Genomic DNA, 72,089 nt, shown 5'->3' on the forward strand with positions numbered 1-72,089 from the left:
AAATCAATATATTGCAAAACGACCATAGCATAAATTTTAAGGCGATGCGACTCGTTTCCATTAGGCTTCTGCTCTCTTGACAAGAAACAAAAGTGAACAAACCCTATAACTTTAGCACTTAACTGGTGAGAGTTAGGGAAAGGATGGAGAGAATGATTTAGACAATTTGGAAATTGTGGCATCAACTGTACCCAAATATTAAGAGGACGAAGAACTCTAAACTACAGAGACTGGTAAACAGCATGTCATAGGATCACATTTCATTGTTGTACAGCGTAATCCAACTTTTGCTGGTATGAAAATACATATTTTCCCCACATTTACCCATTCCATGTTGTTAGCTATCACTTGAAATGATGGAGAAACCTTGAAGCTGTGTCAATCGAAGCTGTTGCTCATCATGAAAGTGTCGCCAAATTTGGATATATGAACATGACCATTATGGCTGGCTGGTTAGGGATATGGTTGTATACATGACATCTGATGTCCCACCCTCACCTCTTCTTGTGACGGCGTTACTTTTCATATCATTTCAAGTGAAACCAATGGTGACGTCATGAACTCACAGAATGAATGAACATATGCGTTCACAGACTCCTTACAGCGAACGTGCCGCTCTCTATGCCCGCTTTACAGCACTGCCACCACTGGACAAGCTTGACATTTGGAGCCGGTGTGACGCACATAGGCGTATTTAGGCTTAGCCTCACCACTGATGCTCATGCGCGGAAATATTTAATCAATAAAATTGGTTCCCGTATCACAAAGAATCATGTTGTGTATACTTTAGATGAAGAGAATCCATGTGTATAAAGTGTTATTAGAAACAACGGTTAAAACGGAGTTTTTGTATATTCTGACATCACTTCCTGCCTCATCATCTCAACCCCCGTGACCTCGGCATGGTTCAAGATTTCTCTACAAAATTTACTAGTGGTGGCAGTGATGTAAAGTGAATGCAGAGAGCGAAACATGTGCTCTGAGTGCGTTTTGTTATATATATGTTTTTCAGGGGGGACGAGACCATCTCCCAGCCCCCCAGTAACCATAACAGAAGAAAGATCCGATACCTCCTGACCACATCTCACATGCTTGAATCCTGGAGATACTCCATAATTCATGAAGTCAAACTGGCTCATTTCTACAGAGGATATCTTCACACTCTCTGAATGCAGGCTTAGATTAACCATACAGCGCCAAAGGTTGTTGCCCGTTTATAGCTGTGTCAATAAGCGCCCCAGAGTTATCCCCCCTGAAATTCTCTCTCGCATATGGTATTGCTGATTCTGTTGCTGACTTCAATCCATGTCCAAAAAAAGCCATCTGGGCTTCAACTCTAGACCATTGATTGCTTATAAAGGATTAAAACAGTATACGTATTTAATCAGTTCTAAACCAGTGATGGCCTATAAACGCATTAAAATAGTATCCGTATCACTAAATACTTGTTAGACGAGAGGTTTAGAACAACAACAAAACTTGTACGAAAATTTAACCTTTATTCATTATATAATATATTCCATATGTGTGTACATTTATATCTGTAACCCTACCTGTATTTAATGTAAAAAAAGCATGAAACTACACACAGGGATGTTCATTCAAATTACTTCGTCCGTACACCGTATATATTCCTCGGGTAATATATATATATATATAATGGACAAATGTGTCATATTTTCACTACAGAGAGGCACTGATTATGTACAAAAATATGAGCAATTTGTCATTAAACACAGTTTAATAAACAAACAAACAAACAAACGATCATCATATCCCTTATACATCAAAGACACTTGTACTGTCATCAGGTTATTTAAACACCGTGGAAATGGTGCAGGAAACATAAAAATACGTATACAACATTTTAACTGATTGTCTCTAAAATATATCTTGGGCTAGGTCTATGCCTGGGACATGGCTCACCGAGGGGAAAAATATGACGTCTACTGAAAGTTTCCTAGCCCTTCATCAATGAGACCTATCGTGGGTTAGATTCCAGATCAGGCACGTCGAGTTTCGCAGAATTATTGATACCCAACTTTGCCCAATCCATAAGGACGTATATGATAATTGTGTTTAGTGTAGGTATGTTACAATTTCTAATACAATTTTCTTTTCCCATTATTCTGCATTAATTCGGAATTATACATTTAAGTACATCTTAACTCATTTAAGAACTAACAATCTTAAATGTCACAAAATGTGAACCAACAATGATCCAATATATTACTTAGATCCAACATTAAGCAATGGTATTTATTTGGTCGATAAAAAAGGTAAAAGGAGTGTTCCAAATTAAAAGACAACGTTATGGTTTAGGTATTAACATACAAGTCCGCTGCGAACTGTGTTCTGGGTCACAACTTCCTCTATCTCTAAATGAAGGGAAGTGAAACGGTCAAAGACACCAAAATTCAACACTGATGCGTAAAAACACTTTCATTTCTTTTTTTATTTTTTATTTTTTTAGATTTTTGTAAGAGTGTTGAAAGACATTCAGATATTTGAATACTATGTGGACTTTATGAGCCATACTGACGGTATCTAGGAACTCTGATCTCACATCATCTTTTTGGTCATGATGTTCACCAGAAGGAAAGAATTTTGAGGAACATTGTTTCAGTAGTTTTTACTCATGGGTAAAAACAGTTATTCCAGCATTCAGTGTCGTGATCAGAGTTGGAAAAACTTCCTTTGACGTCAGAGTTCCTAAACTCGGAAAGTATGGTCCATAAAGCCCACCTTAGAATTCAAATGTTTGAACGCCTTTAGCTCTTCTCACAAAAATCTAAAAACAAATAAGTGAAAGTATATTTATGCATAGTTTTAAGTGGTCTATTTAGTGACGACTACTTCGATTTTTAGAGGTCTTTTCATGTAATGAGTCAGACAGGGCCATTTCGCCGCACTAATATAAATCCTTTCGTTTAAAAGATAAGACACCAAATAATGTAACCTTAATTATTTCGGACGAGGGGTGAAAACAGACCTAACCGGCCGCAGGTTTTATTTCTCCGATGCTTCTTAGCTATGTAGACTAACTTTTAATCTGGAAGCCATGGTATGCCCCATGTTAGAGAAACCAGGGGGCTTCCGTGGCCGAGGGGTTAGTGTGCTAGCTCGGCTCAATGAGCCAGGAGCCTCTCACCAATGTAATCGCTGTGTATTCAAGTCTAGTTTATGCTGGCTTCCTCTCAAATCATACGTGGGAAGGTCTGTCAGATTGTCGTGGTTTTCCCCCGGGCTCTGTTATCGGTATAAGAGAAATATTCTTGAGAAAACAGCGCAAAACACCAGTCAAATAAATATCAGAGAAACATGATTCGAAAAGGCGGAATAAGATATGGAGTGAGGCCACAGGGGAATCTGGTAAGTTCTGGGGTTAATCTTTATAACATGGCGGATCTTTCCATTTTTTCAATGTGCGAGTTTTTGGTTACTTTGGCATCTTGGTTATACAGCATCACAAAAATAAAAAAAAAGGTACGCCGTTTAAAGTTTTCGTGGGATACCTCACCAATACATGCATATACTGTTCTACTCTTTTCTCTGTTGTCCATCGATTAAGCTTATAGATGAACACAAATACAGGGGTTAGGGGTTGTTCAGTACGGCATGGAGAGCCGCAGGTAATCTCACAGAGTTACCAGTAACCAGAAGAGCAGATGCAGATTTTACCCCGCTAAATTTGACAAAAGGAACAAATGGATTAGTCAGATGAATACCACTGACCGTGTATATCAGCCGGTCACTATCAGGGTCCAAGATTGTAAGTGACCGATCTTCACAATCTATATACAGACCGATGTGTTGAGGTCCTGTGTGAGGTCTCCACTGTACGAATTCAGGTTTCATCTCACCCCCACAGTCGCTAGAACACCTGACCTTGCCAGCACTGTACTGCATCTTAATGTACCAGATGTCACCGCCAGGGTTACTATTCTTCACATCACCGCCCTTCTGGGCCACACCTACACGACAGTAACAGCCGAATATACCAGCAGTCGAGAGAACTGTAATCTCTACTTCAAGATAGTACCTGCCCATCCGGTAACGGCCGTCCGTTACAGCCGTGCGCACCCCTTCACTGGTCAAATCACCACACTCTACCAGGGAACCACTGCAGGCAATTCTAAGTGGGCTTCCGTCGGTTTTCTTGAACACAAGATTGGGCTCTGGAACATACAAATGACAGACGTGACAAATAAACGACAGATAACATGCAAGAAACATATATGAACATCAGCACCGAATTTGTAAAATACAAATGAGACAAATGACCATCAGCTCCCAATCCGTAAAATATAAATGAAACATATGACCATCAGCTCCAAATCTGTAACATATAAATGAGAGATATGAACATCAGCTCCGAATCTGTAAGATACGAAAAAGAGATCCGAATCTGTAACGTACAAATGAAACATATGATCATCAGCTCGGAATCTGTAACATATAAAAGAGACATATGGACATCAGAGCCGAATCTGTAATATAAAAATGAGACATATGAACATCCGTTTCAAGTAGGCAACATACGAAAGAGAGATATCAACATCAGAACCGAATCTGTAACATACAAATGAGACATCTGGACATCAGGTCCGAATCTGTAACATATAAAAGAGACATATGAACATCAGGGACGAATTTGTAACATGCAAATGAGATATATGAACATCAGGTCCGAATCTGTAACATATAAAAGAGACATATGAATATCAGAGCCGAATCTGTATCATAAAAATCAGACATATGCACATCAGCTACGAGTAGGCAACATACGAATGGCAGATATGAACAACAGAGCCGAATCTATAAGATACAAGTGATAGATATGAATAGCAGTTCCGAATCTGCAATACATAAACAAGACATATGAGCATCAGCTCCGAATCTGTAACACAGAAATGAGACATCTCGACATCAGCTCACAATCGGTAAGATATGAATGACAGATATGAACATCAGCTCCGAAAATGTAACGAACAAATGAGACATATGAACATCAGCTCCGAATCTGTAAGATACAAATGACAGGTATAAACATCAGCTCTGCCTCTGCAAGATACAAATGACAGATATGAACACCAGCTCCGAATCTGTAAAATACAAATGACAGGTATAAACATCAGCTCTGCCTCTGCAAGATACAAATGACAAATATGAACATCAGCTCCGAATCTGTAACATACAAAGGACAAACATGAACATCAGTTCCGAATCTGTACGATACGAATGACAAATATGAACATCAGTTCCGAATCTATAACATTCAAATGACAGGTATAAACATCAGCCCTGGCTCTGTAAGATACAAATGACAGATATGAACATCAGCTCCGAATCTCTAACATACAGATGACAGCTATAGACATCACTCGTGAAAACTGCAACATACAGATGACAAATATACACATCAGCTCCGAATCTGTACGACATAAATGATATGTATCAACATCAGCGCCGAATCTGTAACATAGAAATGTGCGGTCGCTATGAGTTCAAGTCCAGCTCATGATGGCTTCCTCTCCCACCGTACGTGGAAGGGACTTGCAGCAACTTGCAGATGCAATAAATAAATAAAGCAATAAATAAATAAATAAAATAAATGAATAAGTGAAAAGTAACATACAAATGATATGACAGATATGAACATCAGCTCCTTACCTCCACCGCTGTAACTTTGAACTTGTCGCCTATACTCAGTAATCTGTAAAAGCTTCCAATGTCACTGTCAAAAGTCTGTCGGGTGTCTCCCCTTCCCATCGAGGTAACTTACTTGCGATATTTAGACGTCCCATAATCCGCTGTTCCACATCTTCCTCTGTTACGACCACATGTCTCGGTTCCACGGGATAACAGTTTACAGACGTCGTTAGAGTATCTTTTAGTTCTTCCTGTTTCTTCATTAATGTTTTGATATCAGCTAACTGGTCATCAATCCTGTGAGAAAGAAGTCAGATAGAAACGATTATACATTCACCGTTTCCACCGTGGAGTGTATCTTAGGATTGTTTATAAAGGCTACCAAAGAACTCGCCTAAGTGAAACACTTCAATGGAAAACTTCATCTGAAGTCGTGAATTTGGTAATTTACGGTTACAGCAACCTGCGGATGGTCGTGGGTTCCCCCGGGCTCTGTACGGTTTGCTCCAACCATAATGCTAGCCGCCGTCGTGTGGGTTTCCTCCCACCCAATGCTGGCCACTCGTCGCATAAGTGAGATATTCTTGAGTACGGCGTAAACCACCAATCAAATAAATAAATAAATTAACGATGGAACACCCCCATCGTGTTTTTGTACATTAAGGTAATAAAGGTTTGAAAAGGCATCATAGAGATGGTATAATCAAACTAGAATTAACTCACAGCAGTTTCACTGCTTCTCTTTGCATGATTCTATAGTTATTTTCGTACTTTATATACTTTCTTGGTCCTTTGGTGGTTTGTGTTATACGTCGTTTTGGGAACTGGCCTTGCGATTATTGACTTGGAACGTCCTTATTGGTTGACGGCTGGTATATGAATGTTTGTTTCGACGTATAAATTCCCAGCATTTTTATGACTGGTTTTCAGCAAAACGATGTTTGTAACTGTTTGATGGCCTTTGGTTGAGTTGATGAAAGTATTTCAGCACAAATAACACTCTAACAAGTACAATCTTAAAACTTCCATCGGAAGTGAATCTTGTGGCTTAGGTGAACTCGATGTACAGGGTGTCCCAGAAGTCGCGCACCATCCAGAGCGGTGTGTTGCCCCATCTCTTCTAAACATAGAAACCAAGTCAACTCTTTCCTGTACTGTTAGTTTATTAGCCATAATTAACTCTGAAAGAGGGGAAAAAAATAAAATCAGTATTAAAATCTTAAACACAGAAAAAAAAATGAAAATTAGGATGGTGCGCGACTTCTGTGACACCTTGTATATTGGCAATTGCCATAGAGAATTCGTTCCCCATTGTCGAAGTACGCAACTACATGTATTAAAACATTGCATACATATAGTCCTTGGGAATATAGTCCTTTTGCTCAATTTTGATGTTCTATATTCCATATATGCATTTTGATGCGATGATTTTAGAGCTACATAATGTTCAGATGTTCACCAATGTGGTCTTGTTGGTAGAAGTCCAGGTCTGACAGCAACATGCGGATGGTCGTGGGTTTTCCTCGGTCTTGGCATGGTTTCCTCCCACCATAATTCTGGCTACTGTCGCATAAGTGAGATATTCTTAAGTACGGCGTAAAACACCAATCGAATAAATAAATAAATAAATAGATAAATAAATAAATAAATAAATAAATAGATAAATAAATAAATGTCCAGGTGAAGGGAAGATATCATATAATTATTTACTTTCGCCCAGTGTCGTAGCATTCAGAGGCATGTTTTCATTCAACTGACTTTCATTTAATTAAAACTGCACGCTTAAGCTTTAATTGCAGTTTAAAGGAAAATAAACACCGTAAAAAGAAAAAAATTCCTCTCCAAGAGACCAAACTACATCTAACTGCCATCTTATTTTATCTTATCACGCGAGCAACTGCGATACTGGGCAATTTTAGACCGTTTTCCATAACCTGATACTCTTAGCGGTCCTGCGTATGAACATCAGTTTTCAGCGCAATTGGATCAGCGGTTTTTTTTTTCTAGTTTTCCAAATATCTCCATGCATTATGGCGGTTAAGTAGGTCAGGGTAGCATAAAGCATTATACACCAGTACATACATGTAACAATGGTGAAAAGCTGTTGAAGTCTATAATAACTATGATATGCACTCATCTGACAGAAAAAGGCATTTTCGGAAGCAAGGCTAGAATTGCATGTAGACTTCCAAGCGGCCTGTACGCCCGGTTTTCAGCGTAGCAATATTTGTGCTAGTTGTTAAACAGAACAGCGGCTTACTTGCCCTCGGTAAGGTGTCCCATTGAATCAGCACTAGACAAAAGAGCTGTGAAAATCCGTCCTGCAACAAGGGGGCACATTACATGCACTCTAAGAATTCCTTCGTCATCATATGACTGAGAAACTGTTAAGTACGACGTTAAATCTCAAGCACTCACTCGAGTAACATAACGGCTAAATCTGGATTCAAATTCTGGCATGACTATCTGCGTGACGCGCGTATTGAAAACCCAGGGCAGTCTAGCTGTTATTACCTGCATTATAATCACAGGCTTACAGCATAGAGAGTAAAACTAGAGCAGCGACGACAGAGTGATAACTGGTATATGGTCACGCATAACCCGTGAAATGCGGCTTCTTATCGATTTACCTCACCTTGGGTTTTATTCTAACTGATCACGTAAATGCTAAAATAGCAGCAAATTACACACCCCCTCGCACAAATGTTAGCCGTTACCGAAGAAAAGGTATACCTACTGCACCGACACACACAATCGTACAGCTGCATGCTTCCGCAGGTCCTCGGGACGGTTCTCATTCCGTTATGAAAATTGTGTCAGAATTTCCCCTACCTTAAACCATATCGTATATTTAGCTGGTTACAGTTGATCGATAATTCTCTTATCGATCTTCCATTTTAAAAATGCAATCAATACAAGTAAAGACTGATCGCTGTAGTCAACTGATAGCTATAGGCTTTACAGTTGATATGTAAACATGTCATTGATTATAACAAGTTTTTACACGGGTTTTATGCCAAGACTATCCTTTCATAGCGAAACGGTTACATTGGATAGAAATGAAGCGTCTGCAATCTTCATTGGAATTCAACGCCCTTTGCAAACTGTATTTGTTACTGCTGTAACAGCATAATGAATTTGAGCTTGTTCCGTGCAGTAGTCCAGGTCACCTAACAATATGGCGGTAAAAGTAGGTCACACCATGACATCATTTGTTTAAGGTCGTACAGTACTCTTGCACCCGACTACTCTCTCGATAATTCATGACGAACAGTTTTTCCGGAAATTGGCGAACAAAAAACAATTTTGAAACGTCCATGAACGAACAAAAGGCTTCCACCTTTCAGCTTGGAATAGTCATAATCTTACCACGGACAAAAGGCTTCCACCTCTCAGCTTGGAGCAGTAGGTCTAATACTAAATACCACGAACAATAGGCTTCCACCTGTCAGCTTGGAATAGTCATAATCTTACCACGAACAAAAGACTTCCACCTTTCAGCTTGGAGCAGTAATACTAAATACCACGAACAATAGGCCTCCACCTCTCAGCTTGGAATAATAATAATCTTACCACGAACAATAGGCTCCCACCTCTCAGCTTGGAAGAGTCATAATTTTACCAAGAACAAAAGGCTTCTACCTCTCAGCTTGGAATAATAATAATCTTACCACGAACAACAGGCTCCCACCTCTCAGCTTGGAATAATAATAATCTTACCAAGAACAATAGGCTCCCACCTCTCAGCTTGGAATAATAATAATCTTACCAAGAACAAAAGGCTTCCACCTCTCAGCTTGGAAGAGTCATAATTTTACCAAGAACAAAAGGCTTCCACCTCTCAGCTTGGAATAATAATAATCTTACCACGAACAACAGGCTCCCACCTCTCAGCTTGGAATAATAATAATCTTACCAAGAACAATAGGCTCCCACCTCTCAGCTTGGAATAATAATAATCTTACCACGAACAAAAGGCCTCCACCTCTCAGCTTGGAATAATAATAATCTTACCAAGAACAAAAGGCTTCCACCTCTCAGCTTGGAAGAGTCATAATTTTACCAAGAACAACAGGCTCCCACCTCTCAGCTTGGAAGAGTCATAATCTTACCACGAACAATAGGCTTCCACTTTTCAACTTGGAATAGTCATAATCTTACCACGAACAACAGGCTCCCACCTCTCAGCTTGGAATAGTCATAATCTTACCACGAACAATAGGCTTCCACTTTTCAACTTGGAATAGTCATAATCTTACCACGAACAGTAGGCTTCCACTTTTCAGCTTGGAAAATCTAACAATCACGACAAATGTGAATCACTTACATACCTTTTGGACAGCTGTTTTGAACCCTGTCAATAAAATCATTAATCGAATTAGTTTAGTTCATGTTACAAACCCGATGTTTTACAGAGAGTAAAATTGCGCCTGAAACTAGTTTTGATCTATATGACTGATTTTTTACGCCCCACTAAAAGCACTTTACGTAAAGAGTTCGGGGCAAAACCACAAGGCATTTGCACGTACCTGACAAACCTAGCGAATGCACTTTCAAGGTGCTATGGCTCATCTTTTGAAACAAACTTAAAGCAATAAGGACATGGACTAAACAAACTCTCAATTAGCTATATTGTCTTCATTATTTACCATAGCCGCTCACAACATTTCTTCGCTTTGGGCTTGTGAAAGAAGTATTGTATTCTATTCTATGCTTCATCATACGCATGCGCATAGAATATATGAAAAATCGCTTTCAATAAGGCTTTCCTCATTTTAGACATGCTGATAACAATAAAGTACAAAAAATACCTCAGCATAGAGAGCTAGACGAGAGCAGCGACGACACTGTGACAGTTGGCAAATGGTTACACGTAACCAGTAACCAATTAAATACATGTTCTTGTGAGTTATTGTTTTATTCGAACTACTGATATAAATACTTGAGCAGCGCCATCTAACACACCCCTTAGCACCAATTCTGCTGTTACACGGAAACTTATCAAACGTTTCAATGATCAATAAATCAATGCAACTAAATACAACAAATACAATATTATGTTTCAGATTTACCTTCAAAATCTGCACGGGCATAAGGGAGGGCAAATCTTTAGAGGACTGTTGTACCCTCTTCATTTCTTCCATCTGCATCTCAAGGTGTTTTACAGCTGCGGAACACTGCATGCTCCATTCTGTGTGTCTACTTTTCACTGCCTCTATTGAGTTCTCCTTCCATTTTTTTAAGACATCCAGTGCTTTACCGTATGCGTTTTCGATGTCATTCAAATGTAGATCTTGGTTTCTCTGAAAATCCGTATGAAAATTGTTTTGCTGGTTTGGTCTTCAGGGCCTGTTCTACAAAGCTTTCGCAACAATGCGTCAAGAGGTGGACGTATGAACATTTGCAATCAAAGCGCAACTGGGATACATGTTTTTATTATTGACAACGTTTATCCTAGGCTGATGATGGACACGGTTTGGATACTGATTTTAAGCATTCGCCCAGAACATTCTCTCCAACATGCGTCTTTCCAACATCACTAAAAACTGTTGACTTGACCTCTTCAATGTTTTTTGTCATGGAAGCTACAACTGGCGCGTGTTTCGTAAAACAATTTGCGACTGTTTCGTAAACAACTTGCACCTGTTTCGTAAAACAGTTTATCTGAGTGTTAAGAGGCTCACTCCTTCATCAAAACACAAATATTTTGTTTACAAATCGATTCAGTGGGTTTGGTCGTACGTGATAAGGTCTGCCAACAACGTGTGGATGGCCGTGGGTTTCCTGGGGGCTTTGCCCCGTTTCCTCCCACTATAATGCCGGACATATTATAAGTGATATATGCTTGAGTACGACGTAAACCACACATCAAGCAAATAAATCAAATAAATACATTCATAGATATACTGTCATGAAATGATGTTCCAAGCTGATACTGGCAACATCCATTTCCGAAACAACACACAGCACCGATTCCGCAGGAATATTAAGAAAATAGTTACGTAAGTAGCAATTAAATATGGTAACGTATAAGAGAAAAGCAGTCATCAGTTTTCGGTAATGCATGCAGAGCAATTTCAACTGACAGTAAATAATTCCAACACTGAACACAAACATAGAGGTTTCAGCCGCAATTTGATTGACATGCAGAAGTGCAAAAAAGCTTCTATTTTTGTAGTATCCTTTCACGTAACCTATAATTTTTCAGCCGTATCCTGGCCACTGTGTTCATTTGAATTAGATATACAAGCTACGACAACAACTGAACAAATCGCCAGAGGTCCTAGACGCTCTGTCCATATTTCCATACGAAATCAACCATTTCATCCATTCTTGGTATACACATTTCACGTGGTTCTTCGCTTGTTTCACTTGTTACTTCCGGTTTCCGACGAGAGTGTATGCTGATATTGTATGACTTTTGTATTGTATGAGAAATACATACTTGGATATTATTTCGTAAACCCTTCAAATCGGACAGAATCTGTCCCAGTGCTCCTATGGGTTCTTTCATCTGACCAGATTTTGCCATGACCATAGCCTGTAAGCAACACAATTCATAGGAAATAATATAAAGACATTGATACATATACCTGCCTTTGCTGCATGGTTTTGGATTTATTTCCTACATGAATTTCCCAGGACAGGAGCTGAGCAAACTTTATCGGCCTGTTTCTAAATTGCCTGATCTAAACTTAAGAGTGCGAGCATGTGTGTAATGATTTTTGAGGCACTCTCCTTGCACTCAATATGCGTGCTCTATTGTAAGAAAAAATCAATGAGCTGAATTGAATCTATGCGTGGGAAGGCCAGCTGCTGAGAATATCGAAGCACAAATCTGGACTTGGCATCAAAAGCTTTCTAAAATAACACAACTAACATCTACCTTGACATAGATTCTAATACACAATACACTAAGTCATTTACGATAATTAATATGCATACAGCCCGTACGTCATATACATATTGACCATTGACATCCTCCTCGTGGTATTGTGCTTTACATGTATGCAAAACTCAGCTTAATGCATGCATTCCACTTGCATGTGGAGAGGTCTGACAGCAACTTGCGGATGGTTGTGGGTTTATCCGGGGCTCTGCCCGGTTTCCTCCAACATAACCGTGGTCGCCGTCATATAAGTGAAATCTTCGTAAGTATGGTGTAAAACACCAATAAAAAAAATAAATAAATCCAGTACTTTGTGAAATACTACCCCTAAAATTTTCTTTAACATTCATTCTAATGCACAATACATTGTAATTAATTTGGTAATTTACGGCAGTTAATATGCACTCAGCGTATCGACGATGGGACATTCCGTCGTTTTACTCTTGTCTACATGTGTGTTAAACGTTAGCTGAACACATGTAATACATTTGAAAATACCACCCCTAATATTTTGTTTAACATCGCTTTTCTGTTATTGGATGCTGACGCCGACGCTCAAAGTATGGGGTAAGCTACGCCTGTATTGTGTACAGGCTAGCTAATGACAGGTATCTCTCGCTCACCTTATCCTCTTCTGTGGCAGACCGGATGTCCCTGGTTTGGTGTAGTGGGTGTTCACCCAGACATCCCAGACAGATGACATCTTGGCATGTGACACAGTATATACTCAGTGGTTGACCGTGTCTTCCACATTCCAGGTACGAATCTGAGGTTTTCTGGGAGAGGTACTCTTGAGCTGAAATTAGGCAGTGACGCGCTAAACCACCCCTCATCGGATGAAGAGAAGCTAGACAGTCCTTACAGTACAATAAAGTACAGGTGGAACAAAACTTGACGGCTTTTCCTTGATTTTCTTCCTCGCATACAGAACAATATGGAGTCTTATCCTCAAGCTTTATGGTGTCAGAAGTGGCGTACCTCTGAACACTTTTTGTCACCTGGAAGTTGACAGGCAAACCCGCCACACCATCTTTCCCAGACTGGTTGGTGCCCGGCACACGGGACATTGTATCATCTCTTGAACGTCTTCACTCTCCGCGCTGTAGGAGGCTTCTTTATTTGTCTGTTCAGATCTAGACTTGTCAGCAAACAAGTGAATACATTCCCTACAGAACATGTGTTCACATGCTAACACTACGGGTTCCCGAAACGTTTCCATACAAATTGCACATGTAAGGTCATGCTCTGTAACTGTGCTTTCAGCCATTGCTGTACAAAAAGAAAACAGGAACAAATTGAGAAACACGATGTACTTTTGAAACCATCCTATTTGCAAAATTATCCTATTTCAGACAAAGTAGTTCGACAGCTAAGCTCACATGGAGCACATGTAATATCCGAATCCAACAACCTATGACAAATGCGTCTACTGACTGGGTTACCTCCGTTCAATACACTTGGCCTACTGTTAAAAAGCGGTGAAACTATTCGCCGACGACTACAGCGAAAATTGATTGCTGCCGGGTCGTAAAAGTAGTTCCTTTTAATTTTAGATATATATTTTTTGGTCTGTTTGGGCTACCCTTAATCCTTTTTTATTTTTTTTTTGGCTTGGTGGATGGTATCTTTTTGTAAGATAGGCATCATTATTTTACCCTAGGCATAGGTGTATATGTGTTTTTTCGCTTCCTGGGTGGGGTGTGTGGGAAGATGCACAGTAGACAAGAGAAATGATAATACAAGGATTACTAGTATGTGATTAAGTGGTTTTGACTTAGATCAGTCGATTGTCAGGTTCGTCGGTCAAACCCATTCAGGAATGTGCTAGGTGATTTTTGGTATGTTGTGGAGAAAACTGCAAGCTGCATTGGTGGCATGGCTCAACAACGTGCCAAAGTTTTATATGGCTCAACAACGTGCCAAAGTTTTATATATATATATATATTGTCAACTTCAGCCCGATACATATATATATATATATATATATATATATATATATATATATATATCGGGCTGAAGTTGACAAATTCTCCACATAAATAGCAGGGGAAATCATTGCACTCATGTTACCTCATATCCTAAACTGAACACACGTGTTCCACGCTGTAGCAGTAGGCTACTATAACTAGGTCAGCGTCCCCGACCGTCACCTATGACTTCGTACAACCAATACATGCATATGAACGTATACTACAGCGATGCGCGGGCAAACCATAGCACAGTAAATTTGTGTTACATTACACGATCTAATTCCAACAGTTGTAAGCTCGTAATGCCTGCTATCTTCTGTATGCGTACGTACAAATAGGTTAATATCAAGACGTGAAACCTAGGCGACAGGTCACATCTTGCGATCGACCTCCAAATACCGCTGTAAAGCTCAGCTCCTACGTCTACTGCAAGACACACATATGTAAGTATAGTCGCACGAGCGTTGCTCAGCTGAATTGACGATGTAGTAAAATAGCAAGCACAAGTAGGCCTACAGAGCCACGCCCAAGCCTGGCTGAAATGAGCCGGGAATAACTATAGCCTACACACTTTCTCAGAGTTTCTCACACACAGGCTGAGATTAGCGCCCATGCTTGGACACTCTACTGTCGACAGTCCGCCATTTTTCCATGTGGTGACGACCAGATAAACTACGTCATAGCCTTATGAATTAGAAGTTGTGTGCTAACGATCAGTATCTGTTCCGACACACAATCAAACATATGATAATTAAATAACCCGATAGCTAACATATTTTGACGAAGATATGTTTAGCTCAACTCACACTGCTTACCCTCCGACACTAATCCAGCCGTGCTTCACAAGTGGATGAAACTGCAGAGATGGAAATCGAAAGTATTTGGTTCCGAGAAAATCCATATGATTTATGCAGGGAGGTAATTTGCTAGCTATACATGAAGTCATATTTTTACTCGGTGTTGTCTCCCTTTTTTCTTACTCTGCCTTTGTTTCTATTCCTTGCTAAACACGATCCACCCTCCTACATTCGATGAGAAAATGGGCGATTTTGACCACGAAATTGGATGATATTGTTGAGATTGGCATCATCACTGGACAGACTATATCTGTCTGATTGGACGCTGTTATACATCGAACTCGTTCATCCAAGATTGCTTCGACGTTTGGAAAAAAATTGTTATAGTGATATTGTCATAGTTTGCCACGTGCGTTTGTTTACATCATAGCACATATGTATGTTTACATCACATGATCAGCTCCCTTATATTGATATTCATGACGTTGCAGCATAGCGATCGGCTAATAATACGTAAGTAACATACTGCGGGACTGCTCAAGGTGATGAACCTGGGTGGAATAGAGTGACTGTCTGAAAGGAGACGCTGTGTCGAGTCCTTTATTTACTTATACTTTCTTACGTCAAAAGACGGTAACATAAAATTATTGCATGGTGTCAGAAGTTCAGAAGAACCCTCGAGATGGCAGCAAACGTGAAACAGATGTCTCCCATGGATTTCGACAGCGGTAATGTTGCAGAAAACTGGTCACGATGCAAGGAACTGATGCACCTCGTGTTCACTGGACCGGATGCAGACAAGTGGAAAGCGGAGCAAAAAGCCGCACAGTTCTTGATAAATATCGGACAAAAAGGCAGAGACATTTGCAGAGCATGGCGTTCTAGTGGTGAACGCCATGTTCAGAGGAAGATTCTAAGAAGCCAGAGAAACTGTTCGAACTTTTCGAGTACTAATGCAAGCCGAAGAAAAACACGTCTGTACAACGTAAGTTTTTATCAACGGGGTCAAGGTCAGTCAGAATCGATAGACGAATGGGTCACTCAGTTAAAACTCATTGGCCGTGACTGCAGTTTTCATGATCTAGACGACATGATTAGAGACAGGATTCTCATGGGCCCAAATTCATCAGAAGTTCAGGAAAAACTCCTCTTAGAAGATGATTTGACTCTAGAAAAAGCAACAAAAATTGCCAGGGCTCATGAAATATCACGTGAACAATTGAAAGTGTTGAACAAAACTCTCGATGAAGTCCACGAGCTAAAATTTGAGAATAAATTTGGAAAGAATAAATTCAAAACTGGTCAACAGAAATTTCAGGGACAAAACGAACAGAAATTTAAGAAGTTTCAGAAACGGAACACACATGACAAGCAGGACAATTCTCAGTGGGGTCGGTGTGGATATTAACAGAAACTTGCCCAGCAATGGGAAAAAATTGTATGAAATGTGGCATAGAAATCACTTCAGGAGAATGTGTAGGTCTAAATCAGCTCATGCTATTTGTGAAGATAATCATAATACAGAGACTGACACTGAAGACAATGTGGTATGTTTAGGAACAGTTAACAAAACTGAAAACAACGAAAATGAAGCTTCTGCAAAGACTGAAATAGGAAGCACAGGCAAAACTCTCAGGTGTAAACTGGATACTGGAGCACAGGTAGACTGCATTCCCACAGAAACATGCAAAAGTCTACTGTCATGCGAAGTACCTCTACAAACACTCGTTCTCCCCAAGTTGTCAGGATATGGTGGTAATCAGCTCAAAGTCACAGGTAAATGCACGGTACCATGCAGGTACAAAAACATCACTCAGAAATTAGAGTTTGTAGTTGTGGATAGCCCAGCGAAACCCTTCCTAGGTTTCAACGCCTGTAAGCTGTTACACCTGGTGAAAGTGGTTTTGACAATTGATCAATCAATCACAAATCAGTTTTTGACTAAAGAATCAGTGGTCAAGGAGAACAAGGATATCTTCACAGAGCTTGGTTGTCTTCCAGGAAAAGCCAAAATTAGACTTAAAGACAACGCACTACCAGTTGTACACGCACCACGGCGTGTCCCCGTAGCATTAAGGGATCGTGTCAAAAATGAACTAAAAGGTATGGAGACAATGGGCGTTATCAGAGCCATTGGCGAGCCCACAGAAAAGGTAAGCTCAATAGGGGCCGTCGTGAAAAAAGACAACACACTGCCGATATGTATCGACCCGAAGGATTTAAATGAAAACATAATGCGAGAGCACTATCAACTTCCTACATTGGAGGACATAACAAATAAGCTGGCAGGTGCGAAGTACGTCAGTCGGCTCGACGCAAAATCCGGGTACTGGCAGATCCAGCTAGATGATAAAAGTAGTAAACTCACAACATTTAACTTTCCCTTGGCAGGTGGGCATTGACACGCTTACCTTTTGGCCTTGTATCAGCCCAGGAAATATTTCAAAAGAAAGCACATGAAGCCCTGGAACGTCTTGACGGCGTTGAGGTCTTGGTTGATGACATTCTGGTCTACGCACCAACCAGAGAACTGCACGACGAGCGACTCAGAGAACTACTTCAGAGATGCCGTAACAAAAACCTGCACCTGAATCCTGCAAAAATGGAAATTGGGGTCACAGAGACAGAGAGTTCTACGGACACACTCTCACGTCGGAAGGTCTGAAACCTGACCCAGACAAGATTAAAGCGATTGAACAGATGCCGACCCCTACCTCGAAAAAGGAACTGGAAACGGTGATTTGCCCCAGGACTTGCCACAGCAACAGCTCCAATAAGAGGACTCTTAAAAGAAGATATTGAGTGGGCATGGGACGCAAATTGTGACAAAGCATTTGAACAGGTGAAATCCATCATCACGCGAACACCAGGACCGGTGTCAGCATACTATGACGTCACCAAGGACGTCACCCTCCAAGTAGACGCATCAAAATCAGGCCTTGGCGCAGTCATTCTTCAAGAAGGCAAACCAGTTGCCTATGCCTCAGGAGCACTTACGCCGACACAGCAAAACTATGCACAGATAGAAAAAGAAATGTTGGCAATTCAGTTTGGGTGTGAGAAGTTTCATTCTTATATCTATGGAAAACAAGTGACAGTACACAGTGATCACAAGCCGCTTGAGATAATCATGCGCAAACCACTGGCTTCAGCACCACCCAGACTACAGCGCATGATGCTGCGCTTACAGCTCTACGATTTGAACGTAGTTTTTCGTCCCGGAAAGGAAATTCCGATTGCGGACACACTGTCGAGAAATTACAAATCTGGACATGACGCACATGAAGATCCAACCCTGGAAAAGCACGTTCATGCAGTATTTGAACGGATCCCAGTAACTGATCAAAAACTGGAAAAAATAAAATCGGAAACACAGAAGGATCAAACTCTCATCAAACTTAAATCTGTCATTCAGAGAGGCTGTCCACAGTCTAAACAACAAGTGGACGCTGATTTGAGAAAATTCTGGCATGTGCGAGACGAACTGACTGTTTTGAACGGCATAGTGTTCAAAAGTGACAAAATTGTGATTCCAACATCATTGCATGTCGACATGCTGCAACGGATACATACAGGACATTTCGGCATGGAACTTTGCAAACGACGTGCTAGAGAATTTCTCTACTGGCCGCACATGTGTTCACAAATTGAGGACTATGTGAACAGATGTAGCACATGCCTTGAACACAGATCCTCCCTACCGAAGGAACCGATGATGTCACCGCCGATACCAAACAGGCCATGGAAATTGTTAGCCACAGACCTGTTTGAGTGGCACAACCGTAACTATGTCATTGTGGCTGATTATTATAGTCACTATTTTGAGATCAGCCTGTTACTTAATATCACCGCCAACAGTGTCATCAGTCACATGAAATTAATCTTTGCCCGGCACGGCATATGTGAAGAACTGATATCTGACAATGGAAGCCAATACACATCTGCACAATTCAGATGAAGCAGCCCCTATCATCATCAATCTAACGGACTTGCTGAAAAGTATGTCGGTATAGCAAAATGGATCATAAAGAAAGCCCAGACCGATGGCACTGACCTGTACATGGGACTGTTAGTCTACAGAAATACACCCACTGATAGAACCGCTACACCAGCTCAACTCCCAATGAGTCGTCGTCTTCGAGACACCCCCCCCCCCCCCACCCAGTCCAACAAAAACGGCTCCGTCCGTCCATCTGTACAAAACGTAAAAGATGTACAAAGGCGACTTTATACAACCGTAACACCCAATCTCAAAAACCATTAAAGGAAGGAGAGGATGTGTACATGCAACAACTCAATGGGAAATGGAAACCAGCGATAGTGAAAAAAGTAGCCGAGATATCACGATCATATATATCCACATCTGATGGTGGAAATTAGCAACGGAACCGTCGTCACATCATTCCGTCCAAACCAGCCCCGCTAGCCAACAGTCCGAACAACAAATCAACAGGCTCGACACCTCCACCACTGGAAAACCCAACTTATCCTGAGACTCCGAAACCACCTTGACACACCACCAACTTCACAGTTCTCATGTTTTGGTCGATGTATTAAGCCCAAGATTTTATCTGATTTCATAACTGGATAAAGTGGAAGTGTGTGTGTTATTGTGAGCACAGTTTGTTTTGCTCTCACTTGCAGATCTCAGTCAGAATGCAAATTCCAGCTCCAACAGTGAATTTGTGAATCAGTGATTAATGTGTGCATTCTATTCAGTTCATTGGATTCTATCATTCCTCGGCATTGAAATGAGTGATGCATTTACAGATAGGTTCAGTTTTTGCATCACTCAGATTCATGGATTTGGATGATTCAAAGTGCTATAATAATTTTATTTGCTATGTTAAATTGTTCCGAGTTGTGTGATCTTGACATTCTTATAAAAGTTTAATTGATGGATAAATTTGTGTTTAGCTTTAAAACCTGGTGAACCTCGGATATCATTTGACATTTGACTCCAACTCAAGTTTTAAGTATCAAACTGACTCTACAAACACTTACAGTTTACAGTGTATTCTATTTTGTTTTAAATTGAAATTTGTTGCATTTGAAATGTATACTTGGGCAGTCCTTTAGAAGCGAAGTTTGTTAAAGAATGTAATACCACTAACTTTTCTTTCAAAAGAAGGGGGATGTGATATTGTCATAGTTTGCCACGTGCATTTGTTTACATCATAGCTTATGTGTATGTTTACATCACATGGTCAGCTCCCTTATATTAATATTCATGACGTTGCAGCATAGCGATTGGCTAATAATACGTAAGTAACATACTGCGGGACTGCTCAAGGTGATGAACCTGGGTGGAATAGAGTGACTGTCTGAAAGGAGACGCTGTGTCGAGTCCTTTATTTACTTATACTTTCTTACGTCAAAAGACGGTAACATAAAAGTATTACACCCAGGATGTTAGAACGTGCTCCATTTAAAAAAAAACTACTACACTTGCAGTGGCAGTTTGTCTCGGCGTTTGAGGCAAAATTACCAATCAAATAAGTCTCCCTGGCGTTTAATTTGCAGACACTTACGTTCCTTACCTTTTTGTCTGTCGATCGGTTATTTCCTAGGCCGCGTGAACCAGAGATTCATTTAGGGTGCCCAACTGGACCCACTGTCTTGAGAGCCTCGTCATATTTCACAAGGACAAGGGACTGCATCGGGTTTCCTACTCGAGTGCGCTCTTACGTTGGTTTGGGGCCAAACTTGGCCGAACAAAATTTGGCCAAACCTAACGTCAGGACAATCTCGGACTACGAACTCACCAGATTCTGTAAAGTCACCATTTATGTTGGTCAGGAGGTGCATTGACTAAGATCCATTTATTCAGGGAACCGAAATCAGCCAGGTCTCTGAACAACCCAAAGCGAACCTTCAGCAGGCAAAGGATCTAGCCATTGACAAAATTACGTTAGACACAACTATTCCCTATCACACAACTGTTCAACGTGCATGGAGAATTAACTTTCATAGTTTCACACGCGCACAGAACAGTTTTATCACAATACCGGTATATTTATTTATTTATTTGATTGGTGTTTTACGCCGTACTCAAGAATATTTCACTTAAACGACGGCGGCCAACATTATGGTGGGAGGAAACCGGGCAGAGCCCGGCGAAAACCCACGAGCATCCGCAGGTTGCTGCCAGACCTTCCCACGTACGGTCGGAGATATCACAACATAAACTACAATGTCACAGTATCTAACAAATCTGTTTGGGAACGAGATCAAATGAAGAGGTTACAGAAATAAAATAAGCGTGAAGTACGACATTCGTATACCACTCGTAGACCATCCAGGGCCGCAAGACCCATTTCCGAAACAATCCAAACAGACTTTGCAGGGACTGTTTTTAACGCCTCACTCAGAGTATCGTACAAATCTAGCATTTGAACGGAAATTAATCTTTCTGCAATCAAGCCATTTAGGGACATGCCAAGGGAATTAGCAGAACGTTTTCAAGTGCTAGTTTTTTGCGAGCTTTCCTAAATATTGAGAACAGTGAAATGTAAATATAAGATCAATCAAAGAAATCATTTGAACATTTGAAGATTCTGTTAAAACATAAAATAAACGGGGGAATATTCAGTACTTCACTACTCGAGGCTGTAAAGATGATACCTTTCTTTTTTCGCAAGTTACCACAAATACGTAAATATTCTGCTCCAGGCCAAACAGTTTCTGAAAGTTCGAAATGCGCAAGAGGTATTTGCTTCTCTTCAGAAAAAAATGTGTTCCAGCTTAGGGAGATCCCAATTATTTGCAAGAACTATTATTATGAGCTTCTTGTAAAGAGCTAAACGCGTTTAGAACATCTGCACATTCTGCTACTACATGCACTCTGTAGTAGGCGATTAATAAACACCAAGCCTGTCCTAAAGGAATACACCTAAATACCCCTTCTCGTCATACCGAGATAACTCAACTGTATAGGATTCCTCAAATGCACACGTTCCCATACAAAAACAGGTTTATTACAGGTTGAAGAAGGTGTACTACTAAACTTTTGTCGATGTTAATGATGAGAGCTGTACAAGAAATAAAGTTGTTTCGGTAAAAGTACTGTTCCATTAAAAAAAATATGAAGTCGTCAGTTACACAGGTGTATCATTAAAAACTGAACAATCATCTGCACACACAAATTAAAGACCTATCCATGCACCTTGGATTTATCTACTTTCTATACTACGATTCCCCATACAGACTTCATACTTAAATAGATCGGTGTTCACTAGCACAGATCATCGTTACATTTACGCCAAAGGCAAGAAGACTTTTTTTAAGTTTACTATTTATAAAGATTACCGTTCATGAGATGTTTTATTTTTCACTGAATTCCTGATAAATAATATCTTTATGAAATTATGTGATTCCAACAGTGTTAAGCAGTGGTGCTAGGTTGCGTGTAATTTGCCACTGTTAAGCTTTTACATGAATAGTTAGAATATAACCTTAAATCGAAGTAAATTTACAAGCGGCCGTATTTCATAGGTTAAGAATGACCGAGTTACGAATGTTCTGGTTTTAACCTCCAACTCTGAAGCGGAATTTCTGGCGCAGAGAAAGAGCTGTGGTGTGGTCGATAAATGCTCTTACTGGTTAAAAGTTGGCCTTTGACATTTAATTTGTAGATCCCACCAATCTGGCTACGGTGGTGGGGCTGGTGGCAATAAGCGGTGGCTGTTTGCGGGATCTAACGTTCCTTGAAAACCACTTCTGTGCATATACCACGATTCTACTGGTGGACTAAGCATCTCCGAGGCCTGCTCCCTTTGCATTGTTTAAATATTATTGTATGTTCTAGACCAGTGACGTCTTACAAACTGCAATTAGCATGATTTCATTTTTTTCCTAATTCTGCTGAAGCCATGGTGATATAGGGGGCGTGCGATTTTCTATTAATTTGAATAACACCCTAACAGAAGTAAACTAACAAGATGACTTATTTCACCGGTTACGTGCGATCATTTGCCAATGATCACACTGTCTTTGCCGCTCTGGTTTTACTGTCTGTGCTGCAAGCCTGCTCTTAAATAAAAAAATATTTGATTACCGTGGTATAGGACAAAAATTAATACAAAGAATATTAAATCAATACAAATAAATATAAAAAATGACTCAAAAACTTTTGCAACTAACCACTCATTTATACATAGTATTCTGCATAATAACGCCTCTGAAGGTTGTCTATCTTAAAAGATAAGACAACACCAGACCAAATGTATACATGCACCTATAAAACATCACACATGAAGTTTAAAAAGCAAAATCGCACACTTTGAGAACATCAAAAGCACCGCCGTGTTGGCATCTTTGATCAATCAGGTGCGTGTCAAATTAATAAACTGAAGGTTTAAGCATTAACGAGCAGCTGGAAGGAACAGTTGGAATAAAACCTAATTGAGGTAAACTGACAAGAGGTGGTATTTCACAGGATATGTGTGATCATTTGCTAGCTATCACACTGTCATCGTTGCTCTGGTTTTCACTCTCTGCTGTACATCTTAATTACATCACCTCTGTAGCATTAAAACGCAGCTTTTTCAGCTTGCGTTAGCCGAAACCAGGTTTTTGCTTTTAACCATATTTGCGTGGTTTACGGATTGACAGGACATCGTGTTTTCGCTGATTATACATGGTGCATACCCTGCAAGGATTCCACATTAAAATTTATTTATAGAATTAGCAAGTACATGAGAAAATAATAGACTTGACCACAGGCGCCTGCCCATGTTATGTAACGTCTTCCCTTTGTGGCAGTACAGTACTGTACGAAGGACGAAGGTGCTGAACGAGTCTATACCACCAATAGTTAATTTTCAAATTCTCATTAAGTTAATAATAAAAGATAATGAAATATGAACACACACTCTGAAGTTGTTAACATAGGACAGATATAAATAAAATATCGCACTAAAATACCTTTTGTATTTAAAATTTACTTGTTTTTACACTGACTTGCATTATACAAAGAAGTGTAACAAACCGGAAGAAAGATCGACGTTTCACATGCGCGCGGTGTGAGCGTTGTACATGCGACGTCATCAGTTCTTGCGTCGTTACGTGAAACTTGACTTTCCGCCTGTGAAGATGAATGAGCAACAGCTGAAAAGCAATCCAACGTAAATAGGCCAAAGCAGGCGACGTCACCAAAAATGCCGATCGGCACGCGCTCGCTCGGGGCGACTGTTACACTTTGTACCATTATAAGAAAGCAGGGTATGTTTCGACCACAAAATAGCCGAACTTTATTAAATCAACTTTATTTCATGTTTGGCACAATTTGAAACAACGTATTTATTTGTGGAAAAATGTTTATGAGATGATTTGGCCGTTTAGCAGGTGAAATCTGTTGATTTTTCATTTGCTGAGTTCCTTGCCTTGTTTTTTTTACTAAAAACGACGCGCACTACAGCTATTACACATGCTACAAAGGCATGCACCGGTGATATGACATTTTATGTCTGTTGTAAAGGGGAGAGGAATAATTTTACAAATTTTGTATATATTATTATGTACGTTTGATTAAATTGACATTTTCTTTACTTCCAAGAAATCCAGTAATGGCTGAAAGCAAGCAGAACCTTGAAGAAGTTCTCACCTGTTCAGTTTGCGTCCGGATGTTTTGAGAACCCGTTGCGTTACCATGTCAACATGGTTTTTGCCAAGAATGTATTCGCTTCGTCGCTGAGAAGTCTAAATCTGGTCAGACACACGACAAAGCCTCGTTCCGGCTACGGAGAAAAAAGGTAATACAAATAGTTCCTTCTTTGACATTTTTATTGATTCATTGATTGATTTATCTGATTCATGTTTTATGCCGTACACAAGAATGAGTTATACGACGGCGGCCAGTGTTATGTTTGGAGGAAACCGGGCAGAAACCCCACGACTATCCACACGTTTTTGGCAGACCTTTAAACATACGGCTGGAGCTGTAGCCAGCATGAGCTCAACTTAAACTCACAGCTACCGCTTTGGTTACAGACTTCTTTGTTATTGCACGGCGTTGGCACGCTATCCACTCAGCCACGGAGGCCCCGTACGGATATGAAGAGGACCAGTCACTACTACACGTACCCAGGAAATATATCTGATCATGTTCCGAAAATGACATGGAATTATTTCCGCAACATGCTTGCTATTTGCTATGCTGGCTTCACTTCGGAATTAATGCTTCCGGATCGTCAAGAAACGTAGGATTATGAATGTAATCCCCTTCTATTTTTAGATGTATTTCCTTTGGTCTGCCCTTTTTCTTTTTTTTTTCTTTTTATTAACTGCTATCATTATAGCAAAGGCTTCAAACTTTCATTCTAGGTGTAAAGTTTTGTGTTTTTCAGAGAATGCATAAACACACAGTAACTTTGACCTATTTTGGATATGGTTCAAAGTATGACCAACCAAAGTCTTTTTCTCTTGCCTTTTGAGATACTTGCCACTTTTTGGGTGACTTCATTAAAAAATACGCCACAATAAACTACATGTGCCTGCTATTCACCTTATCATTGGCTATAGTTCTTGTACCCATAGTATGTCTCAACTCGACCGTGTGGTATTAATGAGTGCGACATTACACATATTATGGTTGACTTGTATGGTTATATTCAACACAGGTTATACGCAGTCGACTCTATATTTGATTAATTGCGTTCATTTATTGATCTGTATCATAAAATTTAATTCTTTACTCATTTATATACACATATTTTTAGAATATATATCTATATACATTTTCTTGACTATATGTAAATTGGTTTTCGAAATTTACCTGACACTTGTGTCGTTTTAGCTGGATTTAATATTTTTAAACCGCCTATTTTTTTTTCGTTTGGATGTTATCGTTTAACCACATTCACACCATGCCATGGCTGCAGTATTGCCTATACCAGTAATCACTTATTTATTCATTGCAAAGGGTGGGAATACGGCATGAATGACGACTGTACACCATTGTAATTATATTGTTTGTGGAGCCTCCAGGGCTCAGTTGGTTAGCGCGCTAGCGCAGCGTAATGACCCAGGAGCCGCTCACCAATGCGGTCGCTGTGAGTTTAAGTCTTGCTGGCTTCCTCTCCGGCGGTACGTGAGAAGGTCTAAAAGCAGCCTGCGGATGGTTGTGAGTGTCCGCCAGGCTCTGCCCAGTTTCCTCCCACCATAATGCTGGCCGCCATCGTATAAGTGAAATATTCTCGAGTACGGCGTAAAAAAGCAATCAAATAAATAAATCAATAAATTAATATATCTTTTGTGCCAGCGCATGATGAACCAGCGCGCCCATTTGTAAAGCAAAGCAAACATTATTCAAGCTGTGAAAAGTGCATACCAAAAAGGGGTGATGACGCCCAAGTCACACTCCCTGGGGGTGATGACGCCCAAGTCACACTCTCTAGGGGTGATGATTCCCTAGTCACACTCCCTGGGGGTGATGATGCCCAAGTCACACTCTCTGGGGGCTTATGATGCCCAAATCACACTCCCTGGGGGTGATGATGCCCAAGTCACGCTCCCTGGGGTGATGATGCCCAAGTCACACTCCCTGGGGTGATGATGCCCAAGTCACACTCCCTGGGGGTGATGATGCTCAAGTCACACTCCCTGGGGGTGATGACGCCCAAGTCACACTCTCTGGGGGTGATGATTCCCTAGTCACACTCCCTGGGGTGATGATGCTCAAGTCACACTCCCTGGGGGTGATGACGCCCAAGTCACACTCTCTGGGGGTGATGATGCTCGAGTCACACTCCCTGGGGGTGATGATGCCCAAGTCACACTCCCTGGGGGGTGATGACGCCCAAGTCACACTCTCTGGGGGTGATGATGCTCGAGTCACACTCCCTGGGGGTGATGATGCCCAAGTCACACTCCCTGGGGTGATGATGCCCAAGTTATACTGCATGGAGTTGATGATGCTCAAGTCACACTCCCTGGGGGTGATGATGTCCAAGTCACACTCCCTGGGGGTGATGATGCCCAAGTCACACTCCCTGGAGGTGATGATGCCCAAGTCATACTGCCTGGGGGTGATGATGCCCAAGTCACACTCCCTGGGGGTGATGATGCCCAAGTCACACTCCCTGGGGGTGATGATGCCCAAGTCACACTCCCTGGGGATGATGATGCCCAAGTCACACTCCCTGGGGGTGATGATGCCCAAGTCACACTCCCTGGAGGTGATGACGCCCAAGTCACACTCCCTGGGGGGTGATGACGCCCAAATCACGCTCCCTGAGGGTTATGACGCCCAAGTCACACTCCCTGGGGGTGATGATGCCCAAGTCAAACTCCCTGGGGGTGATGATTCCCAAGTCACACTCCCTGGGGGTGATGATGCCCAAGTCACACTCCCTGGGGGTGATGATGCCCAAGTCACACTCCCTGGGGGTGATGATGCCCTAGTCACACTCCCTGGAGGTTACGACGCTCAAGTCACACTCCCTGGGGGTGATGATGCTCAAGTCACACTCCCTGGGGGTGATGATGCCAAAATCACGCTCCCTGGGGGTGATGATGCCCAAGTCACGCTCCCTGAGGGTGATGACGCCCAAGTCACACTCCCTGGGGGTGATGATGCCCTAGTCACACTCCCTGGGGGTAATGACGCTCAAGTCACACTCTCTGGGGTGATGATGCTCAAGTCTCACTCCCTGCTACCAGCAGTACGTAAGTCCACTAACTAAAATAATTTCTGTGCTATCTGTTTTTCCTGTCACTTTCTGTTCCTAGCCTATTTTGGAGTGATACACCGTCTATCAGTGTTACTCACGACAACACCCCTTTGTTACGTACATTTAAAAAAAAAACACCAGTCTTTTCTCAGACAGATGAGTATATGTGTACCTTCCCTTCACGCCAATTTTAATGGATTCCAAAAAATGCGTGAATCTCAAAAATGCATAAACCCCGCAATGCAAAGCTCACTTCACTTCAAAGTTCAGCAAGCTGTGCGGCAAAAGGAAGTATAGTTACTTTAAAAAGAGTAACACACAGTAGCTGTGTGTGTATTCTTAAAGCCCCAAAACGTCCCACTGAAGAACTAGACGCTCAAATACACGTACCCTATAAGGGCAAATCTAGTTGTAATTTATCCACTCTCTATACTACTATTCCTCACACAGATTTAGTACATAAAATTTTGCTAATTGTATCGGTGTTCAAGAAAACCGTGCGTCACCACTACATTAACGCCCATTAAGGGCAATAAAGCCTTTTTCAGTTCAACTACATACAAGTGTTACTGCACAGGGGATGTTTGGTCGTTCATCGAGTTGCTTGAATTTCTCATGAATAATATCTGTTTGATATTCGTCGAAACCATATATCAACAGTGTATAGGTGAGTATTCCGATGGCTACAAATTGTGCCCCCTTTCGTCTGAGTTATACCTGTTCTCGTATGAATACGACTATGTGCAGAAACTATTAAGTAGTACTCCTTACCAGGCCTGATCTGTAATGTTTATCATTAAGCGGTATATTGATGATCAGCTAGCTTTAACAATCCATATATAACAAAAGGTGTGAAAGATATATCTAGCTTGGCTGCATTTAAAGGAAACCTCAGACTCTACAGACTCTACCTGGACCCATGTTTGTACAAAAATGGTTTCCTCTCATACAAACAACAAGACAAGATGGACAGTTTCCATTCTGACAATGTAAATCACCCATACATGTAGCAATTTCTCTTCACACATCTTTTGTCTGAATGCTTTAGCGGATGTTTATGAAAATAATCCACTCTGTTCACTGACAGAGAAGGTTTTTTTTTTCATACGTATAGCTACAGCGAAATAAGGTAATACGATATGACGTTAATTGCAATTTAAATGACTCAAAATACATACATTTAGTAAACAATCACGTGAAAATATTTAAATCACATATACATTGACAGTGAGCATCCAGAAATATCGCCCGCTTTAAATGTACTCAAGGACATTCTTTACCTGTAAACAACCCCAAATCTAAGCCAAAAGACGACTGGATTAGACTCAAGCATGGGAGAGTCTATCTACAAAGCCTAATAATGAAATAAACGCAAAGTATTGCAGGCGGGGGTCACAGCACTGGGCTGATTGAAGGCAAACTCCTTGACAAGAATCTGCTTGCCCTGAGAGGCAATAGATGAAGTTAAATGCCCCATACAAATTAACTGTGTTCCTTGGGTTTACTTGGAATAGAGTACAAGGCTGATATTGTTAATGAAGAGGTATCTGCATTGGCCTTCCTTTACACAAGAGCAACTCTACATATGAATAGTGTTACATTTCAAGATTTTCCCCCTTGATTATTTGATTTTTGTATGTCTTTGTGATGACAACGCCGAGTACAGATAATTTCTAGACCAGATCACTGCATTGTTTTACCTGTTCTAGCTATGGCGCTAGTGGACTTGTACACTGCTACTTTGTATGTTAATGTGATGACAACAGAGTGTACAGATAATTTCTAGACCAGATCACTGCATTGTTTTACCTGTTCTAGCTATGGTGCTAGTGGACTTGTACACTGCTACTTTGTATGTTAATGTGATGACAACAGAGTGTACAGATAATTTCTAGACCAGATCACTGCATTGTTTTACCTGTTCTAGCTATGGTGCTAGTGGACTTGTACACTGCTCCTTTGTAGGTTATGTGATGACAACAGAGCGTACAAGTAATTTTAGACCAGATCACTGCATTGTTTTACCTGTTCTAGCTATGGTGCTAGTGGACTTGTACACTGCTACTTTGTATGTTAATGTGATGACAACAGAGCGTACAGATAATTTCTAGACCGGATAACTGCATTGTTTTACCTGTTCTAGCTATGGTGTTAGTGGACTTGTACATTGCCACTTTGTATGTTAATGTGATGACAACGCTGCGTACAGATAATTTCTAGACCAGATCACTGCATTGTTTTACCTGTTCTAGCTATGGTGCTAGTGGACTTGTAAACTGCTCCTTTGTAGGTTATGTGATGACAACAGAGCGTACAAGTAACTTTAGACCAGATCACTGCATTGTTTTACCTGTCCTAGCTATGGTGCTAGTGGACGTGTACACTGCTACTTTGTATGTTAATGTGATGACAACGCATCGTACAGATAATTTCTAGACCGGATCACTGCATTGTTTTACCTGTTCTAGCTAAGGTGCTAGTGGATTTGCACACTGCTACTTTGTATGTTAATGTGATGACAACAGAGTGTACAGATAATTTCTAGACCAGATAACTGCATTGTTTTACCTGTTCTAGCTATGATGCTAGTGGACGTGTACACTGCTACTTTGTATGTTAATGTGATGACAACAGAGCGCACAAGTAACTTTAGACCAGATCACTGCATTGTTTTACCTGTTCTAGCTAAGGTGCTAGTGGATTTGCACACTGCTACTTTGTATGTTTATGTGATGACAACGCAGTGTACAGATAATTTCTAGACCGGATAACTGCATTGTTTTACCTGTTCTAGCTATGGTGCTAGTGGACTTGTACGCTGCTGCTTTACATATACATGAACATTAGGAATAAAAGTCTTACTTAAGTAAATTGACAAGAAGACCGTATGACTGTGACCATATGTCAATTATCAGTGTCATCGCTGTGATTACTGAAAGACTGTCTGTACTGTAGGCTAGTATATTGCAATTAACATCACTGCATTTTTGTACCTAATTCTGTTTAAGCCGCTTGCCAGCTATCACACTGTCGTTGCTGTTGTGACTTTGATCTCTGTGTAGTACGTCTTTAAGTATATTTATATATCTTTATCCCAAACACATTATTCTACGCTTGCATTCAAGACATGCCACTGAACGGAAGTGGAGTGTATGTCTTGTGACCTTTATCGTAATAGGTAGAGGCTAATCAAGCAAATTAGGGACATTAAACGTGAAAAAAGAGAGCTTCTTGGCAGATAGTCCACCAGAAGATAATCGTCATCCCATGAACGAGATTAGATCTAAGGGACCTTGACTCAGTTGGTAGCGCGCTGGAGCAGCGTAATGACCCAGGAGCCTCTCGCCATGCGGTCTCTGTGACTTGAAGTCCACTTTCTAAGAGGGAAGGTCTGCAACAACCTGCGGATGGTCGTGGGTTTCCTCTAGGCTCTGCCCGTTTCCTCCTACCATAATGCTGGCCGAAATATATAAGTGAAATATTCTTGAGTACGGCGTAAAACACCAATCAAATTAAATAAATAAATAAATAGATCTAACTAAAATGTGTCAAACTTTTGCAAATCTCCAAATAGGTTTTGGTCGCCGGCTGGTTAAAGAAATAACCATGTTAACTACCTTTTTTAAGGCCATTTATATTAAAATTGAAGAGAAACACATACCGTCAGAGTTGTTTTAGGCGTACTACTTCGGTGGGCAAATGGTTAGAGCGTAAGCCTCGAAGTCGGGAGACTCAGGATCAAACACTGGTCGGGTCATACCATACTCTCAGTACTGAGAGGTCAGAGCAAGGAAACACGACTGGCTGGCCCGGAATTTGGATTATGTGACTGGGTGGGGTGTCATGCCTGGTGTCTTCGGTCTGATACTTCAGGGGCGGCGGCATGAACCCGTCCTGCCACACACACACGCAACGACTGAAAAATTATAAGACGTAAAATCCCAAGATACATATATACATATATACATAAATACTTACATACATGCATAAATATATACATGTCGTTGTTTTAAGCTAGTTTTACAGATTCTTGGATTTAGCCAGAATTTAGCGTCCAAGAATTTATCCTCGATGAGACTATCTGAAATTCGGTGATACATGTGAAATTTATGCTCTAGCTATCAGGTCACCAAAGTGGTCCTCTCTCTAAAATTCTACAGAGAGTAGAACAACAGTATTATTGAAGGTATGGACGGAACAACGCGGACCTTTGGCGATCTTTTTCAGGTATTACACTATGTAATTCCACTCAATGCAGGGTAAGCATTCAATAGCGGAATAAGACTAAGCATTTTTTTTCTTCATTTTTTTGTGCCTTGCTTCCTTTTCTTCCTCTTACCCGGTCCCTTAGTTCCGAGTTTCTACTATTCATAACATAAAGTTTTGTTAGTCCTGTGAACACACTTTGATCTGCCGCTTTTACCATGCACTCTCGAGACAATCGATATTTCGATTCGAAATCCCACTGGCCAGATCCCAGAGCATGCACAAAGTAGGTATACAGGCATGAAGGCTGATGACTTAACTGGACAATGTAACGAGAGTCCTTTCATCTTTCAATAAACTGAGAAGCTTATTAGCAACTAATGGCACTTCAAAGTCCGTTTAAGAATAGGTCGTTACTTCCGGATTAAAATCAGTATTGCGTAACTCACCACTTAGGCAACCTCGGGCTGATTGACGTATGTCAATTCCTAGAGGAGTAAAGTTAAGACGTCCTAGTTCGCAATGTAAAAGACTACACAGATGTAAACCAGCGACGACAGTGTGAAATCGTGAGTGTCACGATATGGTCCAGATAGCTAAAAGATGAATAATATCAATCGAAGTATTAAAAATTATCAGGAAAAATAAATGGTTGTATTTCACTCTCACCGTTCTTGTGACCTCGGTGCCACGAAGCAGTCGACGACGCTTGTATGACCGTTCTTGTGACCTCGGTGCCATGAAACAGTCTAGCGTTCGTTGTTTCCAACGAATATGGGGCACATATACGTACGTCACACGCCAGAATGTTCGTCAGTAATTTGCCCGCATGACCTAAATCCACAAATTACGATTCGTCTGAATAAATGCTCATGTTTCAACGTCGCTTTCTTCAATATTTAAGCCGTACATGGGAGAGTCTGCCAGCAACCTACTGATGGTCGTGGGTTTCTCCCCAGGGCTCTGCCCGGCTTCCTCTCACCAAAATGCTGGCCACCGTAGTATAAGTGAAATATTGTTGAGTGTGGCGTAAAACACCAATTAAACAAATTAATAAATTAATATTTAAGTCATATTACGACGGTGCGTTCGGTCATAATGCGGTCATACATTTATTATAGTGGTGCTTGATGGATTCGGCAGGACTAACACGCCTCACTTACGAACATTTAAGCGAACGCAAGACAGGAGTTGGGATTACTCTTTTTTACCTTTTAACATTTGAGTGAATGAGTGAGTGAGTGCTTAGGATTTAACGTCGTATTTAACATTTTTAAGCCATATGACGACGCAGGAGTCCTTAGAGTGCATGTAATGTGCCTTGCACTGGTATAGCCAATCATGATGATAAGACAGCCGCTGTGAATTATAGTGGTGATTCACAGGGCGAGTCACTAAACGGTTTCACAGCACTAAGGTCAAATTTCCATCCCAGTGCCTGATATCATAGGGCAAAACGAGGGATTCAAACAAAACCATGTTAAGTCCGATTAAACGACTCTTAAACACAATCTTTCCAAAGTTCCGAATTTTACTATTTCTAAGTGGCATAGGAACTGTCTAACGCGTCCACTCTTAAACACCTCAAATAACTTTAGTTCATCTCTGTCTGGTAAAATTATATTGTATAATTATCTTAATCTTAGTTGTAAATCATCACATTGCAATTTTTAGATGTGGTGGTCAACAATATGTTGAAAGGACGACCCAGAAAGGACTAATGACCACATATTTCACCCAGTCGCCTAGAGCATACTTTGCGTCTTTCCTACATCACTGGAAACTGTTGACCACTTCTCTGTATGAATCCATCCTATTTTCGTACTTTATATACTTTCTTAGTTCCTTGGTAATTTGAGTTAAACTTCGCTTTGGGAATTGACCTTGCGATTATTCTCGGAATGTCCTTTTTGGTTGACGGCTGGAATACGAATGTCTGTTTCGACGCATTGATATAGAATACCAGTCCGGAAAAACAAATTGCTTATACAGAAACAGAAACACTGTGCCTCCGACCATAGCAGGAACTACTTCAACAATCAAGTATTTAGACACGATTTATTCCTCTCCAAAAGATACTGTTTCCGGTGTTGAACGGAAAACCCGTGGTCGGGAACTATTTTGGAAGCTGGAGCTTGGTTCATTTTCTCCTTAAAGCTTAAATGACAATGTTATGGTGATTTGCAACGTAACATCCTGTCAACCACATGGTTCTAACATAACACAACTGTTCAAGAGCCATCGCAGACATGGTAGGCGGAAGTTTAATAAGGTGTCGATTCATAGCAACATAACTGTCAGCTGTCTGATTGTCTAAAACAATTAACAGCATGCGCGCTCTGCGCACAGTATGATATTGATTTATATATTTGATTGGTGTTTTACGCCGTACTCAAGAATATTTCACTTATACGACGGCCGCCAGCATTATGGTGGGAGGAAACCGGGCAGAGCCCGGGGAAACCCCACGACCATCCACAGGTTGATTCCAGACCTTCCCACTTACGGCCACAGTATGATATGCACTTTCTCTTAAAATAATGAGTAAAATGACAACAGAAGTAACATCTACTTTTATACTTTAAAATCCAGTCAGAACAGTTATTACAGCTAAAAATAGACTGCTCCTAAAATTAAAGTACGTAGATGTAGATAGGGGTCTTGATTTAATCAACGTACCACGGATTTTAAATGATCGAGAGGTTTGCAAAGCTGTGTATTTTCATGTATTTTCTACCAATATACAAAACCAATTGCATCCAAGATATTTAATTACGCGAAAGTAGTTAATAATTTGAAATGTCAGATTATATGTCTGGTAGATACAGTTTTGACCGCGAACCGTCAGACTTCATTTACAATCCGTGTCAACCATGACAGGTAACCATGACAATGTAAAAAATGATGATTTAACAAGTCTGCTGTTGAGAGGTTCGAAGTACAGACAACCGAGAAAGATAAATATGAGAGATAAGAAGAATGTAGTCCTATAAGCGTTTGAAAATTTTGCAAATTATGGTCTAAACGGGAGAAAGCAGAACCCTCCGTCCTTGACACTTGGCTTGAGCTAGATGGATGTATGCCATCGATCATAACAACACCTATGCTCATTTGACATCAAAGCAAGTCCAACAGGTACTTGATCACCTTCAAACAAAATACGTTATTATTTCTGCGGACAAAGCCCCTAATAATAATGTATTTGTTTGCAAGAATTATTGCTATCAAGTTCTTCTGAAGGAGCTTAATAATGCCGCAAATACTCTGAAAGAACTATTTAAAAAAACATCAGAATATTCTTGAGTACGGCGTAAGTACATAAATAAATAAATAAATACATAAATAAATAAATAAATGAAAAAATGTAAGTCCTTTCTCAAACAGAGAAGTATATTCGCACCTTCCCGTCACACCGACATACCATAACTTCATTGGATTCCAGAAAAGCATAAATCTCCATTCATGGCTCGCTTTATTGCAGGGTCAAAAAGCTGTAACACCAAAGTTGTATCAACCATTTCAACGAAAGCACAAGAAGAAGTAGAGTCATTTTGGAACAAATACTGTTGTGGAATAGCAAACTATCCAGGCGTCAACTGTATGTGGATAATTAAAAGCTCCGCAAACGTTTTACTGAAGCTTATACTTACCGTATAAGGACACGTCTACTTGGGATTTCTCCACCCTCTATACTATATTCCTCACATGGATTTAACAAATAGAATTTCATCATTAATTTTTTATGTGTTTAGTAAAACCGGTCACCGCTATGTTAACGTCAGAGGCAACAAAGGCTTCTTCACTTCCGCTACATACAAGAGTTACCATTCATGGGATGCTTCTATGTCCACTGAGTTGTTTTGATTTTTCATTCATAACATCTATGTGAAATTTGGGGGAAACCATCAACAATATATAGGTATTCCGATTGGCACAAATTGTGCCCCTCTTCTCAAATGAATACGACTATATGCAAAAACTAAAAAGAAGTAATCCTCACCAGGCCCGATCTTTCTCATTCACTAAAGGGTATATTAATGATCTGCTGGCTTTAAACAATCCTTATATAGCAAAGGCTGAGAAAGATATTTACCCACTGGATTAAACAAAAACCACAGATTTTCCAGATGGTAAATCTTACCTGAACCCATAATTGTACAAAGGCCTAAACGGTTTCCTCTCCCGCAGGATTTACAACAAGAGGGATAGTTTCAATTTTGACATTGTAAATTATCATTACTTGGACTGCAATATACCAAAGTGCCCGGCATATGGCGTGTAAATATCCCGCCTTGTAGCATTTACTAGATCCTGCGTCTTGTGAGATACAGAATCTCTGGCGTTCTGCTTTATAATTGTCCGCTCAACCCGGGGCTAGGTGCGCTATATTCATGGTCTTGAATTAGATAGCCCCGTTGGATATATGACCAAATGCAATGCAAGCGCAGCTGAGATACATATTTTGTTATCGACAATTGATATTCTTGCGAGCTCCATGATCTGAATACTGATTTCACTCGTCGCACAGAACATACCTTATTGAAATCTGTTGACTAAATCTTTTTGCATGAGGTATACTTTCTTAGTTCTTTGGTGGCTTGTGTTATACGTCGTTTTTGGAATTGGCCTGGGAATAATGGACCTGAAACGTCCTTATTGGTTGACGGCTGGTATACGAATGTTTGTTTTGCCGTATAGATCCTTGTTGCAGGATGGATTTCCACGGATTTGTACCTAGTGCTGCTTCAGAGAGACGACCTACCGAAGATAAGTAAGCCCCCACCCATTATAGTGACACGGGTCAACCAGGTTTTGCACTATCCCCTTAATGCTGGACGCCAAACAAGAAAGCTACAACTTCCTATTTTAAAGTCTTAGGTGTGACCGGACCCAGAACTGACCGCAGAAGCGAACGCTCTGCCAACTGAGTAATTGGGGTCGGTTCATACTTTCACAATAGTTTCCAATTGTTTTATTGTGGGTTAACTAATACAAGAGGAAGTTTCTCAACATCACTTATTTATCAGGTATGTAATTTATTCATTTATTTGATGGGAGTCGAACGCAATACTCAGATTTTTTTCATCAAAGGACGAAACTCAGGTTGGAGGGCGGAGCAAAGCGGTGAACCCGGAGTAAAGCCCTCCCTTTCCCCATATTCTATAATCTTTTTCTTTTAGCCTGTCTTCTATAGACAGCTGTCGGTAAAATCATTAATACTCGCTACCAAATTTGCCTTTAGTCAGTGACACGTAACTACAAAAGTTCTACACATGGATATGTTGAAAGTCTAAATTCTTGCACACAAAATGAGTTTTGAACACTTTTTCTAATTCATAATAACTGCATAAATAACTGTGTCGACTGTAAGAACTCATTCCCGTGAGTGACGGCGTCATGTTGAGCTCGTAAAACTCCTTCCCGCCTGTATCAAAATGGTCCAAAACTGTGAAATCATTTGTTCTTTCCTTTATTACGTCACAATTATCGGTGTATGTGTGTTCATAAAACATAAATGAAGTACACACGCACTGCAACATCACAGAAGAAAACGATGTGTTTTACTGTCATTTGGACCTTCTGTATACCTCGTCTTCGAGTCTTCCATTATTAACAAAACAGGGGCATGCTGGACATTGGGAGGAGTTCAATATGTTTTGAAGAAGGGCGACACCAATTACCTAAACTGCTACCGATTTTAATGTAAATGATGTTTCTGGCACTGCTATATTTGACATTTTTTGCACGTTTTAATATAACACAACCTTCATAAATGAATTTATTTGATATTTTGTGGCATTAGATCTCACGACAGAATGGTTCTAGAGATGGATGTTATGACATTCTGTTATAATAAAAACCATTTAGTCTATTCGCTGAGACAGTAATTAAGGATGTATTATTGGATGCAGTTTGTCCTAACCGCATGTTCGCGCACCTGTTGTAAAACCAAGTACTCGTTTTTGACGAAATATGACGTAACCCGAGGCAATGAGTTATTGGTGTTGAAACCAGGCTTATGGATTTTAACATTATAAATTACAAAAGGTGTTTCAACTGCATTTTCCAGGCAAAATATAGACGTAAAACATATTAGTGTGTAGAGCTTGTTTTGTTACGTATCACTAACAGGCAACTGACTATAGGAAAACGTGATAACTTCTAGCTGCATGCATTCATATATTCTTGAGGCCATCAAGGAGTGGTAAAACAAAAGCTTTGTCACGTACCAGCAAGTTCCATTTCTTGACACCACTCCAATCCCCGCTGTATACAAGGCTACGCGCTGTATGGCTACTGTCTTTACATAGAAGCAATTCCTTTGTCCGTGTGTGCTGGACACAGCTCTTCCGTAGCATATCCCGTTTGGTCGCGTTTAGGTCCTCTTGATGCTACATTCCACAGAGTCAACTGTCATGTCTTTCCGGAAAGCTGATAACTGTACACAAGGGAATGTATATTTGTAACAGTCGGAAAAGCTCCTCCGCGCGCGTTCGGGTGTTCGTACATGGCATACCGTGAAGCCACCGTAGTGTTGCACTACATTTGATTTATTTCAGTCCACCCTGAAGGATCTTAAAAGAGAGCCTACCAGTGTCTCAGAACGGCTTCATTCTCAAAACAGTTCATTCTAAAAGCGCGCTATGTTATCAGCCAACAGTACTATCGTGGGAAATTCCACAGGGAACAGCACTGACCGGCAACCATCTGTATCTTTCGTCGCCATCTTAGGAGTTGTGATCGTAATAGGTACATTGGCCAATGGTTACGTCCTTGTGGTTTTAATGGATAAGTCGCGACGCTCGACTTTTAACATGACTATAGTTAACCTGGCCATCGTTGATACTCTGGTGCTCCTAGTGGTCATCCCAATGTGTCTGGTGACGTTATTGTTTTCTGACTTCGCGACGAGAGTTTGCAGCATCAGCGGAATACTCAGCCAGGTTATGATGACTTATTCTTTGCATGTCCAGTGTCTCATTCTCTACGCTAACTTTCGCATCGTGACTAATCTTTCACTAAATAACAAAGCCACTCTTAGTCTTCTGCGCCTGACACTCATCAGTGTGGCTTGTTTAGCTGTGGATACATGTGTCGTGGTCTACCCTAAAACTAAATACGGAAGCCTTCAAAAACTTTCTTCGGCCGGCTTCTGTTTCTTTATCATTGACAATAAGTTTTGGAGCAAGGTGGTGTTAATGTTTTACGTCATCCACTTATCAACTTCGGTTTTGTTGTGCACTATATTTTACATTGTTTTGACCCGATTTGTCCGGAAAAACTCAGCCCGAAAAGGGCTGGCCCGTCAAAGACAAATATTCATCTTTAAGATGATGTTTCGCAAGCTTTTAATTTGGGTACTGTGCTATTCCTTCATCTTTGTTACTCGCATCGTTGGATACAAAAATAAGTGGCCGGAAGTGACGTTTCAGGCGAGTTACGTCCTGTTATGGTCTAATTCTGTCCTGAATCCGTTGTGTCACATCCTCACATCTCCTCTCAGAAGAAAAATTGTGTCTTGGTGGTCGACTCTGGTGGCGACAGTACATCCTCAGGGTGACACACAGCTGACTAATCAACGCACCAGAGGCTCAGATCAACACAACTCTTTATGTAACCCTGCAATGACTGAACAATGCAATTCTGTTAGCCGATCATTGCAAGATAGAATGGAAACTCTAACATATGCAACGATATATTTAACAGACGCTGAAGGAAATCAGGCACAAAACCAACCATGCCAACGAAGAACGGATACGCTTGATAGAGGTGTCACAAAAGCATCACAACACCTAACCACACCTTGTCAAGGAAACACAGGAAATGTTTGCGCAAGACGACAGAGGCTCAACAAGGTGACGCCACTAATAATTCAACCAGACAACTTATCAAACACACATCTCAGATTCCCGGTACAGAAAGGCGTGCACCAGCTAGATGATCAAACCTTGTAGCTTATCTGTGTAGACCGACGGAGCCTGGGTTTGAAGGGTCAGGGGAAGGGCACACAGGCTTAATTTGGGCAATTGGTTCCAAGATTTGTCTTCGAACTGAATGAAGGATGCTATAACCGCCTGACCAGTACAGCTCACTTATCATTTCTGCCTTATCATTTCTAGTTGTCATATTTACCTTTCACGAGAACAATATATATGGTATTCAACCTTCACTGTTCAATATTCTATTTATTATTTATATTCTGACATTTTCTCTACATGTATATAAATACGTATTAGTTGATCTGTTGCATCCCTGAAATCTTCGTCGTGTTTCTGATTCTATTCACACGCGCTGCATTTTCGTTCACGTCTGTGCTCACAAAACCTTTTACAGTTTTAAACGCTGTCTGTAAGTAACTATACATTCTACAAAGGTGTTTAATGTTAATGCAATGTAAGTATTTACGTAAATTAAGCACATGAAGAATTTCTACCTCTTTTTTGGCGAACTATATATTGCGCGGAAGTGCAAAATGATATCTAACTAGTGTTTTTATCAGTGAAGGAAATACTGGGATTTCACTGATGTATAAATAATAAATTGTACGTCTTAATTATATGGCTTAGACATTTTATCGTTCGGAGAGAGCCGATGAACTGGAGTTAAAACAGCCCGTTTGTTGTGCAGAGTCAGAAGAACCTAGCTGCTTTGAACTGTTGACAGGATTGGAAATAACACGTGGCATTTATATTATATTTCTGCAGACATCAGGATTCATGTGGTGCGCTAAGCATTACGGAGGCCTGGTGTCTTTGCATCATTTTCATATTATTATTTGTTTTAAATGTGATGACAACACAGCATTTTGGGCGCTTAAAGACCAGTGATCTTTGCAATTATTTTCCTTAACTCACTCTAAGTTATTGCAGTAAGGACGTGTAATTTGCTTCTATTTAAACATGAATACGAACAATAAGGACGTGTAATTTGCTTGTATTTTGAACATGAACACGAACAATAGGGATGTGTAATTTGCTTCTATTTAAACGTGAACACGAAAAATATGGACGTGTAATTTGCTTGTATTTTGAACATGAACACGAACAATAGGTACATGTAATTTGCTTGTATTTAAACATAAACACGAACACGAACAATAGGGATGTGTAATTTGCTTGTATTTTGAACATGAACACGAACAATTGGGACATGTAATTTGTTTGTATTTAAACAAGAACACCAACAATAGGGACGTGTAACTTTCTTGTATTTAAACAAGAACACGAACAATAGGGACGTGTAATTTGCTTGCATTTAAACATGAACACGAACAATAGGGGCGTGTAGAAGATGAAGATTGTAGGCTGTACCTGACAATTTCCCTCTGGTTTTACTCCATATACTTTCTTTTTCATTATATAAAGGAATTCGTCTATTAATAAACATCTACCAAATATGAACATAAAAACCCAAATTCGTATTATACAGAGAAAAATTTTAACAAAAAGAAGAAAAAAGATGGGCATGAAATAAGGTAGGTTGCCTGCTATGGAAGATGGCATCGATTTTCAACAAAGCCAGAACAAATATTTGATATTATATCACATGCAGGAAGTCTAGGCAGTGAATCTAAGCACTAAGCACTATGCGTTATAGATCCAAGACAAAAAAGGTATATCTGGAAGGAGGAGCAACTCGCCTAGCCATCACAGCTGTGCCTTTCAACTCTGAATGAACCCTCCCCGCGGAAGGGCAGTCTTTGATGCCTAACAAATGACAACGCTCCGCTCAAGGCGCCCGCGAGCGGGGGCTAGGGTGACCTGCTTAGAAAGGGATCCTCCCATTATGTGCACTCACTTTGAGTAAAAAGCGCACAAATTCTGCGCACAACAAAGATGTAGGATGGTCATTTTTGTGCGTCTAAGTGGACATTTTAAGCACATCTATAGGACTATTCTATCGGAAGATATAGTATGTCAAGGAGTGCGATATTGATTGAGCTATCGGGAACATTTTTTATTTTTTTCACTATTTTCCGGCGAACATAGTGCTATAAAATTATGTTTTGCGGGTAGCAATAGTTTGTGCCATTTACCTGGTCCTGATAGATAATAGGCCTCGGAGCTCAATTTTTTCTTAAATTGATTGAAAATTGAGAAAATTGCCCATTTGAAATACGTGGACCTTTTTAAACAATATCCAAAACTGGTCATGTTTGAGTTCCATAAACTCACATTTCCGCACAACTAACGGTCTATAATTTACAAAAATTAAGATCGGGGAAATACTTAACCGAATGTGCACCTGTGTCAACTTTGGGCCCCTTAACGTTTTGTTAAGAAGTTCGATTTTTGTAAACACTACATTCCTGTATTTCTCGAAAAGCACTGTTGCTGCTCATGTGCAGTCCTCAGTGAGTTTTAAAATGTAACTCACTAAAGACGATTACCTGCTGTGTATACACGCCTCTGCTGAACGTTTATTAGCTTCTACCTAATGTTTGTCTCTATAACCTGTGAACCACTGCTTATGGAGACATTTACAAGGGCAGCATTCTATAGTGTACCATCGTGGCAGGGGTTAATAAACTTTGGTGTATTCAAATGGAAAATGCGCAAATTCAACTGCCATCGGACAGGAATATCGTCCTTGTTTAAACCTGCACAGTTATAATATGTATACTGGCGGCATGTCGTTTATGACTATTTTGCCCGAGTAACTGTATCGGCTTATAGGCCTACATTTTATTCAGATTTTATACAGTTTCCCGTTGAAATGCTCCAGGGCCAAAATATGTACTCCAACTTATCGTCAGGGATACAGAAAAACATCATCTTGTCTTCGTGTATTGACGAGAAGTATTTTTCCTGCTCGACAATTTCGATGTATGTAGCATGCTACTTGGAACTTTCCTGATGAGCATGTATAATATAATGTAGATTTTAAAATTGCAAGCTGTACAGACAGGTTTGCGTTCGTTATAGTCCACATTTTTGCACTGTTATGGCGAGCAAGCCTGTACGTCGCAAACAGAAAGTTTTGCCAAAGGTCGGTGGTTTACACTTGGAAGTCCGCTTTCGACCATCCGTAAAACTGACCTGCATTGTATGAGCAACAATGGAATAAGTAAATCAACTCAAATGAATCGGTGTTTTCCGCCCGAAGAGGCTGTCTATTTAAACCCTAGGGTACTGTAGTGCTGATGTTCCCGTTACATATAGTGAATAAACCCCCCAATCCTGTCTACAAGTTTAATGTCGTACAAAACTCAGAAAAACAACTTTGTTAGACTTCCTGGATGATATCTCTGATGACAGAGTTTTGATGGGTAGTTCAGTCAGAATGACCAAAACCCAACTATCGCTAGCATCGTCTTGACCGAGCGCCTACGCTTCGCTTGTTGTTGGCAGGCACTTCAGTAAATCTGCAACAGGTTCGCCGCCCACACAAAACGAAGACGAGAGGCATCGAACTAGCTCACGATTGTACTGAAACGCGCCAGTATTGACACCACACTTTTTCCAGTATGGCTGCTAAGGTGTGTAATTATCATCGATCTATACATCTAGCCCTTCTTTCGAAAAGACAGAGGTGCGGCTTCAGTAGCACATACACAACGATGCCCCACTTTACCTCGCACTGCTTGCAGGCGAACATTCAAACTTTGGCGTATACATCATCAAAAAGAATCTGTTCCGGTGTTTAATCGTTTCCAACATGTGAATGATATTTTGGTGCAGATAGAGCCTGTGGTGGCCTAGATTTCAAATGTAAGCTTCATTACACCCGCACTCGTGACAAAACAAGTCTACATTATTTTCCAGAAGCGCTTGTTTAATTTCGTAGTTGCACCGCGCCCAAAATCTCCGCTCATCTTTGCTGGTCTTAATATTCGTCACGGCCAAATCATATTTCTGAATGCAATTCCGCTGGAGCTCTCTTATCTCAATGGTAGTCTTCCCGATGTTGGATTCCAACAGTAAATTGACTTAAGAGGTTGGGACCGTTTCATCACATAAAAAGCGACTCACTTCTCCTTTCTCTAACTGTGCTGTAACAAACATAATGAATTATGTTACAAGAACCTTTATGAAAGGTATCGTCTGTATATACGAAAAGACACCGATACCCTAGTGATCTTAAACAAGGGGTAGAGTCATGGAGAATGTAGGTTTGCTTTAAGCTGGGCTTAGGGTTGGAGCCATCAAGTTATTTGTGATACAATGCACTGTACCAAACAATTCCACAGATAAAAACAAGAGACAAAATCCGCCTGTGTATTTGACTAAATCTCTAACTTAACTAACGCTCTAACTGTCACATGAGCGGCTTTATAGACCTCTAATCAGCTCTTGTCACAGCTGTTGACCATTTTTGTCACAAATGTTGTGGTTTTCTACAGGCCCCATGTACCTTACATATACCTAACCGCCATTATACTAGTGAATTAAAAACTTTAATTTAAAGCGCCACTGCAAAGTCAGAGCTAGTTTGTCGCTTCAAATTAAACGATACTTTAAACGATATTAAACTATGGAAAGGTACTGTATAACGAAGGACATGGGTTTAAGGAAATTCAAAAAAGATTACCATTTTTATACTTCTTAATAACCCCTTTATTTTATGCATATTTTCCGTCAATTCAGAAATGACGACTTTAATGAACATACATGGAAAGGGGGATCAATTTAGAGCTGTCCATTCGAGCTATTCCCCGAGCTATCACCGTTGACGTCAATAAAGCAGGCCACTTAATTTCCACCCTGATCGCTGGGGCCTTAGGAAAATCGTAGTAAATTACTTTCACGCCCAAAGATGAAAGCTGGGAAGCTTTTTGCGCCTTTTGTATGTTATTCCATGTATCTTTTCAGCATTAACTTACAAGAAAGCTTACCTTGATGCTCCCGTGTGATGAAACCATTGTACGAACAGTCAGTTCGGAAGATGCAGTCTCAATAACGAGGGCTTCCGCAATAAGTGATATACCAACAACGACCAAGTCGTATCGAGGGCACGAAACCCGTTTGTAAGATGTGTGCTCGTTTCGGCAACTGAAACAGATGGATTTCGAGCCAAAGACATAACCCTGAAGCACGTTTCTTTGAATGGAACTGAAGAATTATTTATTCATTTATTTATTTATTTATTTGATTGGTGTTTCAAGCCTCGAGAGTATTTCATTTATACGACGGCGGTCAGCATTACATTTGGAGGAAACCGGGCAAGACCCGTGGGAAACCTACGACTATCCACAGGCTGCCGGCAGACCTTATCACGTAGGGCCGGAGAGGAAGCTGAATTTCGAACTTTGAATTTACATCGACCGCATTAGTAAGAGGCTCCGGAATCATTACGCCGTGCTAACCGACCATGTAGCTATTCTAGCATGATACACGATTTGAGAGGGCCTCGATCCGTGGCTCAGTTGATTAGCGCGCTAGCACAGCGTAATGACCCAGGAGTCTCTCACCAATGCGGTCGCTGTGAGTTCAAGATCCAGCTCATGCTGGCTTTCTTATTGGCCATACGTGGGAAGGTCTGGCAGCAACCTGTGGATGGTCGTGGGTTTCCCCTGGGCTCTGCCCGATTTCCACCCACCATAATGCTGGCTGCCATCGTAGAAGTGAAATATTCTTGAGTAGGGCGTAAAACACCAATCAAATAAATAAATAAATAAGTATTTACCTTTTACTTAGATAAATAGTGTCCGGATTTAGATACTTGTGCTAATTATAAAGATTATAACCTCTTTACACAGTCTATTACGATGAGGGCTTTATTACAAAGGTAATATTGACTTCAAATGCACCAACAACAATAGATTCACTGTCCGGTTTCCTCACACCATATTGCTGGCCGTCGTCATATAAGTTGAAATATTCCTGAGTACGGCGTAAAACACCAATCAAATAAATAAATACACAATTTGAATACTGATTTCAGTCAATTACTCAGTCAGTTGTTAGTTGGAAGGGGTCCTTTAAGTAAATGGTAGGCAGGTAGAAGTTGTACAAAGAGATCAAAAATTGCGGTCATTTAGAATAATTCAATCACTGTAGAGGCTGATAAAATTCCAAATACAAAACATAAGAGCCAAACATGCTGCGAACTGCATGGTCTAAAACTTATCTGGGACCGAAGGCTTGGCGGCCATAAGGGATTATGTCATAGACGAAAAAAATATCTTCAGAATCCTTAAACAGAATGTTCAGTCACGGCATAAATTAGACATTTATGGATCAAAGAAGATGTAACAAAATAGGTAAAATTAAATATTAGGGTGTTTGATCAAAAGTAAGACCCACAGCATGATACAGTTACGTTAACTATAGTCATTTTAATTTAGCCCACCGAAAGCGGCTTAGGCAGATGGGTGATGGGAGGCGCAAACTGAACTTAACTAGAAATGATGTCCTGGCAACAAGAAGTGAACCATGAGACATGATCAATTGCAAACAGTGTTCTCTGAGTAGAAATTTAATCTTCTAAAATCTGTTTACCCTGGGATTAACTGTTTGCTCAGAGCAAACTTGATTAGCCTATAGTTCAGCAAATGATCGATTTTCATTCGTAATCCTGTTAGCGCACGTAAATCTTACAGTATAGGACGGACCTATACTTCGTTTACGTCATTATGTAGGTCGATCCCTAAAACTTTCCGTTAATTGTATTTATTAATTTACTTATTTATTTATTATGATTTTTAAAAAAAATTATTTAAAGATAAATTTATTCGTTTATTTATTTACCCGTAGTATTATTTATTTTAAAATAAATTTATTTAGTTATTTTTTTAGCAAACCTATATAAACACTTATTCATCTTTAAACGAGAACTGAGAGCAACTTTAAATTAGAATGTGGTGTCGTTCCGGTAATTAAATAATTTAGTATCTCGATGGCTCAAATTGTAGGCTATGTGTCAGAGACGCATTCTAAACGGTTTTTTTTTGGGGGGGGGGGGGTCGGACCAATAAATTTATTTATTTATTTGACTGGTGTTTTACGCCGTACTCAAGAATATTTCACTTATACGACGGCGGCCAGCATTATGGTGGCAGGAAACCGGGCACTGCCCGGGGGAAACCCACGACCATCCGCAGGTTGTTGAGACCTTCCCACGTACGGCCGGATGGAAGCCAGCATGAGCTGGTCTTGAACTCACAGCGACCGCATTGGTGACGGGCCAGTGAAAGTGTATAAAAAGATGTGAACGGAGCTTTTACTTCAAAAAAAGTTTGTGAGCTAAGGTGGAACGTGTTCAGTCTATAACATTATATTAGTCGCATGTTCAATGCAGACCTTGCCATGTGTGTGCTACAACCATTTGCTCTTTATCCTAGCTTAATGAGTCAGACGTTGCATGCTAAGCGTTAGCATTGTGCTTCTTCAGGCAAATTTGAATTAATGCGTTTTTGCACTCGAAGTGTACATATCTACTCATTGCGTGTAAGATAAAATGTGCGTCACGTTACATGAGGGTAGCTTGTACAGTGTACGCCGTCAGCTGATGTGTCAGAGTCAGTGTCATATAAAGCTATGTCATACAACTCTCCGCGATTCGGGTTCTGTCGCAATAAATCACAGCTTGGAGTGTGCACATGCGGCAATGTGTGCGACAAGGTCCTTGATTGGCTACTATTTATCCGATCGACCAATCATGTACGGTGTTTTTTCCGTCTGCGTTATGTGACAGGCCCTGACGAGCTGACGAGGAAAGAAATTCGTAGTTCTGTCACCAATATGTTTATACATATTTGCTTCTTTTCGCTGTTTTTATCAGTTAACTGTCGGATACACAATCTGGTTCTCGAGGTAATGTATTTCAGTTACGTGGTAGATTTTGTCGTGAGAAAAATGGAAAATTTCCGCCGTGGCGCTGTAAGCGTTGTTAGCATCACCGAGTGTCCATCTTTCGTGCCGTTTCCGGATTGCTTAAGTTTGTCAAATTCTAGTCACATAAAACCTAAGCAGAATCTATGTATTTTTTGATGCATATGCTTGGTCATTACTATGTATAGTTGTACCCCTAGCTCTGTAGCTAGGATTGCTCTAATAGGTACTGAACTAACGTACATGTGTATTACGTTTAATAGTTCAATTAAGTTAAACATTGAGGTCTGCTTTTAACAGTTTCTGATGTTTAACCGTTGAATTCCGCAAAGTGCTTTGTGAAGTTGGCCTCTATATCCACTCCAACAAGGTGGCACACGCTGATTTCTGGTGAGCATTAAAGAGAACAGCAGTGAATGAGTGAATCCTTTGGGTTTAGCGTTGTACTTAACAATTTTTCAGTTTTTATGACTACGAAGGAGTCCTTAGTGTGCATGCACACGTAATGTACCTCCTTGTTGCAGGACAGATATCCACTCTCTTTCATCTAGTGCTGCTTCTCTGTGACAACTTACAGAAGGCAAGTAAGCAGCACCACCAAAGCCACAATCCCCTTAATGCCAAGTGAGGAGGCTACAAATTCCTCTTTTAAGGTCTTAGGTGTGACCCGACTCAAAAAGAGAATAGGACGTTTATTACCACATCTGCAAGTGTAAATCCAATCCTGAGTCAAAATATTGTTGAAATTCACAGACATATTTCCTTCTCGCTCGGCATTACGCAGAACTTCTCTTCTTCCCGCGTTATTAAATGTGGAGGGGTCGTGACCAGCTGTCTCTGACCTGAGTGAACATCCGTGGAACATCTGTGAGATGTCGGACATGGCTGATGAGTTGTGTTAGCTTTGTACATGGAGAAGTTTTGGTCCAGGGTGGGCTTATAAGGGGAAGTGTATCATTAAACTGATATATGCCGGGCGCAGAAATGAACAGGGCTTACGGAACATTCACTTCATACATCAAGCAACATGGGTATGTTGATGGCAGCACACTGAATGTACATGTAGGTTAATGTTTTCATATGGGGCTATGTTTCCACATAAACATAGCCACTCAGACCTACCACAAACTACAGGCCACCATGTTGTTGCAGGCCAAACAAGTTGAAGCAACGTCCGCCATGGTTGGAATTCAAACTTCCAGCACTGCTATGAGCCTTAAAAATTTTATCCCAGCCAACAGTTTCTTCATGAACTGAAAAGAGAATGTTGACTTTGATAAAATTTTTGCGTGTAGGTCACAGGTCACATTTCCTCAGTTGCATCAGGCCACATTCCTCAGATGCATCAGGTCACATTCCTCAGTTGCATCAGGCCACATTCCTCAGTTGCATCAGGTCACATTCCTCAGATGCATCAGGTCACATTCCTCAGTTGCATCAGGCCACATTCCTCAGTTGCATCAGGCCACATTCCTCAGATGCATCAGGTCACATTCCTCAGTTGCATCAGGCCACATTCCTCAGATGCATCAGGTCACATTCCTCAGTTGCATCAGGTCACATTCCCTCAGTTACATGAGGTCACATTCCCTCAGTTACATGAGGTCACATTCCCTCAGTTACATGAGGTCACATTCCTTGGTTGCATCACATCACATTCCCTCCGTTACATGAGGTTACATTCCCTCAGATGGATCAGTTTACATTTCCTTCTGAATATTTAAAGAGCTAGATGTCAGCCACCCATGTTGAAGATTCAGGCTTTGAGGCCACAGGGCTGTACAAATCCACTTCCTCCAAAGAGATTTGTGGAACACTGAGGGTTGTTTAACATGGGCTGGTCATGCAAGAAAATCAGTTTTGTTGAATTTTCTCTGTTTGAAGCCTGTTGAAGCCCATTTAAATTCCAAAACGTGAAAAGGTGGTTTTCTTGGATTGGTTATTTATCTTGGACTGATTTGTTTGACAGAATGATGGAAGAGACCAGATCACGTTGAGTACATTTGGATTCTTGCGTCATGGGACGCTGAAGGTCAATGTGAGCCTGTTCTCGTACAATGTCTTACGACCGAGACAAACTGGGGAGGAATCCCAGCTGAAGACCAACGGGAAGGTGAGAAGTTCTTGCGTGTTGTGAACCCATGTTTATGATTTATCGATCTTTGTTTGTGGTTTATGAATCCACATTTATAGTTTGTCACGTTGTAAACATGCTAGTACAGCACAATTGTTACTCTGGAGCCTCTCTCCAGTCATGACTGCTGGAAGTTCAAAGCTAGTTCTTGCTGGATGCCATTGAATAAGTGAAATATTCTTGAGTACCACGTAAAATGTCAGTCAAATAAATAAATAAATTCAAAGTTGTGAACCCATGTTTTTAGATTTCTTTCATGAGGTGGGATGGTACCATACTGGCAAACTGTAGAGCTTCAGTCAATAAAACAGTATTTCTACATATTTTCTTATCTCTTACAATGCACTTTTCGGGTAAATATTTAAGGTAAATATGGTAAATGTTTAGAAGGAATGGTTGACAGATGAATTAACATGATGTGACATTTGTTTCTCTTTCAGTTTGCTTTCACTCTGAGTAAGACTGACAACACAGGTGCCAATGAATACCTTGTGAGTATTGCCCTATCTTCCCAGATGTTTCTAAAGCTGTTATATAACTTTTAGTGGGCCTCTGTGGCTCAGTTGGTTAGCGCGCTAGGCAGCGTAATGACCCAGGAGTCTCTCACCAGTGCGGTCGCTGTGAGTTCAAGTCCAGCTCATGCTGGCTTCCTCTCCGGCCGTACGTGAGAAGGTCTGCCAGCAACCTGTGGATGGTTGTGGGTTTCCCCTGGGCTCTGCCCGATTTCCACCCACCATAATGCTGGCTGCCATCGTAGAAGTGAAATATTCTTGAGTAGGGCGTAAAACACCAATCAAATAAATAAATAAATAAGTATTTACCTTTTACTTAGATAAATAGTGTCCGGATTTAGATACTTGTGCTAATTATAAAGATTATAACCTCTTTACACAGTATATTACGATGAGGGCTTTATTACAAAGGTAATAATGACTTCAAATGCACCAACAACAATAGATTCACTGCCCTATCTGACCTACAGCCGGCCACCCGGTACGGCTCAGCGGGTGACGTCATAGATGAACCCAAGAACCCAAGTTTAGCTGGCCTTAATAACTTGGGAATTTTATCAAAATGATGTCATTTTCAATATGGATTCTGGCTACACAGAAGCACATGAGCTGTATCAATTTGAAAACCATTGTTGGCAACGTTGCGATTTATGACATTAACAAGTCTGGCAAGACTTCAGATTCCAAGTTTTCAGGTGTTGAATTTGATCTTTGTCCAGAAATTTCTAACCGCACTGGCAATATGGACTGGTTTAGCTGTAATCTATAGTGTTACACACGTGTGCTTATCTTAAAAATCTAATATTTATTTACTGTTCTTTCCCTTATTATTCTTTTCCCTGAGGAATTGTAATTTCATACCAGTGTGCGATGACAGCTACTAATTATTGTCAGCATTCCGAATACATCATATGCCAATAGAGCCTATAGTCGTTACCATTATAAATACTAGTATGATGTGGACATTAGCGTTGGTGTACAGAAATTTGTTATCTATCAGTTTTCAGTTAATGGTAGTTTGTAAAATTTTACTGTGTGCTTCTCAGCTGTAAAATTGCAAGAGCAGATACAGCTGTTTTTGGTGGGAAAAAAATTGTTCCATCCTGTGCTGTATATCCATGCCTTCCTGAGGGCCAAGTCGTGTGGAATCTTGAAAAAAGCAGTGATTAGCTCTGGGCACTTTAAGGACTGGTAAATCCGTTGAGCACCAAAGGTTCTACAGTACTCACAGGAAGTCCTTAAAACAAGACTTTTAGTTAACCCATGTTTAATAATTATACACCATGTCAGTGCTTACATTATACATATTTGTGGTTTGATTTGCAGACAAAACTACAGAGAAGCTGTGTCCTCGATCCGAACAATCTGTTTGACACTGAAGATGTGAAGAAAAATACCATCAATGTTGTCTTAATCACTCTACACTTGGACAGCAGACCACCAGTGTAAGACCCCATTTATACTTTATACATTGATACAAAGTCTGGATGATAGCTTCTTGTTCTTGAAATGTGGAAATCATTTCATATACACAGTAGAAATCCTTGTTTTCAGATTGAAAAACCAACCTTTTTTGCCTGAATTTTAGAAATAACATTTCTTTGCATGATAAAGTTTTTGCACAAAGATTCGCAGCGTAAAATTAATCACATGCAAATGTGCATGTATTCACTCTTTATTCCAAACTTCTAATTTCATTTGACTCATTGTTAGAATGTCGACCTACTTTTAAAGGGGGATAACTCTCTTCACTTCAGTTTGTAACCTGGTAATATTTTTGAAATGTATGGTCATCATTGGAAATGTTTGATGCGTCATGGCTGGGTACTTAGTATGTTCAGTATTCTTAGACTGAGAGAAGGATCATGTGTGATGTTTTCAGTATTATGTATTCTATTATGTTTTTCCTACTACCTATAATGTCAAATGAACATTTTTGTTTCACAACAATCAACCTTGGGTGACGTCATTATAAAGTGCCGTCATTCTCAAAGGTGTTCGTTCAATTTGTCATGAATACATGAACACAACAAAGTCACTAGAACATATAAACAAGACATGATCCCAAAAAGAAATTTGGGAAACGAGGGAACAAACATTGATTTGTTGCAAACAGGTTACCTTCCCCCATCCCCCAACCCCAACTCTGCTTAAAGTGGGAAGCAGGTCATTGTAAGAGGTTTGTGCAGTTGTTGACAGCAGAATAGCTAAAGGAGAATAAGAATTGTCAAGAACTTGCTCTCTTTTTGAGTTTAATGTATGTGTAGGGTGCTGGGTGGCCTCCGCCTTGAAGTCGGGAGACCTGGGATCAAACCCAGGTCGGGTCATCCCAAAGACTTTAAAAATGAAACTTGTTGCTACCTCTCTTGGTGCTCAGCACTGAGAGGTTAGAGCAAGGAAACAGGACTAGCCGGGTGTCCGCATGATGTGACTGGGTGGGGTGTCATGTCTGGTGTTCCCACCATGACAGTCACACTTCATTGGCATTTAGTGCCCTGCCTCAAGATACAGTATGTGTAGAAACACTGAATGACTTCTTGTGGTCACATGACTGAAAAACTGTTAAGTAAATAACATATGCACATACATACAATTAATATGTAAAAATTCAAATTAGGTATAATAGAATAGAAAGAACAACACCTTGTTTACTCTTATCATGCGATGCGTTGTTCTATTAAGATTTTAACTCTTCCACTCATTACTGTACTGAAATGAACAACAGAGACTAGATGAGGAATCATTTATTGTGAATTTAATAAATGGTGGCATTGATATTGGCCTCTGAGATGCCATTATAGTGCATGTGGCCAGTGAAATGTTGAAAACAGTGTTTGATTCTTTAACAGACACTGGTAGTTCCCTATTAGGATGCTTGTTTTATATATTTATTTATTTGATTGGTGTTTTATGCCGTACTCAAGAATATTTCACTTATACGATGGCGGCCAGCATTATGGTGGGTGGAAACTGGGTAGAGCGGGGAAAGAAACCCACGACCATCCGCAGGTTGATGGCAGACCTTCCCTCATATGACTGGAACAGAAGCCTGTATTAGCTGGACTTGAACTCACAGCGCCCGCTGTGGTGAGGCTCCTGGGTCATTACGCTGTGCTAGCTCGCTAACCAACTCACTTGTTTTTAGTATGAAACTGTTACCCACATTAAACTTAAGCCATGGTTGACTGATTAAACACTACAGCACATTCCTCCAGGGCTGTAGAATTCCATGAGCTATACAATGTACAGTTAGTCTACTGTATGTCATAGAAAGGTTAACACTTTTAAAGTTACATATTTTACTTTTTTGGTTCTGATCAGTGCGTTCCATTTTATAGGGCAACTTAAGAGTTGGGTGTTTTGTTGTTTTTTTTTTTTTGTGAATTTTGATCTATTTGTTTTCAGAAAAATTTGAGTATTGGCCCCAAGAGTATCATTTTGATACGCTTCAGAAATACAAAACTTTTTGTATTGTAATTTTTATTCAGTCACAGAATGTTCACTAATACGCCAATGGTTAGATTTTTAATTTGAGGAGTACATGACTGGTTGCTGAGAAACTTCCTGGCTTAAAGCTGCAGCAGATTTAATAATGTAAGCAAAAGCTGGGTTAGAGCCTATTACCTTTTTGCTTAAAGGATGATCGCAGCGGCATTGCTACCCATTAATCTGACAACTGTCATTTGAGTGAAGATTGTCTAAAGTTGTTCGGTAATTACAGATGAAGTAAATAAGAAATAAATGTTCGGAAACACTGAAGTTATGTTAATTTTTGCTTTAGACTTCGGATTAACCGTGTGGGTGAAGATCTGAAGAAGCTAGAGTTGTTCCCCTTGGAGGATTCTGAAACTCAGGTGCAGAAAAGATCTCTTCCTGAATTTGAAAGTCACAGGAAAAGGAGGGACGCTGTCACGTCCAATTCAGCGGAGATAAATTCCACTTCTGACACCAAACACAATGGTACCAATTCCCCTGATACTGAACACCCTACAGGGGTAAGTGGGGGAAACTTAAAAGCAAATGGTAAGGATGAAGGAGGTGAGGAACGGAGACATGGAGCCGGAGAGAGAGGTAGTTTCAAGCCACCTGCATCTGTGCATCTTATGTCCCAACTTCCAGTTCAAATACTGGAGAAACTTGAAGGAAACCAGTCTAGTTTTACGGTTAGTTTAACTCTGCTTTTCTGAGAGCTTAGTGTTGATTTATATCAGCTTCAAGAGAAAGATGTATATTTTAGAACTGGTTGTATTTTCATGAATTGCTCTGGCTTCCTTTCTGGAAGGGGGAAAGTCTGCCAGCAGTTTGCGGTTGTGGGTTAATCCCAGGCTCTGCCTGATTTCCTATCAAACGTAATGCTGGCTGCCGTCATGTAAGTTTTCATGTAAAATTTTCTTGGACAATGTTGAATGCGTTAGTCTTTTATCTGGAACACATGTATACTTAACGTTAGTTATTTTCTTTACGTTTTGCACTTAACTTAACATAACCGCATATTTGTGTTGGCTAATTCTGCTTGACCCATGGTGCTAGGGGTTATGTAATTTGCTACCATGTATTAAAGCTTTCACATGAACAGTTTAATAGAATAAAATCCTGACTTAGGTAAGTGGCCAGATTTCACTGGTAGCATGTGTGACCATTTGGCAAGTGTCATTCTGCTGTCACTGTCTATCTCTCCCTGTACTCTAGGTAATCCTTTATGGTTTATTCTGTATAAATACTAGTGCAACTCACTGAAATAATGATAAAACTGACTTCATACAGACAAGCAAATAATCAAACTATGTTCAGTTTCAGTTTCAGATGTCCGTGAACAATGAAAGTGAAGAAGGATTGTACAATCTGTACTTTCACAACTGTCTGGGGGCTGCAGACAGCCCAATAGATTCCTTTGACAGTGAAGTCTCACTGACTGTAAGTTTTTAATTTTTAAATTAAAATTTTTAAGTAATTACATACATGTATATTTAGGGATTTGAGCCAGATGTCCAGATTTTACTTGTTCCTTATCTCTTCCGTGTTGAATGTGATGAAAGCGATCAAAACAAGGTTTCTTAGTACATGTAGATAAATTCAGCCATTGTTGCTACAGCTCATTGTTGCTAATTGACAGTAGCACAGTTGGTAAAGCATCCGCTTCGGGAGCGGTAGATCCAGGGTCAATCCTGGGTCGAGTCACAAGTTGTAACTTTCCCGCTTAGAATTCAGCATGAAGGGGATAGTGCAACGACTGGTTGATCCGTATCAGTAAAATGGTTTGGGCGGAATGGCTTACTTGCCTTCAGTATGGGGTCTCATTGAAGCAGCACTAGATAAAAGAGCAGCGGACGTCCGTCCTGCGAAAAGGAGGGACATTACATGCACTCTAAGGATTTCTTCGATGTCATATGACTGAAAAATTGTTAAGTACGATGTTAAACCCCAAGCACTCACTCGCTCACTCACTATAATTGACAGCAGGTCTGTCAGATAATTGGTGAAGGACAGTGGTACATGTATAAACTTCATGTAGCTGGCTGTTGTCCATCTGGTTTCCTTGAATTTATGTGGAAGATCTTTTAGCAACTTGCAGATGGTCGTGGTTTTCCCGGGCTGTGCTTGGTTTCCTCTCACCATAATGCTGGCCTCCATCGTATCAGTGAAATATTTTTAAAACATGTTAAACACCAGTCTAATAAATAAAATCAACTTAAAGCATGACATTCTAAAGTATAGCATAAATCCCCAGTGCAATATATAAATGCTGAAATTTAATACAACTCATTAAAAAAACTATTTCATTGCACATTATATTTGTTTAGATACAAATCATCGAGAAAAACAAAGGGAATTACCTGTCAGCAGGAGAAATGCCGCTGCCTAGCCTGTACTTTGTGCTGTGCTGTGTTTTCTTTGGGATGGGAGGACTCTGGTTGGCCGTCCTCAGAAAGGCCAGGTACTGTCATTACACTTTATTTGCATGCATCCTGCATTGGTAATGTGCATCCGTTTTCTTTATCCAACACTTCAGCTTTCATTGTGAAAGTTTAATTAATTTCTTATCGGAAAGGCTAGTGTTTGAATCAAAAACTTCATTTTTGCATCTTTGATTTGGGCTTCTATAAAAAAGATCATGTTTACATACCAAACTTAAGGTGAAATATAGCAATAAACAGTGGCCTTTTGATTACAAATGTTGAGGCATGATGACAAGTGATACATGAATAGTTAACTGTCACATGATCCCAAATTTCAACCCCTACCAACATTGAAAATCAAAGCGTTTAAAGAAAATATTTTGAAACAAATGACATTATATAAGCTGTAAGAACAAAAAAGACTAAACTTTAGGCAAAATACAGGGAATGGATCATTTGTAATCATCAGACCATTTTTAATTAAATGAAATCCTCCCGCTTTTTTTTTTTTTTGTAGAGATGATGTTTACAAGATTCACTTCCTCATGTTGACGGTGGTGTACCTGAAGTGCTTGTCGTTGTTGTTTCATGCTGTAAGTTGTTCTCTGACTGCTGTACTATAAAGTGAAAATATTCGTCACAAATCACACCATTCAGTTGTCTCCGTCTTGGGTTTAACATATTTCAGTCTCAGTAGTGTAATTTAATAAATTGCCAAGATTTCTTTAATATCACAGTCCAGTTTTGCACGTAAATTCCAGTTGTTCCCCTTGAATTTCATACATGTAGCGAGTAACTACAGTGGACTGGACAAGTGAAGTGTTCTGCTGGAAATACATGCCATACTATTGCATTCGAATAATCATAGCACAAGTGTTTTTAGTATCGAAATTTAGGGGGCGTTTGGTGTGGGGATAAACTGGGACCTGATCAAGGGATGCGGAACATGGCAGGCATGGGGCATGGTTTTTCAGATAATGCTGCAAAAGTAATTAATTTTTGTCTAATATTCAAAGATTAGTTCAAGTACATGATTGGAGATTTCAGTTTTTTCATACGTGAGATAATGTATGTAGATCTGCGGAGCAAAATGCAGCCATCTTGACATCTTTATGTCATGTGCGAATGGCATAATTCCCCCAACCTTTTCGCATATAAACGAGCAACTTTCAGTGTGATTTATGTGCATTTATAATGTGATTCTGTAGACAAATCTGCATTGGTTGGATAGGCCAATTTCAAAGCTTCATAGGCAAAAAGTATAATACTATCAGTCTACACAGATGCCTTCAGAATATGCCTGAATAAACACCTTACAAACATGCAAAATGGTTGAAGAATTACAGTACATGTACCTCCACCATGCCAACAGTAACACCCATGTCCGATCCATCCTGTGATGAAATTGTTACTCCTCGTAGAACGAGTCAGTATTTATACTCTGACGAGTCCAACTCCAACAATGACAGCTTGGTACCTTTCTTGGAAGTAGGACGTTCCCGCATCGTCTGTCTCGTCCTACTGAATCTTAAAGGATTGTATATTAAATAGAGGTACATGTGTTATAAACCTGTTCGTTCATACAATAAAAGCTTTTTTTTTTTCACAAATTGTAGCACATGTATGATTTTTTACCTGTTTTAGATTCATTATCACTTCATTGAGGAGAACGGGACACAAGAGGAAGCCTGGGCAGTGCTTTACTATATAGCTTATCTGTAAGTAATTAAGTATACCCAGTCAAACAGGTGAATAATTGCAAGTACCGTATATGGCCATAAATTTTGTCCATGGCTAATTTGCCCGTTTTTTGCTGATTCTGAGAGGTCTTTCGATTTTAGAAAGGTGTTTTGTAGTTTGCTTGGAACATGGGATGATAATCTATTGGAAAATTGTAATCCAAAAATAATAATTTGGGACATTTATGTGCCTCTAAAAATACACTTTTGTGGGCAAAATTTTAGGTCATTTAGGGTAATGGTTACTGATTGGTGGAGTACAGCATCAAAAAAAACAATCAAAAAAATAAATTCTAAGGGTGGTAGTGGCAGTAAACAGGCCACAGCTTTCATGCAGTCTTACATGCAGTTTGTGGAAGACAGTTGCTGTTGGTGAGAGTTTGTTTGCATGCATTTGTCCAGGATGAAGGTGACACTGTTGTTCCTCACTATCCTGTTGATTGGAGCTGGATGGGCCTTTGTCAAACATCTGCTGTCTGAGAAGGAGAAGAAACTCTTCATCATCTTCATCCCTCTACAGGTAAGTAGGTGCATCTGTCAGGTAGACAGTAACATCTTAATCACATATCTCAGGTGGTAAAATTTCAATATCAACAAAAGAAAAAAAATTGTACATGATTCAGCTTTCAGAAGTTTTGTAATGCTGTCCTTGTGAAATGAACAAAGGAAAAAAATTACTATGTGTTATTTGTATGTTTCCATATTAGAAGCTATTAGTGTAAGTAAAATGTATAGTATAGAGAAAAACCATAGCTGCAGAGACAGTGTGATAGCTGGCAAATGGTCACACATAACCGGTGAAATATGGCCTCGTGTCAATTTACCTCAGTTATGGTGAAAAAAAAATGCAATGCAGTTAATTGTAATTTATTAGACGTCACTGGTCTAAAATTACTCAAAGTGCTGTTCATACCCAGGAAGCTGGGGATCAAAATGAGGGTGCAAAATCTATACATTTTGTCTACTGACCTACAGGAGCTGACAGACTAAAGTGTCCAATGTGGAAACTGCTGGCCCTGGAAACATACACTTCATAATTAGCACTCTTATTACCTCGCTTGGCGTTCCTCCCCAGAGGAAAGGCCAAGATAAGATATTATTTATGAAAACAAAATTTAGCTTTAAAACATGAGCTTTTTATAATGAATCACTTTTAAATCAAGAGTGTATGGTAATGAAAAATGTTCGATTCAGTAGCAAGTTTTGGTTGATGGGTCTTGCATCCTTTAATACCAGTAAATCCTACATTGTATTGGTGTTGTTTGCTTGTTTAGATCCTGGCCAACGTGGCATTCATTATCGTAGAAGAAAGCGAAGAAGGAACGTCGGTGTACACCACATGGAAGGAGATCTTCATCCTGGTGGACCTGCTGTGTTGTGGGGCCATCCTGTTTCCTGTTGTGTGGTAAGTCTGCTATATTACACCACAGGGAAGGAGATCTTCATCCTGGTGGACCAGCTGTGTTGTGGAGCCATCCTGTTTTCTGTTGTGTGGTAAGTCTGCTATATTACACCACAGTGAAGGAGACCTTCATCCTGGTGGACCTGCTGTGTTGTGGGGCCATCCTGTTTCCTGTTGTGTGGTAAGTCTGCTATATTACACCACAGTGAAGGAGATCTTCATCCTGGTGGACCTGCTGTGTTGTGGGGCCATCCTGTTTCCTGTTGTGTGGTAAGTCTGCTATATTACACCACAGTGAAGGAGACCTTCATCCTGGTGGACCTGCTGTGTTGTGGGGCCATCCTGTTTCCTGTTGTGTGGTAAGCCTGCTATATTACACCACAGTGAAGGAGACCTTCATCCTGGTGGACCTGCTGTGTTGTGGGGCCATCCTGTTTCCTGTTGTGTGGTAAGTCTGCTATATTACACCACAGTGAAGGAGACCTTCATCCTGGTGGACCTGCTGTGTTGTGGGGCCATCCTGTTTCCTGTTGTGTGGTAAGTCTGCTATATTACACCACAGTGAAGGAGATCTTCATCCTGGTGGACCTGCTGTGTTGTGGGGCCATCCTGTTTCCTGTTGTGTGGTAAGTCTGCTATATTACACCACAGTGAAGGAGACCTTCATCCGGGTGGACCTGCTGTGTTGTGGGGCCATCCTGTTTCCTGTTGTGTGGTAAGTCTGCTATATTACACCACAGTGAAGGAGATCTTCATCCTGGTGGACCTGCTGTGTTGTGGGGCCATCCTGTTTCCTGTTGTGTGGTAAGTCTGCTATATTACACCATATGGAACGAGATCTTCATCCTGGTGGACCTGCTGTGTTGTGGGGCCATCCTGTTTCCTGGATGGAGATCTTCATCCTGGTGGACCTGTTGTGTTGTGGGGCCATCCTGTTCCCTGGATGGAGACCTTCATCCTGGTGGACCTGCTGTGTTGTGGGGCCATCCTGTTTCCTGTTGTGTGGTAAGTCTGCTATATTACACCACAGTGAAGGAGACCTTCATCCTGGTGGACCTGCTGTGTTGTGGGGCCATCCTGTTTCCTGTTGTGTGGTAAGTCTGCTATATTACGCCACAGTGAAGGAGACCTTCATCCTGGTGGACCTGCTGTGTTGTGGGGCCATCCTGTTTCCTGTTGTGTGGTAAGTCTGCTATATTACACCATATGGAACGAGATCTTCATCCTGGTGGACCTGCTGTGTTGTGGGGCCATCCTGTTTCCTGGATGGAGATCTTCATCCTGGTGGACCTGTTGTGTTGTGGGGCCATCCTGTTCCCTGGATGGAGATCTTCATCCTGGTGGACCTGCTGTGTTGTGGGGCTATCCTGTTTCCTGTTGTGTGGTCTGCTATATTACACCACATGTTAAGAAAATGTTAGGGTTGGTATTTCCAGTATCACTGCATGTATTAACCTTGGAGTTTTACATGCATATGAAGCACATTGACACAAAGGGGGATAACCCAACTCTGATGCTCTGTGTGCATGCAGGTATTGATTATCGTAACTGACCAAATTCAGTAGTAATGTATTGATTTATTTATGTGATTGGTGTTTTACGCCCTACTCAAGAATATTTCACTTATACAACGGTGGCCAGCGTAATGCTGGGTGGAAACCGGGCACAGCCCAGGGGAAACCCCTGGACTCACAGCGACCGCAATGGTGAGAGACCCCTGGGTCATTACGCTGCGCTAGCGCGCTAACCAACTGAGCCACAGTAATGCATTGAACTGAAGTTTTACATTCATGTGTCTGCTACAGGCAAGCACCTTGGGGGCCGTGTTACCAAATCTAAGTGGTAGCCTTGCCTTCATTTTAGTATTTTTAGCCATGCTCTCATGCACAAAAAACTGGTTTTGTTGACACATTTTACAGGTAGGAGGTTTATAGTTTGGTGCTCATATTGTAATGTGGAATCCACAATAGAATTAATCTTATACATACAAGTACATGCACCTTGGTATGAACAAACTGGTGTTTTGTCTCTGCTTTTACCTGCTCTTTCATGATGTCGAGAGTCCCCGGGATCAAACCCGGGATCAGGGCATACCAAAGACGTCAAAAATGGTACATGCTGCTGAACACCTGCTGAATATTTCAGCGACCAACCGTGGGCATCATAGGTGTTCAAGTAACCCCAGCAGCAATGTTTCAGTTTGAGTAAATCCCACCAATTCATGAGAGCTGCTTGATGAACTACGCCTGATCCTACATGCTGTGCACGCAAAGGGGGTTAGTGCGCAGGCAACACACATTGAGTCTGGAGCGCCCCCAACACCCCAACCCCCCAACCCCCAACCCCCCAACCAATGCGGTCACTGTGAGTTCAAGCCCAGCTCACGCTGGCTCTCTCAACAGCCGTAGATGGTCATGGCTTCCCCCAGGTTCTATCCGGTTTCCTTCCACAATAATGATGACCGCCATCGTTTAAATGAAATTTTCTTGAGTACACCATAAAACACCAATCAAATAAATCAAAAAAATAAATATAATGTAATATCAATTGTCAACATTGTTTTTAATAATGGCTGAATCTGTTGGTCGCGAAGAGGTATTTACACTGTATGGCCATTTTGAAATAATTTAATATTAGCTGACAGTTCCATATCTTCAAATCCAAAAAGCAGAACTGTATATTGGTAGTTAGAACTGGATGAATCAGTCAAATGTAAAGATTGGTGAACTCTTGGTTTGATCATGGATTGGTCAGTGTCATAAAATAAACTTACAAAGTTCCCAGCTTCCCTGTTTTTTCAACTGATAAATGTACATGAAGAACAGTTTCATTGTAAATTGACTTTACAGCTATTTTTAATGTAATTCTTTATTTATTTAACGAGGATTTCTCACAGCCTAATGACTACAACGGAGATCTCCTCAAAGCAACAATTAACAACATAATAACTAACGAAGTGCATACATTTAAATATGAGAATACATATTTCAGATATAAGTTGAAATAAAGTAATCATTATTTACAATGTTAACATCATTATTACCATTACCATGGTCATAAAATCTTTGTGTATCATTGATAAATTTATGCACACATTTAAAAACAAGTTTATTATCTTCGTAATTTAGAATCTTTAGAGCCAAACAAAAGTATATTACATATATATCGTGAACATTGTGGAATAAAAACAGAATAATTTACACCGGCTGAAATAATTTGTGTGAGAGTATGCAGCATGTCCTTCCTATGGGTGGAAAATTGAGAGCAAATAAAAAAATAATGAAAGGTATCTTCACATGTATCATTACAGTAATGGCAAGTAGTATCTTTGATAATATTATACTTAAAAAGGTCTGCACGAAGCAGTTGAAGATATTTTGTTTCAATTTTCAGGTCCATTCGTCACCTTCAGGAGGCCTCTCACACTGATGGGAAGGCGGCCATTAACTTGAGTAAACTCAAGCTGTTCAGACATTTCTACATGCTGGTAAGTTATCGCATGACATGTCGTGTGAAATTATCATGAGGCAGGTGTTGATGAGTTATCACATCATGGCATGATAATCTGTGCCATGATACATATGTTTGGTCAGTGAACTTGCTTGCATGTTACATTAGACATTCTGATGAAGTTATCAGGGTGATACAGTTATAACATGACAAATGCTGATATATTTATCACAGGACACTCTGGTTAATACTTGTCGTATGTCATGCACCTCTGTTCTCTTATTTTGGCACACCTGGCACACTTGTAAGCTATTGTAACTCTTTGTAACACATCTGTTCTCTTACATGCTGATATTTTGACACGTGGCACACTTGTAAGTTATTGTAACTCTTTGTAACACGTCTGTTCTCTTAAATGCTGGTGTTTTGACGCGTGTTACACTTGTAAGATATTGTAACTCTTTGTAACACGTCTGTTTTCTTACATGCTGGTATTTTGACACACACGGTACACTTGTAAGTTATTGTAAATCTTTGTAACACGTCTGTTCTCTTACATGCTGGTATTTTGACACACATGGGACACTTGTAAGTTATTGTAACTCTATGTCTCGCATATTCTGTATAGTTTTCACCTTGGACATTCTGGTTTGATCTGTCATCACAGGTTTTCATGACGTCATGTTTCTGATGAAATAGACAGTGACATATGTATTATGTGACATTCCTGTAGGTTATGACATCCCACCATGTGACCAGTTCTTTATTATGCCATTACAAGATATTTTACAATGAATGTTCAACTATTTCGCATGTTTGCAAGGTGTCTATTTAAGCATATGCTGAGGGCATTAGTCTATGTTGACTGATAAAATTATAGTTTTTGTCAAGCCCTGAAATCGGCCAACTCAATTAGTGTAGTTTTGTTTTCAAAATTAAAATGAAAAGGATACATAAATTGCACTAAAAGTGAACATAAAGTCAACCACTAAATCTGAATTAATGATTAAAGTAGTATTCCAGAAATGTTTTAAAATATTTAAAAAATTCCACACAGGTTATCAACAAAATAAATGGGAAACAGTCCTCAGTAACCAACCGCTCATTTAGTGGGGCCATTTTACCATGTTATCTGGAGTGACGTCACAAATTGGTATTGAACAATGAGAAAACACAAACAAAAACACCTGGTACCTAACCAAAGAGTATCAGCTCTGTTCTGTGTTCAAAGGGTGTTTCTTTTAGTTTGGCGCTCAGTCAGGGCGTTGTTCCTGGACACAAGCATCATATTTTTATCAGTCCTACTTGTCCTCATCCTGCATGGATGTAAGCATTTGGCTTAGCCGGCTGTACTGACCTCAGGGAATTTACCGAACATTGCAGGACCTTCTAATTGATAACAGATTCTTTCATTCATATTTAGGGAAGACATTTTCGAAATAAATCTGACTTTGCTAAGAACAAATAATGCAAAGTCACAATATTTTTCTTCAAGCAATGACTCCCCCGAGGCAGTTTCCTTGCCAGCTCACCCTGACAAGTTACTGTAGTATCCTGCCCAACATGTATGCATTGTGACGCGGGCAGACATTCTCAGTTCCCTCCTCCCTGCTCATAAATGTGGGGTTCAGTATGCACAAGTTTAACGTTTAAACAAACCGCAAATTCCATTTTACTGCATCAATATCTGTCTATCCACTATAAGAAACTACACTGACCATTGAGAGCTAATATGTTTTTTGACGTGATGCTCTCAGCGCTAGTGATTGGCCAAGTTCATAGGGGCTTCTTCGGCTTTCAGAATTTTATAGAATATTTTACATATTTTTCTGTGATAACTGTGCCCTGTGTCCTTTTTTCTATGTTCATATAGTGGCAGACTTGATGTTCAATTGAAAATTGCTCTTTCATGTGCGAAAAGTTTGAGGATTTATGGCACCATCAGTATTGATATCTATAAACTATGTGAAATATCACTGATTTCATCAATGAAATAAATCCTGATATTTCTCCCTAATGTAAATATAAAGGGTTAATAATTTCTCAGATGACCTTTGTTCATTTAGGCCTGTTTTGGAACTTTAGATATGCAGCGAATTATGGTTTAATGTTTTTGTTCAAGTCTTGTATAGATATCTTTGTACATATTTATCAAATGTCCATGAATAAAGAGCATGTACTTGGATGTCAACATTTTGTCTTAAACCATATATTCAAAACATTCTTATATCATATTTTATTTTCAGGTTGTCTGTTACATCTACTTCACTAGGATCATTGTCTACCTGCTGCAGGTAACTTTATAAGAGAGTCACTTATTAATGGGTACACACAGTGTTCACACAGGTCTAAACTGGATTAGCCATGGGTTCTCTTGTAGCTGTACACAATCATTTTTCCCCAAAAGCATGACAAGCCAACATGGCAAAGGCAGGAATAAACAGTATGCTACACAGCTTGGACCTGAATTACTTCAGACAGGAAAGGCGCCTGTTCAGTTTATAGTCGTTGTCAGTTTTGCCAGATTTCCTTGACAAATAATCCAAAGCTCTATCATATATAAATAGTTAAATATAATTCGGTTTGGAACGAAAAACTGGCAGAATAAGTAAACATTCTTATTAATGTCACAGCACCAGTGAAGGTGTTTGTAGTTTTGCCGAATTTGTAAATGTTCTCCGTTATAATTTCTTAAGGACATTTTAATGAGGACGGAATAACAGTGACAGGGTATCTGAAGTGTCTGTAAATTCAGTGTAATATTTTGTGACAGATTATTAATTCTCTTAAAATCAGCAACATGCGGATGGTTGTGGGTTTCTTCTAGGCTGTGCCGGGTTTCCACCAACCACAATGCTGGCCGCCGTGGTATAAGTGAAATATTCTTGAGTACGGCATAAAACACCAATCCAATAAATAAATAAATCTTATATTAAAGTGAAATATGCTGGATTAAATCTTGAATCTTTTCAGATAACTGTGCCCTTCAAGTACAGCTGGTTTGATGAGCTGTTTAAACAAGTTGCCGTGGTGATCTTCTTTGTTGTCACGGGGATGAAATTTCGTCCTGCCTCTGATAATCCATATCTTCAAGTTCCCACAGAGAGCGATGATGAAATTGAAATGGAAGAAGTGTAAGTCTGTGTTTCACCACAATTGCCCAGCAGTATATTAAATGCTGAAGTGCAGGAAATAAATGCCAAAGGAAATACTGCAGCATTGGTCCAACTTAGAAAATACTGCAGCATTGGTCCAATTTAGGAAATACTGCAGCAATTGGTCCACTTTAGGATATATTACAGCATTGGTCCAACTTAGAACATACTGCAGCATTGGTCCAATTTAGGAAATACTGCAGTAATTGGTCCACTTTAGGATATATTACAGCATTGGTCCAACTTAGAAAATACTGCAGCATTGGTCCACTTTAGGAAATACTACAGCATTGGTCCACTTTAGGAAATACTGCAGCATCGATCCAGCGTAGGAAATACTGCTGCATTGGTCCAGTTTAGCAAAATATGGAGCATTGGCCCAGCACAGGAAATGTTGCATCATTTGTCTAACCCAAGGATGTCATTGATTTGCAGAAATACTGCCCCATTGGTATAGCTTTATAAACATTCCCCCACTGGTACAGAAGTGCTACACCATTCATCTAACTAGGGAAATACCGACCCGTTAGTAATACTTGGGAAATACTGCACCATTGGCCTGACTTGGGAAATACCGTCCCATTGGTACTGATTGGGAAACTGCACCATTGGTTCGACCTGGGAAATACTGCACCATTGGCCTGACTTGGGACATAGGGTCCCATTGGTGCTGCTTGGGAAATACTGTCCCATTGGTACTGCTTGGGAAATACTGCCCCTTAGTACTGCTTGGGAAATACTGCACCATTGGCCTGACTTGGGACATACTGTTCCATTGGTTCTTCTTGGGAAATGCTGTCCCATTGATACTGCTTGGGAAATACTGTCCCATTGGTACTGCTTGGGAAATACTGTCTCATTGGTTAGTGTTTGTAATGCTTGGGAACTACTATACAATTGTGCCTTCTAAAATATTACACCATACTGGTCCAGCCAAGAAAATACTGCATAAATTATTCCGCTTACTACACACTCCACCCTTGGACCATGTACTGTAATACTGTTGAAAATACTGTACTGTTGGTTCTGCTTTACAGTAAATGGGTCCACAAAATGTGCATTTACATTGGAGGGATAGGTATTGACTTTTCATATGGAAATCCCTTCAGAAGAAGTAAATAGCTGTTTTCAAATATTAATATTTATTTTTGTTTTTATTTCACAGATTAACAAAATCTGGAGCACTGCAGAATGTGACCAAAGTGAACAGGGGAGACAGTTCTGAGAGGGATACAAGTACAACGAGCAAACGAGAAAGTAGTCATGAATATGACTGATGTAAACATAGCTAAAAGTGGAGGTCTAAAAATACTGGTAGTCAGTCGAATATGGCATACTATCCTGTATAGAGTGCGGAAAGTGGTATTTGCAGGATAAGGAATAGGGTGTGTTTGAAAGAACAACATAAAATTTTGCATATCATCTGTAAATTTCAGTTTTAGTGTGCACATTGCTTACATCTTCTGAAACTTTTGATGAGTGTTTGAGAATGGTGGGGATGCTTTTTTCTGGAAGCTTCTTGAGTGGTCTTTGGTGAAATGGTGTCAGTCTTTGTGTACATGTATATGTGTGTATGCACAGTTTCCTGTTTGACAACAAGGCATATCTATATTCAATCTTTCTACCAGGCAAATTGCCACTGCCGAAAAAATTAAGTTGTTTGTTTTTAATGGCCACATGTAGATGTAGGACGTACAGGGTGTTTGTTCACTCGCAGCCACAGGTATTGGAATCATTGAAGTTCCCAGGCCTCTGCTATAACTATTTAAGGCTCAGTGGCAGGAAACAGTGGTTGGATCTTGATGTTGAAATGTTCAGTGGCTGCCCAGGTAGTGTTACATGAAGTTTCTCAGATCATTTGCCTTCCACTACATCATGTTCATCTGTGTGTCACACCTGGGAAAATTTTTCAGTTACATAGACAGGTATTTTGGAACCAAGCTGGGTCTTTTCTTGCAGTACCTACTGGTTACAGCTCAGCTCTGCTCAGTTGCAGCAGATAACCAACCCTTTTTTGTAGTAATAAACTGTCAGGTACCCATTGGTGATTGAACACTTCCATGTCGCATGATACCAACCGGTTCCAGTTGGTAACAGCATTTATTGAATTTATTTATTTATTTGATTGGTGTTTTACACGTAAATAAAGAATATTTTACTTATACGACGGCGGCCAGCATTATGCATGTATTAAAACTTGTAGGTTAAATCCAATGTGTTGTAGTGTGACAAACTTATTAGTACTTTGCTTCCTCTCCTGCCGTATGTGGGAAGGTCTGCCAGCAACCTGTGGATGGTTGTGGGTTTCCCCCGGGGTCTGCCCGATTTCCTCCCACCATTATGCTGGCTGCCGTTGTATAAGTAAAATATTTTTGAGTACGGCATAAAACACCAATCAAATTAATAAATAAATAAATATTGGCACTTTGGGGGTAGGGTGGGGAGGTGTGGTGGATGAGGGGTGTACCAATCCCTCTGATAACCAACCTGTTACCAATTTGTATGGGTTGGTCATAGTTTGCGGGTATACCTGCCTGTGGATTACTCTTAGTACTTGTTTCCTCTACCATCAAAACCAACTGCTCTTCTATAAGTTAAATATTCTTGACCAGGTCGTTCAACCCCAATCAAATAAATGAATATTTTCCTTCAGTTGGAGCAGACAGTAATATCTGGGAAGATCTGAGTGGTGAATGTGTTGTTTGCTATGCAGAGTGATAGGTGGAATTTTATGATTTTCCAAAGTATGTAAGTCCCGAAAGTCTCATCTAAACTTACATCTCATACATGTACATTTTCACATGTAAAGTAGTGAAATATTCTTCAACTCAATCAAATAAATAGATTGTGTATGCAATATGTGAGAGATCTTCGTGATATGATTGAAAAGCTATTAAGAGATTTGTGGGATTTGGCGATGTTTTCCGTGTTGAATTGGACAAAGAAATGCATGTACAGTGTACTATAGTCATTCTTGTGTGTTGATGTATTTATAATTTCTGGTTTGTGTATATAATGACAAATGTCAGTGTTTCTCTTACAATGTGTATACGTGTATATACAGGTTTTATGTACAGGACTATCGGGTTCTTTTGGTGTTTTGTCAAAGAGCTGTTACCTGTAATACTTGAATTTATTTAGAAATGTGTGCAAGTGCAAGAGTGATCTGATTGAACTGCTTATATATATATATATATATATATATATACACACGTGTAGTTTACTGGATTCGCGTATTAACTATCATGATTGCCCTGTTAGACGGAATTTTTAGATTTACGACTGCAACGTTCTACTACAGTTCAGTCAACAAAGAATATCTGTTGTCCGTCATTTATAACTACCCCAAATGACTTTCGTCCGTGACAAAGCTGCTCAAGCTGGGAGTTCTGTTGGTTTTGGATAGGTTTTCTTGGGTTTGTTTGGAAGGTATGATGGTATCCTACTGAGAAAATGTGATTATCACCACCAAAATTAACATTTATAACATTATCCGCCCCCAAATATACACTTTGTTGGTCGAAATTTTTGGTTATTTAAGGTACATGGTAAGCAGTTATCGCCTAGTCAAAGCAACTTGAAGCTATCTTAGACTAAAGCCAGGCCAAGCCTTGGCTTAAAACAGTTTAGCATTCTAAATTTTCATTGTCATACTTGAAATTGTCTTCAGAAAATTGAAAATTAGTGTTTTAAGTTCAAATTATAAGTTCAGGAAAATATGACAAGGTAAGACAAGGTCTGACTGAAGTCTGAGATTGCATTGTGGCCCTTGTTTTCAGCAAGGAAATGACCTCAGATGTAAAAAAATGTCACATTATTTTACTTTTGTATTACTGTTATTGTAAAATTAGTTTATACATATGCAATAATCAGTATATTCATTCGTAAAGTCTGGAAGAAAGAAACAGAACGAGGCATACAACCGTTTGTAAATCAACTTTTCCTATATCTTCACATCAATCATGTTGCCGTTTGAATTATTTATGAAAAGAATGTGTGTTGAAAAGGCTATACTAGAAATTGGAGCTGCAACGTTTTGTTGTAAGTTGCGTAGAACGATCGTATACATATGCTTATAGTGGCAAGAAACCAGTTGCGCAGTGCACGTTATAGCAAGTTTATTTCAGTGACAAACACTGTACGTATGTACAATTTCATGCTGATAAAACAGACTTAGCTTGCAGTATCTGTTGTCGCCATTATTGCTATTTTTATCTCCCTGGAGACATTTTGTTTTTAAATCAGTATTGGTTTTATTTATAATTATATGAAAGACCGTTATTATGTCCCTTAACTTCTAGAAACGCTACTTTTTACAAATCTCACTCGTCATTACCGGTTTAGAACTAGCGTATAGCCACCTCTATGTAACCATTTTACCACCTCGCGATGGTAGTTACGTGTGCGTGACGCAGTGGTCGTTATTGGCTTGTAACAACCATATATGGTCACTATAATTATGACGTTTCGAAAAAGTTAATTGTGCGTACGTAGCGTGCGGCGTTACCGGCTTGTAACTACCATTGCGAAGAGTGTTCTTTCATAAGCGTAACGACATGGTACACACGACACGAGAGCTGGCATGGTAAAACGGTTAATATATATATTATGTCACTATGTCACTTTTAACTTATCGCCTCATATATGTAAAACTGACATATTATTGTATGCGAATACACTGCGGAAAGCATGTGCATGTATATATCGGTATATTTCATTGTTAACACTATATGATCGAAGTCTTCAAAATAAATCCACCTTGACCTGTGCATATGATATCTGTTTTCAATCCAAGAGACACAGACAAATATTTCGTGTAAATCGCAGATTACAGCAGTAAAAAATAAGTTCAACAAAGTTCAACAAAGGAAAAGAAGATTTCATGACAAACACATTTTACTCGGTTGAACGTTTTAAAAAACAAATTTAATTATTTCCCTGGACAGTGTCTTATGGCCTTTCATTGAAATTAGCTCAGTTAGCTATCGCAACAAAAACACTCAGGAGCTTCTCACCAATGGGGTCGCTGTGAGTTCAAGTCTAGCTCACGTTGGCTTCCTCGTCGTTCGGACGTGTGAAGAACTGTCCATACATAAATAACAACGGAGTTTTTTTTATAGCGGCGTATGTAGTCCGGCAACCACTGCTCAATCAAATCTACTAAAACCCCTGACGTAGCCCCTGGGAACTCCAAAGGAAATCAGGGAATTCCGAACCAAATGCTTCCTTAGCTCCCGTTCTGTCATCAGCTATTTCCTTAAATATTTTCCAAACCTTACATATAAAGGTGGGATCTCCGTGCTTAAATGAACAGTCGTTCGCAATGAACAATCAATCAAAATTGAAGCCCATTGAGAACAAAATGTCAATTCTAGAAGCTTCACAACACAACAGCCTATATCTGTTATGTTGTGTGCTACGTTAACTTCCAAATTACTCTGACAGACAAATGTTCACAAATGTTTACTCGACAAAACTAGCCATAACGTGCATGAAGTGTGGTAAAACTGCTCACAAACATTCACAAAAAACCCTCCGCTAAAACTTCTGTTGTTTACCTGATCGATTCAACAGCGCACTTAGTTCCACTAGATAAATCCCACTTCTGACACCAATTTGTAACGAGAACTGCTTGACAGTCGTGGGTTTACATCTGATGACAAAGGAATAACAATCGGGAAACTATAGTTGAAGAGAGACGAAGGTTTATTGCATACATAAGGGAGTGAAATACTCGACCTGAACGTACAGCAATACACCAGAGACGTCTGGCGATGGAAGAGTCTATTCCAGGCTGAAGGGTTATGCCAATACCAGCCACATTGTCTTGTTACACTATTTA

The 72,089-nt window shown here is 40.1% G+C and overlaps 4 protein-coding genes across 4 annotated transcripts; 3 read left to right on the forward strand and 1 right to left on the reverse strand.

Annotated features, from left to right (window-relative positions):
* Nucleotides 1–1,535: 1,535 nt before the first annotated feature.
* Nucleotides 1,536–13,789, reverse strand: LOC135480471 (uncharacterized). Its single transcript, XM_064760309.1, has 6 exons — nt 13,165–13,789; nt 12,098–12,193; nt 10,725–10,955; nt 9,984–10,006; nt 5,786–5,949; nt 1,536–4,178 (listed from the first exon to the last, which is right to left on the reverse strand). Exons 1-6 carry the CDS (start codon nt 13,606–13,608, stop codon nt 3,598–3,600), a joined length of 1,539 nt encoding a protein of 512 aa, XP_064616379.1. The 5' UTR covers nt 13,609–13,789; the 3' UTR covers nt 1,536–3,597.
* Nucleotides 13,790–16,780: 2,991 nt separating this feature from the next.
* LOC135480838 (uncharacterized protein K02A2.6-like) lies at nt 16,781–19,266 on the forward strand. Its single transcript, XM_064760767.1, has 2 exons — nt 16,781–17,699; nt 18,059–19,266. The coding sequence occupies exons 1-2, from the start codon at nt 16,781–16,783 to the stop codon at nt 19,264–19,266; spliced, it is 2,127 nt and encodes a 708-aa protein (XP_064616837.1).
* A 7,942-nt stretch (nt 19,267–27,208) lies between these two features.
* Nucleotides 27,209–27,991, forward strand: LOC135480839 (aggrecan core protein-like). The gene has a single exon (XM_064760769.1). It carries the CDS (start codon nt 27,209–27,211, stop codon nt 27,989–27,991), a length of 783 nt encoding a protein of 260 aa, XP_064616839.1.
* Nucleotides 27,992–47,820: 19,829 nt separating this feature from the next.
* Nucleotides 47,821–69,449, forward strand: LOC135480147 (protein GPR107-like). The gene is made up of 15 exons (XM_064759910.1): nt 47,821–47,940; nt 49,928–50,071; nt 50,533–50,583; nt 51,931–52,049; nt 54,386–54,767; nt 55,396–55,518; nt 56,406–56,539; nt 57,019–57,094; nt 58,146–58,219; nt 58,643–58,760; nt 59,515–59,645; nt 63,036–63,129; nt 65,339–65,386; nt 66,066–66,226; nt 67,413–69,449. Exons 1-15 carry the CDS (start codon nt 47,869–47,871, stop codon nt 67,522–67,524), a joined length of 1,839 nt encoding a protein of 612 aa, XP_064615980.1. The 5' UTR covers nt 47,821–47,868; the 3' UTR covers nt 67,525–69,449.
* The last annotated feature ends 2,640 nt before the right edge of the window (nt 69,450–72,089 follow it).

The sequence above is a fragment of the Liolophura sinensis genome, chromosome 13, assembly GCF_032854445.1.
Source record: "Liolophura sinensis isolate JHLJ2023 chromosome 13, CUHK_Ljap_v2, whole genome shotgun sequence".
NCBI lineage: Eukaryota > Metazoa > Mollusca > Polyplacophora > Chitonida > Chitonidae > Liolophura > Liolophura sinensis.

Bases quoted from the DNA above. Each gene is read 5' to 3' on its own strand.
- LOC135480471 (XM_064760309.1), bottom strand. From the start codon at position 13,608: ATGTCCCGTGTGCCGGGCACCAACCAGTCTGGGAAAGATGGTGTGGCG. The intron at 12,194-13,164 runs GTGAGCGAGAGA...TGTTGCTTACAG, and splicing joins CTGCCACAGAAGAGGATAAG to GCTATGGTCATGGCAAAATC. The intron at 5,950-9,983 runs GTATGTAAGTGA...TCTTTCTCACAG, and splicing joins TCAAAACAGCTGTCCAAAAG to GATTGATGACCAGTTAGCTG.
- LOC135480838 (XM_064760767.1), top strand. From the start codon at position 16,781: ATGTGTAGGTCTAAATCAGCTCATGCTATTTGTGAAGATAATCATAAT. The intron at 17,700-18,058 runs GTGGGCATTGAC...GATTTGCCCCAG, and splicing joins ATTTAACTTTCCCTTGGCAG to GACTTGCCACAGCAACAGCT.
- LOC135480839 (XM_064760769.1), top strand. From the start codon at position 27,209: ATGGAGTTGATGATGCTCAAGTCACACTCCCTGGGGGTGATGATGTCC.
- LOC135480147 (XM_064759910.1), top strand. From the start codon at position 47,869: ATGTTTATACATATTTGCTTCTTTTCGCTGTTTTTATCAGTTAACTGT. The intron at 58,761-59,514 runs GTAAGTAGGTGC...TTGCTTGTTTAG, and splicing joins TCATCTTCATCCCTCTACAG to ATCCTGGCCAACGTGGCATT. The intron at 66,227-67,412 runs GTAAGTCTGTGT...TTTATTTCACAG, and splicing joins GAAATTGAAATGGAAGAAGT to ATTAACAAAATCTGGAGCAC.